The 72089-nt window shown below is 36.3% G+C and overlaps 5 protein-coding genes, 2 long non-coding RNA genes, 1 other non-coding gene and 2 pseudogenes across 9 annotated transcripts; 6 read left to right on the forward strand and 4 right to left on the reverse strand.

Annotated features, from left to right (window-relative positions):
- The first annotated feature begins 1711 nt into the window (after nt 1-1711).
- Nucleotides 1712-2837, forward strand: LOC145793146 (5-methyltetrahydropteroyltriglutamate--homocysteine methyltransferase pseudogene; annotated as a pseudogene). The gene has a single exon (XR_014333765.1). The product of XR_014333765.1 is annotated as a 5-methyltetrahydropteroyltriglutamate--homocysteine methyltransferase pseudogene (transcript).
- Nucleotides 2838-5427: 2590 nt separating this feature from the next.
- On the reverse strand, nt 5428-9693 carry LOC145793962 (26S proteasome regulatory subunit 7 pseudogene; annotated as a pseudogene).
- A 4614-nt stretch (nt 9694-14307) lies between these two features.
- LOC114257649 (uncharacterized) lies at nt 14308-17713 on the forward strand. The gene is made up of 3 exons (XR_003627695.2): nt 14308-14537; nt 16100-16215; nt 17176-17713. It is a non-coding gene; the product is annotated as an uncharacterized LOC114257649 (long non-coding RNA).
- LOC145793147 (uncharacterized) lies at nt 14536-15999 on the forward strand. Its single transcript, XM_082875792.1, has one exon. It carries the CDS (start codon nt 14576-14578, stop codon nt 15746-15748), a length of 1173 nt encoding a protein of 390 aa, XP_082731918.1. The 5' UTR covers nt 14536-14575; the 3' UTR covers nt 15749-15999.
- Nucleotides 17714-19960: 2247 nt separating the features above from the next.
- Nucleotides 19961-20287, reverse strand: LOC145793963 (uncharacterized). Its single transcript, XM_082876879.1, has one exon. The coding sequence runs from the start codon at nt 20285-20287 to the stop codon at nt 19961-19963; it is 327 nt and encodes a 108-aa protein (XP_082733005.1).
- Nucleotides 20288-31128: 10841 nt separating this feature from the next.
- LOC145793148 (uncharacterized) lies at nt 31129-34268 on the forward strand. Its single transcript, XR_014333767.1, has 3 exons — nt 31129-31226; nt 34010-34095; nt 34215-34268. It is a non-coding gene; the product is annotated as an uncharacterized LOC145793148 (long non-coding RNA).
- LOC114314112 (uncharacterized) lies at nt 31222-41328 on the forward strand. Its single transcript, XR_014333766.1, has 4 exons — nt 31222-32440; nt 36602-36675; nt 39921-40015; nt 41007-41328. It is a non-coding gene; the product is annotated as an uncharacterized LOC114314112 (transcript).
- A 5193-nt stretch (nt 41329-46521) lies between these two features.
- LOC114314111 (transcription termination factor MTERF8, chloroplastic) lies at nt 46522-54285 on the forward strand. Its single transcript, XM_082876880.1, has 4 exons — nt 46522-46565; nt 46886-47033; nt 51930-53103; nt 53735-54285. Exons 1-3 carry the CDS (start codon nt 46522-46524, stop codon nt 52815-52817), a joined length of 1080 nt encoding a protein of 359 aa, XP_082733006.1. The 3' UTR covers nt 52818-53103; nt 53735-54285.
- A 1325-nt stretch (nt 54286-55610) lies between these two features.
- Nucleotides 55611-57418, reverse strand: LOC114314110 (uncharacterized). The gene has a single exon (XM_028260560.2). It carries the CDS (start codon nt 57190-57192, stop codon nt 56032-56034), a length of 1161 nt encoding a protein of 386 aa, XP_028116361.2. The 5' UTR covers nt 57193-57418; the 3' UTR covers nt 55611-56031.
- A 1993-nt stretch (nt 57419-59411) lies between these two features.
- Nucleotides 59412-61062, reverse strand: LOC114314099 (uncharacterized). The gene has a single exon (XM_028260542.2). It carries the CDS (start codon nt 60941-60943, stop codon nt 59774-59776), a length of 1170 nt encoding a protein of 389 aa, XP_028116343.1. The 5' UTR covers nt 60944-61062; the 3' UTR covers nt 59412-59773.
- Between the last annotated feature and the right edge of the window lie 11027 nt (nt 61063-72089).

A 72089-nucleotide genomic window follows, 5' to 3' on the forward strand; every position in this document is an offset into this window, starting at 1 on the left:
TCAAGTGAATGGATTTCTTGAGCAATTTTCTGAATTGGGCTACCTTTAATGCCGTGATTCCAAGTAGCACCCATCTCAATCCTATCACCACCAAACTCAGAAGTGTTGATTCTTCCACCAATTCTAGTCCCACCTTCTACTACGCAGAGCTGAAATGATTCGTTCGAGCCCTGTGATGTGGAGAGCTTGTTGGCAGCTGTGAGACCAGCCATTCCAGCCCCAATAATCACAATTCTTGGCTTCTTGGACACTATTGTTGCTACAACTTGTTAGTTTTTTAACTTCTCTTCTTTTCTTTTCTATTATTTTCTCAGTAGGACATAAGCAGAGGAATATATTAAGGACAGGGCTCTACTTTTCTTTTCGAAGCTATTAACACTCCAAATTCTAAACTATCAACACACACACACACACTGTGTGTGTGTGTGTGTGTGTGTGTGTGTGTGACACCTCTTGTCATATATATATATATAAACATAGCATTATAATACTAAATTATTTACAAAGGAGGGTAGAGCAAATGTTATTGATGCCAAGACCCAATAATAGGTTGATGATTCCTTTCACCAACCTCACATGGAAATCCAGTTAATGACAGCCTACCAACTCCAACCTTTGAATGTTTTCTGATTAGTCAATTAATGGATTTCGACCAAGTAATCATCAAACAGATGTAGCATTAAAATTGTTGCCACTTTAGGTACTATTACATGTTAAATTATTTATTTATTTATTTATTTTTAATTTCCTCTGGCCTTAGAATGAAATGGAATATTAATGTCCTAAAACGTTGTACCACAGTGGTAGGACAACACTGGTGAACAATATTGATGTGGAAAGTACTCTCTTCTTCCTGTCTTGTTAATCACATAGGATCCATCTTCAAGTGCACCATCAATTGGAAGCTCTTTTAAGTTGAGAATATGTATATTAGCCTCGCTAGCAAAAATACATGATGATTCTGTGTCTGTTCAATAACAGTAAATTATCTTGTCATACATTTTCCTTTAATATTATGACATACAGGTTGCTCGTTATCATACTAATTATAAGTACCCTATTGTCTTTAGTGTAATGGGCAGTGAATTGGCAATGGCATTATTAGTATTAGCAATTACATTTGAAAATGGTCATTTTTAGTCATTAGTTTGAAACTGATAACTATTGCTCTATTTGATCAACCCATCTATCTAGATGCCCTTTTTGAATTCCCCCCCCCCCTCCCCCAATAAATTTTATGTGCTAGAAGCTCGATTTAATGATATAATGTTTTGCTTGATGGACTCTCTACCATTTGAATGCTGCTGGATTTTTGACTTCTTTAGATGATTACTTGAAGTCTTATTACATACACAACTAAAAAAAAAAAAAAAAGGCCCAATTAGTACATGTTAAAACCTACCATCACCTACTCCACCTACTACACCTACCACCACCTACTACCACCTACTACACACCTACCACTACCACCTACTCCACTACATCTCCTATATAAGGAGCCCCTCACCATTTGTAATATATAAAAAAAATATCAATCAATAATACAATTCTCTCTATTTCTCTATACTTCAAATTTAACATGGTATCAGAGCAAGGTTAGCTCTTGGTGATCTTCACCTTCCGGCGGGCGGCAACCTTGCCTTCACCGCCCGCCGGACCTCTACACATACCTTCACTCCGCTGTCACAAATTCCATAACTGAACCGAAACTCCGCCTTCCTCCGCCTTCACTCACCAAGAACCAGTCGCAGATTTCTCTCTCTTCCGGTTCTACCTCCTAAAGAAAAATGGCCTCCCACATCGTTGGATATCCTCGCATGGGCCCCAAGAGAGAGCTCAAGTTTGCATTGGAATCCTTCTGGGATAAGAAGAGCAGTGCTGAGGATTTGAAAAAGGTCGCAGCCGATCTGAGGTCTTCCATCTGGAAGCAGATGGCCAGTGCTGGCATCAAGTATATTCCTAGCAACACATTCTCTTACTATGATCAGGTGCTTGATACAACCACGATGCTTGGCGCTGTTCCCCCTAGATATGGTTGGACAGGTGGTGAGATTGGGTTTGACACTTACTTCTCCATGGCTAGAGGAAATGCCTCTGTACCTGCTATGGAGATGACCAAGTGGTTCGACACCAACTACCATTTCATTGTCCCTGAGTTGGGACCTGAGATCAAGTTCTCATATGCTTCCCACAAGGCTGTTGATGAATATAAGGAGGCTAAGGCGCTTGGAGTAGATACCGTTCCAGTCCTTGTTGGCCCTGTGTCCTATTTGTTGCTCTCAAAACCTGCAAAGGGTGTCAAGAAATCATTTTCTCTTCTCTCCCTCTTAGACAAAATCCTTCCAATCTATAAGGAAGTTGTTGCCGAGCTAAAGGCCGCTGGTGCATCATGGATTCAGTTTGATGAGCCCACCCTTGTGAAGGATCTTGAATCTCACCAATTGCAAGCATTCACTGCTGCCTACTCTGAGCTAGAATCAGCTTTGTCAGGCCTGAATGTTATTGTCGAGACTTACTTTGCTGATGTTCCAGCTGAGGCATTTAAAACCCTCACCAGCCTGAAGTGTGTCACTGGTTTTGGTTTTGATCTGGTTCGCGGAGCACAAACTCTTGATTTGATTACAAGTGGATTCCCGTCAGGAAAATACCTCTTTGCTGGAGTGGTTGATGGAAGAAACATATGGGCCAATGATCTTGCTGCATCTCTCAGCCTACTGCAGACTCTTGAGGGCATTGTGGGTAAAGACAAGCTTGTTGTTTCCACCTCTTGCTCACCATTCCACATTTTTGAAGTGAATAGTGCTGGTGGGCCCTACCACTAGCCAAAGCAATTTATAATCCTGATTTCTCTCTTCTTTCCACCGAATTCCACTCAATTTGTCTCCACTCCTGTTTGCATTTTTCTCTTTTTTCTTTCTTTTGCCTTTTCTTATCATGACATCCACATGAGTTTGTCCCTCTCCTTCCTCCGTTTGCTTTCAAAATTTTTTTTTTTTTTCCTTTATTTATTTTATTTTATCCAAAAAAAAAAAAAAAAAAAAACCTTCTATTCATTCAATCTCATTTTTCTGCTCAGTCTTGTACCTTCAAGCCATTTAGATTTGCACAATACACTCATTTTATTTCTATCGGGACTTCGCCCTGAACACCATTCTACACCAAAAAAAAAAAAAAACAGTGGGATTTTTCTTCTCTACTCTGCCGCAGGTCTCTTCTTCTTGCCTCCGTCCTGCGCGGCCCTTGACGGTGTTGCCTCCGTGTTTCCCACGCCACCGAGCACGTTCACTCCCCGCTGCTCCTCCACTGCAGCATATGCCGGATCTCCAAATCGGAACATCACGGTGGCCTTCCGCTTCAGCTCCTTGTTTTCCGCCTTTAGCACACTTATCTCTGCTCGCGCATCCTTATACATGCGCTGGAGCAGAGCCAGTTAGGCATTTAACTGCTGCAGCTCATTTGTCCTGCTCTGCAGCCGGTGCGACAAGTTTGTGACCGCAGTCATGGTTTCCACACATGACTTCAAAGTATACTGATTGGCCTCAATATCAGTTTGCACCGCCATTTTTTGCTCCACCGACCGCATCGGAAAGTTCAACGGAGCAAAACCAGAGGTGTTTTGTTGAGGTTCACGGGCCACCACACCAGTTATCTCTCTTGTTGACTCGTTGAGGTCGGGAAAGAGAGTAAGTAGACCACGGGATGAAGAGGCCATATTCTGGGTAGCTGAACGGGAAGAAGAGGCCATGTTTTTTGGGTTGCTGAGTGTTTCAGTGAAATAGCAATTTCAGACTGATAATGTTCGGAAGGGTTGGTTACAGAGTATCTTTCTCAGCAAAACGAAGAATTTTTCAGAGGTTTCTCTCAGTTTTTCTGTCTCAGCTTCTGCCTCAGCCTCAGCCTCCGTCTTGGTTAAATAGCTGAGGCAGCCACGCGTATCGCGCGCCACTTGACGCCAGATGACAAACGGACGCGCCAGCCAAGGCACTCAAGTGCCTCGCCATCATGTCCGGCACACCTTTTTATGGACTGGGCATGCCTTTTGATGGCACGTCTTTTGACAGATTGGGCACGCCTTTTGAGGGTGCGACTTTTTAAGGGTCCGACAAGACTCTGTAAACTGTCCCGACATTGATTCCGGTTAGCTCCTTCATGGGTCCGACAAGACTCTGTAAACTGTCCCGACATTGATTCTGGTTAGCTCCTTCATGGGTCCGACAAGACTCTGTAAACTGTCCCGACATTGATTCCGGTTAGTTTCTACAAGGGTCCAGCAAGACTCCGTAAACTGTCACAACAACTGTCACAACATTGTCTGCTACAACGGTCCGACATGACCCCATAAACTGTCTTCTACATCGGTCCAACACGAGCCAGTGTCTTCTACATCGGTCTGCCATAACCATACAGTCTTCTACAACGATCTGACACGACCATACAGTGTCTCCTATCCATTTTTTATTTTTCAGATTATTTTCTTGTTTTGTTACTCTCTCCAAACTCAAGTTGGTTAGTTCCTATCCCCCTTGAGTTTGCGGGGGGCTGTTAAAACCTACCATCACCTACTACACCTACCACCACCTACTACACACCTACCACTACCACCTACTCCACTACATCTCCTATATAAGGAGCCCCTCACCATTTGTAATATAAAAAAAAATATCAATCAATAATACAATTCTCTCTATTTCTCTATACTTCAAATTTAACAGTACACTTTAATGTGTCTTTAAATAACCATAATTTAGATATTTAGGAGAAATTGTAGGATAATCCAAAAAACTAGGAAACTAATATAACGTTATAAACGTATTCCTAAAAAAATGCAAATATCAAATAAAATAAATTAAATAAATCAAATACAATTTTAAAATTACAAAATAACAGTCCAAAGGGATATGAAGCTTGTTCCTCACAAAATTGTGAACAAAGATAGAAAGCCTTGTATCGAAGTTAAGATTAAGGATGCAAAGCCCAAGGTATTTAGCCCTGAGAAGGTCAGTGCTATGATTCTAATTAAGATAAAGGAGACTGTGAGGCATTCCTTGGGAAGAAAATCAATTAAGGATGCTGTTGTCACAGTTGTTGGTGAGTAGAACTCTTCTAAATTACAACTATTATTCTCCACTCTTCCAAGGATGCTGTGGTACTCCCTTTTACTTTTTTTTGCAACCTACAGCCTACTTTAATGACGCCCAAAGGCAAGCTACCAAGGATACTGGTATTATTGCTGGTCTGCTAGAATTTTAAATGAACCATCTGCTGCAACTATTGCCTATGGATTCGACAGTAAAGGTGGTGAGAAGAACATCCTTGTGTTCGACCTTGGTGGTGGCACATAAAAAGTTAGACAATTTTTTTTTTTAGCACAACAAAGCTATTGCAAATCTCAAACTGTCATGATGATACATTTGATGGACTATATAATCAAATAGCACCAACCACGGATCCACTAGTAACAGAAGGGTTTAGAGTGTCTAGTCGATTTGTTGCCATCAGAACTTTGATGTTCCCTCGAGCATCAAATCCATCAAGCTGTTTCACAATTTCAAGCATAGTGCGCTGAACCTCATTGTCTCCACCTGCACCATCATCAAAACGTGCACCTCCTATGGCACCTAGTTCATCAAAAAACATGATACAAGCTTTTTTGGAACATGCCATCTGAAATAGTTCACGAACCAGACAGGCACCCTCCCCAACATATTTCTTAACAAGTTCATTTCCAATAACACGGATGAAACACGCATCAGTTCTATTAGCCACAGCTCTAGCTAAAAGTGTCTTACCGGTACCAGGTGGACCATAGCATAGAACACCCTTAGGAGGGTCGATTCCGAGGTTCACAAACTTTTCAGGATCATTCCTTTGAAGTAACTACATAAGGAGAAACAAATAAACCATAAACAAAGAAAAAGAAAAAAAAAGAAACGAAAAAACAGAGAAAACCATAAATAAGAGGAAGATTGTTTTCAACATTGTAGTAGTCTTCTATGTCTGTCTGTGCTTGTCAAGCTTGATTGTGTTTGCCATGACCATATATGAACCTTGCACTTTTCTCTGTGTAAACATGAGTCTCATTGTCCAATCTGTTAATACCCATTTCAAATTTGTAATTAGCAGCTTATACTCTGAAATTGATAATTTAATTACCTACAAATGAGTTAGAAATTTTGATTTGAACTTACGATTCTCTGAAATTGATAATTTAATTACCCATTTCAAATATTTTCATTAAAAACAAACCTAACATTATTTCTCTTTTTCTTTGGTATAGATGGATAATGGATGATCTCGTGCACGAAGCTAAATTGTACAAGACTACTTGGTAGTATAAGCATTTTTGGGAGGATTAAATATTTTTGGATAGATGTGTATGGATAACAAATATTAGTAGTTTTATTTGTTGATAACTGCGCATGGATAACAAATAGTTATGTTTCAAATTGTTATGCTAGATGGATGTGACTTGTGAATGAAAACTTAGAATAGTTGTATTGTGTCGAATGTTAATGAATTATGTATTGTGTCAAATGTTAATGATTCAATTGATTTGAATGATGCTTTAAAATTATAGGTTTATTATGGATTGAAAGAATTATTAGGAATTACAGGTGTATTGTTTTCTTGCTTTTGGCGACCAATTTATTAGTCGCGACAAATAAATAATTTTTTTTCTCAAAAAAGGACAAATGTCGACCAAGAGTTTTGGTAGCAAAAAATATATCTATTGCCGACCAAAACAACTCTTGGTCGTGGAATCTCACTTTTGCCGACCAAAAGTTTTGGTCGCGAAAAGTAACAAATGGTGACCAAATTTTTTGGTCGTAGAGACTATTATTTAGCAACAAAGCAGTTTTGGTCGTGGAATGTAATTTTTGCCGACCAATTTTGTTGGTCGTTGAAAGTAATTTTTGCCGACCAAATTAGCGACTAACATGTATGGTCGTTGAATGTAATTTTTGTCGACCAAAGTCTTTTCGCGACTAAATAGGTTAGTCGCGATAATTATATGTTTAGTGACCAACAATTTAGTCGCCAAATAGAACGTCTTGCCGACTAAAAATCTTTTTAGTCACTAATTACTTTCCGCGACCCTCAATTGCCGACCAAATTGGCGACCAAAAAAATTGGTCGGGAATATGTTTTGCCGACCAAAAATTAGACTTTTGCCGACCAAATCTTTAGTCGGCAAATGTGTTTATTCTTGTAGTGACATGAGAATGTACAACTCAAAATCCAACATGAGATCTCACAAAATAAAGTGTGTGTGTCCAATCCATGAGAGTCCACTGAGCTAAAGTTAATCCTCGTAGTGATCGGATGGCTGGACCTCCGGCAAGAGTAACTGAACATCACAGAGAAAAGTCAAACCACTAGGAATCACGGGGTATTTGTTGAGTAAATGCGGAGGCTCCCCCCAATCAATGAGTCCCCCCCTTTTTTTTTCAAACTTTTTCTTTCTTGTGGGCACTCACTGGTGGCATTCACGCTCAAGAGTATGGAAACCAAACCAGAGAAGAATGAAATCATAAAGGATGGCCTGGTTAGTGCCTTTGAGGTAGCCTTTTCCTAATGCCCGAACTCCAATGAACTGAGGGAGAAACCATGGAAGTGAAAAATGATGGTAGATGGTTAAGAGACTCAACATCACCCATGATATACTAGTATCAGTTAATTCCACTGTAAAAGTACAAGAAACACTGTTAGTGGTCCATAGAGAATTTTGATCACTTGTGCGGAAACCCCTGCAACAATTTATCTCAAGGATGTGTACAGAATAAGATCATGAGGTTAATGAGCATGGGCATTCAAAATGAGCTATGAACAAAGAACAATGAGATGTTGTAAGCAGCATGAGTAGTGTGTATATAAAGATGTATGCAAGTAAAACAAAAATCAATGACATTCAGATTATAGCATCCAGGCACACATAAAGCCAAATACTCACACCCACTCAAGGAACAAGTAACACTCTAGTGATCGAGCATGACACCCAAGGTCTTTCTAAGGAACTCAAACCGAAGAAGATCAATGGGTTTTGTAAAAATATCAGCCTTTTGATGCTCAGTGGGTACATGTTCAAGAACAACAAGGCCCTCTTCCACTAACTCTCGAATAAAATGATGACGAATGTCAATATGTTTGGTGCGAGGGTGTTGGACAGGATTTTTTGAAATGTTTATGGCACTTGTGTTATCACAGAAAAGTGTGAGAGTGTTCTGTTCTATCCCATAGTCATGAAGCATTTGCTTCATCCATAGTATTTGTGCACAACAACTCCCTGCAGCAATGTACTTAGCCTCAGCAGTTGAGAGAGAGATGGCATTTTGCTTTTTACTATGCCAGGAGACCAAATTATTCCCAAGGTAAAAACAACCCCCAAATGTACTCTTCCTATCATCAGCACACCCTGCCCAATAGGCATCAGAAAAACCAGTAATTTCAGCTGCAGAATCAATAAATACCAAACCCCATACCCCAATGTTCCATTAACATATTTGATGATGCGTTTGACTGCAAGAAGGTTAGACTTTTTAGGACTGGCTTGGTAACGGGCACAAACACCGACACTAAAGGAAATATCAGGACGACTGGCTATGAGATACAGAAGACTTCCTATCATACTCCTATAAAGGGTAGGATCTACATCAATGCCAGAGGAGTCTTTGGAGAGGTGAAGACTGGTGCTCATGGGAGTGCGTGCATGTTTGGCTGACTCAAGACCAAACTTTGACACAAGATTTTTAGCATACTTAGTCTGAGAAACAAACATACCCGAAGGAGACTGTTTAATTTGAAGACCCAAGAAATAAGACAACTCTCCAATTATGCTCATCTCAAACTCATGTGTCATGCAATCCGAAAAATGTTTCACAAGATGATCAGCAGTGGATCCAAACACAATATCATCAACATAAATCTGAGCAACAAGAATATGAGACATTTGTTTCACAAATAGAGTCTTATCCACACTACCCCTTTGAAAGTCATTATTAAGAAGAAATGTAGTAAGTTTATCATACCAAGCCCGAGGGGCTTGTTTCAACACATACAAAGCCTTGTCTAACTTGTAGACATGATTTGGACATTTAGGGTCCTCAAGGCCTTTTGGTTGCTCAACATATGCCTCTTCTTCAGAGTACCCATTCAGAAAGACACTTTTCACATCCATTTGAAACCAAGATAACAAGCAACACCAAGTCAAATACGAATAGATTCGAGATGTGCAACTGGGGCAAACGTCTTATCATAGTCAACACCTTCTACTTGAGTATAACCTTGAGCAACCAACCTAGCTTTATTTCTAACCACAATACCATTCTCATCAGATTTATTTTTAAAGATCCACTTGGTACCTATCACATTCATGTCTCTAGGTCTGGGAACTAGAGTCCAAACATTGTTACGTTCAAATTGACCTAATTCTTTATGCATAGCATTGACCCAACTATCATCTAGCAAGGCCTCTTTGAAAATTAATGAAACATAACACATATGTGATACCTCATCCCGAATCTGTCTTCGGGTTTTCATTCGATCAAATACACTTCCAATCATCTGTTGAGCTGGATGATTCAGTTTCACCCTTGCTGATGGTTTGAACACAGGACTTGCGATGACAGAAGCATCAGGAGTGATGTTTCTTTGTGCACTCTTTGGACTTTGACTTACCTGAGAGGATGGTGCCATCTCAACTTCTTGTGCTTGGACCTCAGCTTCTCTTTGACTTTGTGGTTCAGTATCCAAGATTGGAGACTCACCATTGTCATCCTCATTTGTTGCTGGAGTAGGGGAACCTATATCATCTATAACCACATTGATAGATTCCATTAAAGAAGAAATTCCCAAGTTATAGACTCGAAAAGCCCTACTAGTGGTTGAATACCCTAGAAAAATACCTTCATTACTTCGGGAGTCAAATTTTCCCAAAGGCTCTCTATCTTTGAAAATGTAACACTTGCTCCCAAAAGTTTTGAAGTATTTTACATTAGGTTTCAATCCCTTCCACAATTCATATGAAGTTTGTAAAGTGCCGGGCCTTAAATACACGCGATTTATGACATAAACAACAATATTTAGGGCTTCAGCCCAAAACTTTGGAGGAAGTTTCTTACTAAGGAGCATGACCCTAGCCATTTCTTGAACAACTTTGTTCTTCCTGTCAACCACTCCATTTTGTTGTGGAGTAATAGGTGCAAAAAATTCATGCTTAATTCCATATATATCACAAAAATTCGAAAATGAACTGTTTTCAAATTCACGACTATGATCAGTTCAGATTCTTATGATACGCCCAATGGAAACACCCTGTTCATTTTGAATTTTAAGGACTAAGTCCTGTAAAGCATCAAACGTATCAGATTTTTTTCCTTAAAAAATTTACCCATGAAAATCGAGTAAAATCATCAACAGTTAAAAAAATATATCTTTTACCTCCAATGCTTTCAGTGCGAGTAGGACCCATTAAATCCATGTGAACCAATTCAAGAGGACGATTGGTTGTAAAGCTGTTCACCTTTTTATGAGGGGCACGGGCCTGCTTTCCAAGTTAACATGGTCCACACACATGGTTCAGATTCTTACCCAGTTTAGGTACTCCTCTCACAAGCTCTTTGTTGACTATCTTAGTTAGGTCTTTGAAATTCATATGACCTAATCTTTGATGCCACAAGTCAATGTTACTTATGATGGCAGAGTGACAAGTGAGATCATTAGTAGTAACAATCTCATAGCAGTTATCAGATGTGCGAATCCCATGCAAGACAGTATTTCCTTTTTTATCCAAAATTTCACATTTATTTTTTGAAAACAATACTTCATGGTGGGAATCACACATTTGACTAATGCTCAAAAGATTTTCTTTGAGACCATCAACAAGAAGAGCATTTTCGAGCTTGGAAAGACCAGCAACACTTATAGAGCCCTTACCAATGACTCTAGAAGTGTCGTCATCTCCAAATGTAACAATTCCTCGTTCATATTTTTCAGGGAGGTGAAGTAGGATTTGTTACCGGACATGTGACGAGAGCACCCACTATCAAGATACCACATGTGTGAGTCACGTGCTTTTAGGGCGGTGTGAACAACTAAACAAGTCAAATCATCGTTTCTCACCCAAATCTTTTTGGTCTTGGTAAATGTCTTGGCGTTGTGAGCACCCTCATGAATCTTGGTATTCCGCCTAGATATGTAAGGTTGTCTCCTAACCCAAAAAGTATTCGAATTTCTACCCTTTTGAGACGCCTTACCAAACAATTCATAGCAATAAGGACGAATATGGCCATATCTACCACAGTGATGACAAATAAAAACAGGTTTTACCTCCCTTTTGTTGATCTTATCCCCTTTAAGTAGATGAAGAGAGGGATCACCCTGGTCTACCTTCAGCTTTCCCTTTGCTTGAGTCTTCGGGTCATGTGAAGAAGAGGCCTGTCCCTTGTGAGCTGTCGCACCATAGCCTAGCCCACTTTTGTCACACCTCATTTGTTGAGACCCGAGGATGTCTTCTAAAGATTTGAAACCTTTGTTCCACATGGCAATAGTGGCTCTAGCAATACGGAGTTCTTTATCTTTCTGACAAACTATCTCTTCCAATGTAGCTTGTGACATCTCAAGGCTTTCAAGCTTTTCTTCATATGTGGAATACACCTTCAGAAGTTCATTCCTTTCAGTTTCACAGGATAGAAGTTTTCCACATAAGTCTTGCCTGTCACTTGAGATCTTGATGATATTCTGTTTTGCTACTACAAGTTCTCCTTTCAGCTTGACATTCTCACTTTCACATGCTTTGAGTTTGAGAGAGAGTTTGTCATTGATTTTGGACAAATTTAGAGATTCTTCGTAAAGCTTTTCGTAAGCTTGTTGCAGTTCATCACCATTAATTTCATCATTGTCTTCTGATGTTTCATCATCCTCTTTTTGCTCTTCATTCTCCTTGACCTCATCCAATCTAGCAACTAAGGCAGGAAAGTTGCTGGATGGTGGTGAAGGTGAATCTCCTCTTTCATGAAATTGGCTCAGAATTTCCCATGCATCTTTAGCCTTTGTGCAGTGAGCAACCCATTGCTTTTCTTCAACAAAAATTGCTCCACGAATAGTAATCAGGGCTCTCTAATTGCTCGGATTGTCAGCATTTTTTGTATCTTCTTCAATGGCTTGCCAGCCTTCTGGATCAAAAGCTCTCAGAAAAGCCCTCATTCTGATCTTTCAATACAGGTAGTTACTCCCATCAAAAGTGGGAGCATGATGCAAGTTCTGACCACGAGCTAATTCCGCTGGCTTTGGAAGAAGTTGAGTGAAAATGGACCAAAATGCCAGTTAATTTAATCATTGCCATCGTTATTATCTTTTTCCAGTAGATATTTAGCATTAAAATTTGAGCGAAGAAGATGATGATGATGCTTGGAGTGCTGAATATTGTAGAAGAGTGGGAGAATATGAAGTCTTCAAAAGAATCCCGGCATGCTTTTGGATTTTCTTCTAAGGAACAATGCTGCTGATTGCAGTCCATTTTCCTGATAATTCTATGATGGAAGACTATTTGAAAACCATTCACCCTCATGTCTTCTTTAATTGGTAATCAACAAGTGCAGTGTGGAGAGAGAGAGAGAGTTTTTATGTTATTGTTTTTCGTTAGCGAGAGAGAGCTTTTGGCGCTGTTTGGGAATGAGGTTTTTTGGTTTTTTTTTGTTTTTTTCTACTAAAAGATAAATTGATTACAAAATCAAAAAAATAAATCCAAACAAAATATCACATCAAATCTTATAATCATTTCACTTTTTCTCTCACAAATATCACTTTCAACTACAAAAAAATCTAATTATCTTTCCAAATATAAAAATTCTTTTCTCCAATAATACTCTGCAACTAAAAAAATTCATAAAAAAATCACTTTCCAAACACCCACTTTATGTAATTGCTTTTTGTTAGCTGAGAGTTTAATGTTATTGTTTTTTTGTTAGCGAGAGTGAGTTTTTATGTAATTGCTTTTTGTTAGTTGAAATTTTTGTTAATTTCATACTCTTGTGTGGATAAAATTCCCCCCAAACTGAAATCAGCTCCTCATAATTTTTTGAAAAGTCTATTCTACAAGGGTTGTTTTTCAAATTTAATTTAGATTTTTATTAAAAGGCATTGATAGTGATATGTTCAAAACAATCTTATAATAAATAAATAAATAAATCCATTTAAAAGTTTCTTAATGAGGTTACAATTTATATATATATTTTTTTTTGTTGGTGGGGGTGGGGGGGGGGGGGGAGGGGTTTGTAAATTGCACCTGCTAATACAAGGCATTTTGAAAATTATAATTCTTATCCAATTTTACCAGTCTTCATAGAAAAAATAAAATGACTTTAATGTGTTTGTGTATGAATTTTTTTATTATTAAAATATATATTTATTTTTATTTATTTTAAACAGAGAAGATAATAAAATTCGAACCTAAGACCTAAGTTAAGTTAAAAAAGAAAAAAAAAACTATTTATCACTTTAATAAACACACAATATATAATAAATTTTTTATTTTCTTTTTATTTATTTAAATTGCATAAGCATAATCACTATTACTACATATAAAGAGAACATAATATCCTGAAATTTTTTTGCCAAATAAACTTTTATATATATTTCTAAATTTTTCAAAATACCTCCGTAATTTGCACCATACCATTATAAAAAATATAAATAAATAAATAAACTCACTTCACATAAATATCAAAGGAAAATGAGTTGGACCCCAGTGGGGTGCTGGGGTCAACTCTGATTGGCTGCATATTTTTTTTTTTTTTTTTTTTGATTTTGAACCAGTGGACAGCTGCCAACTGTCACTGGGTGCTGGGGTCGCCCCCACTGGGGGTCCCAGCATTGCCCAATATCAAAATAAGACCATCTTCAATGGTTATTCAGACTTGTCATTTGAATTTAGTGAAAAATGAGTCATTTTTCTATTTAAGTTGTTTCATTTAATAGGTACCAAATCAAGAATTTTACTTTTTTTTCATCAAAGTAAGAATCAATATGTTTTTCATCAAATCATTGTCCATAACTTTTTGATTTTTACTACCAAATATCCATAGATGTCCCTCCGAATGTCCCTAGATGACCACTTCATGAAAAAATTTGAAAAAAAATTACACTGACCGGTCAACTCCCGATCGTCTGCCCAATCGACCCCCAGACGATCACTTCAAGATAAAAATTTACACGATTGATTGGCCAGGCATCGATTGGCCAGACATCCACCCATCCACCGGTATTCTAATGAAATTTCAAAAATCTCCCCTAGAATATTTGATATCATATAAAATGAGTTTAATGAAAAATTTGATACACCATGGAGATGTGCTAAAATCTGTGAGAAATTGAAATTATTGCAGTGTAAATATGAGCTTTTGTTTTGTTTTTGAACGGAGCAGTGTATGATTGTTCGGAAAGAAGGCTCGTGAGACATCTAGATGGGGTTTTGGGTTCATGGAAGAAAAGGGTTTTAGGGCTAAAAAAGATTCAAAACTGTAAAGATTTCTTACGAACAGGTAAGTCATTCTCCTCAATTTGGCTAAAATTTCAATCAATGTCTAGTTTAATCTGCAAAATTTTACACCATTTGAGATCTTCTGTTGTTAGAGCTTCTTCACCAACCCCACACCACAATCTCTATTTCCTTCAAATCTACCCCTTTTCATCATCATCATCAATCAAAATCAAATCCATTCCTTCAAATCAACACTCATTCGCAGTGAATTACTTCATAAAATCGTGTGGGTTTCCTCTTAAAAAGGCTCTCTCAGCATCCAAGTATGTCTATTTTGAAACTCCAGAACAGCCTGACTCAGTCCTCGCGTTCTTCAAGAACCAAGGCTTCACCAAAACCCAGATCTCCAATCTCGTCTTGAAGCTTCCTCAGGTAATTGTATGCGATCCTGAGAAAACCCTTTTGCCCAAACTCGAGTTTTTCAAATCTAAAGGCGTTTCAAGCAAAGCTGTTGCCAAGATACTATCTTCCACGCCCACTGTTCTGCTAACTAGCTTGGAATGCCAAATCATCCCATCGTTCAATTTCTACAAAAATTTGATTCAATCCGAAAAGGAAACAGTATCCGCTATTAAACGCTACGTGAGGCTTCTTTTGGTTGATCTTCAAGCTTGTGTGGTACCCAATGTTGAAACTATGCGACAAGTCGGTGTGCCAATTGTGAATATTTCGTTCATGTTAAAGTGCACTCCTCGAGCATTCTTGGCCAGCAGTGATAACTTTAGACAGATTGTGGAAGAGGTAGAGAAAATGGGTTTTAATCCTTCTTCATTGAATTTTGTGTTAGCATTTCATGCGTTGAGGTCAATGAGTAAATCGACGTGGGAGAAGAAGGTTGAGGTTTATAAGAAGTGGGGTTGGTCTGAGGATGAGATTCTTGTGGCTTTTGGGAAGCATCCATGGTGTATGACAGTGTCCGAGCATAAGATCATGGGTGTGATGGACTTTTTTGTCAATAAAATGGGTTGGGAGTCTTCATTTGTTGCAAGAAGGCCAGGCCTTATATCACTGAGCTTAGAGAAGAGGATTCTTCCAAGGTCTGCAGTTTACCATGTTTTGTTGTCGAAAGGTTTGATGAAGAACAACAATATTAGCTTGTCGACTATGCTGAAGTATACTGAAAAGTTGTTCCTAAAGAAGGTTTTGATGTATCACTCGGAACAAGCTCCTGAGCTATTGAAATTCTATGTGGAAAAGTTGGCTCTTGCATAGTAATTAGGATATGGGTATGTGGATGAGTGTGGACCAGTTAAGGATGTCTTATTTGATACCAACTCAACATACAATTGCCCTGTACTTTCTTCTTGTTTTGACTCTCATTATTGAATTATCTCATTTTGTTATCTGTAAGCAAGTTTGTGTCTTCTATGTTGACTCTGATCAATGGGATTTGAAGTTCCACATTGCTGCATTGAATCCTTCATTATTTTTTAATGTGATTGAGGCTTGTAGCAGTGTGCCAATATCTTTCCATCTGGGTAATTATTTATAGGTATATAAATATATGTACAGATCTACCTGTGTACATATTTTGTTTATGCATTACCATATTGTTGTGCGCAGGGGGACATATTTCCTTTTCTGGGGTTGACATTGGTTCCACTTATTCATGATGCCTGCTTCAACTCTGAGTGCCCTTGTTGGTTATGATTACGAGGTTACACTACTCGATGACAATGGTTAGATTATTGTTTCCCTTTTCTTCCACTTGTGTCCATATCCAGTTTATAATCATGTTTCAAATTGCCAAATTATATACAATCATTTTGGATTTTTTTTTTTTTCTTTCTTTTTCCTTTGGGTTTCTCTACGATGTTCCAATTTAGATATTCATATCGCCATTTGGTTTGGTATAGTTGGTATAACTTACTAGTGACTTTAAAGCCATGAAGCATAATGGATAGGTTAGCTTTCTTTGTTTTCTTGGGTTTGTAGCTTAAGTCTTTATTTTGAACATAATAAGGAAACTCAATCTGGGCAGGACTATATTGTTCAATACAATTCATTGATTGGTGGTACAGATTTTTATTACAATTTTATTTATTAAAAGGTACAACAGAATTTTATTAGAATTTGAGATTTCTACCAAGACTTGCGCATTGGTTTTGAAAATGAAATACATAAAATAAGTAGTTGAGCATTTTGGACGATATACCCTAGCCTATGCTAGAATCCTGCATGTCCACGACATGGGTTTACATAAATGAAAACTCGTGCTTTTGTGTTTTCTCATGTCTAAAATGCTCTGCTGACATGCGAATATTGTTCAGGTGAGAGCTTGCTTTGCCTTGATTCAAGCTAGATGGAACTATTTATGCTTTTCTATTAAAGTTTGTATATTTATCAACAAAAAAGAAAAAGAAAAAAGAAGCTAGATGGAACTATTTTTTTGAAGTGGTTGTAACCACCCCAAGAAAAAGAGAGAACAAAATGTGATTGTGCAATGTCTTGCTTAGATTTTGTTGGTGTCTGTATGAAGCCAAGTATATATAAATCTTACTATTGCTGCTACCAATCATTTGTATTTGAGATTATGTCCGCATAAACACTTCAACCATTTCTTAATTATACAACAAAGTCTACAAAACTTCAATTTCATGTGCTCATGATATTCATTCTGTTGTGAATTATGGCTTCAGTCTTCTTGTTAGCAAAGCATGAATGTCTCTCCAGTGAAGAAATAAAAGGAGTTGTTTGAGGAAGTGGAGTCTTGCTTTGGCTGCTGCTCTACTTCGCATGTTTGGAAATGCAACAGGATCGGACCCAAAGTCTGGAGGAGTGCTAGTGATTGTGTATATGTTTATTATACGAAGGCGGAGGAGTTTTGCTTACCTTGTACTCCTATTTTAGGATTTAGAGTTTAGAGTTTAGAGTTTTAGATGTTCAATGTCATCATCCAGGATATGTTAGAGCTGAAGATGAGTTTTGCTTTGCTCTGTGCTCTTTTTCTCTTTTGTTGCGCCATGGCATATTAAGGTGACACATGAAGTTGTTAGCAAGGGCATGGCTGGGGTAGGCAGTCAAACTTGGGAAACTACTTTCCGTTCTTTTAGAAGTTATTGATCGGTCCGATCTTGACTTATACTTGTCCTTTGTATATTATTTTGTTTTGGTATATCTGGTTCTCCCATTTTATAGTTTGGAAATAGAAAAATAAGCCGCCTTTGGCATGACAAACTTTTTGATTTTTAGTTATTTTAAGCGCAAAAAGATAAAATAGACATTTTAACTTAATAAGACAAAACATCACATTTAAATTATAATCATTTCATTTTTATTTTTACAAAAATTAAAAAAGTCAAAAAGTCTACTCCAAACGAGGTTTTTTAATCCTAAGTTAAAATAGTTAAAGAGTCAATTCATATTCCAAACAAATCCTAATGTTGGTATGCAATGGACAATCCGACACCACTACCTCTTCAATGTTGTATCATGGGTCATTTGCTTTGTTAGACGTTAGTCATATATGGAAAATGGTTTGGACCCAGTGGGGGTGACTCCCAGCATCCCCACTGGTTTTTCATTAGCTGAAATTTTTTTTTTTTTTTCTTGTCACCGGGGGTCCCCAACATTACCGGTCTTTTATACTGTGTACGGGGTTTGGATCTTGTATTTATTAAAAAAATAAAAATGAATATGAAATGGTACTTATAAATGTTCTTTTTTTTTTTTATGGGTATTCAAACAAAATTTTATTTTTAATAGCCAATTCATTTGTTTCTTACTTTTCTATGGATTCGTTTGGTAATGATTTTTTTAGTTGATTTTTTGAATTTTTTAACTTTTTTTACCCCGAAACTTTTTTGTTTGTTTAGTATTCTTATTTGATTTTTTTAGCTTTTTGGTTTTGGAATGACAAACTTTTTTGCTGACTTTTTGGCTTTTTAATTATTTTGCTTTTTTATTTTTTTTTTTATCCATATGTAATTATTTAGTCTAAAATATTTACCAAACCCGAACTAAATGAACCAAACAAAGGAAAACTAACTTATATAACTTTTTTTTCCCCACATTTCATTTATATAAATCCAAAATTCAAACATGGTATAAATTTGATGAGGAAAAGAAAAATAAAAGGAAAAAGAAATTATTTGTATACATTAATTTTTATATGGGTAACCAAATAAAAAGAAAAACAAATTCTTTGATAATATTTTATTTATTGTCCTCTAATAATCATAACCCAACCTAACAAAAAAATAATAATACTAGAAATTCTAAATATTTTATCAAATATTTTATTAAATGTCTCAAATAAATGTGAAATCAGATGAAACTTACACAGTGGTGCTTTGGGAAGTTAGTAAAAAGCTAATTTTTTAATTTTTTGGTGACTTTTTTGGCTAAAAAAGTTAGCTTTTTGGTGACTTTTTTTTTGTGTAAAAAAGTTAAAAGGCCAAAAAGCTGAATTTTTTAGCATATTCCCAAATTACCCCATAGTGTGAGTTTCACATCATATAACATATTCACTAATGCTTCAGGCCTCAAGAGCTTCAAGCACGAATTTTTGGTCACCGATCGATCGGCCGAACGACCATCCAGACGACCGGGTGAAGCACTTGTCTACTGCGGTTGTCACCTTGTCGACTGCGACTATCAATCTTTTTACCGAACGACCAACCAAACGATTGATTAAACAAATTCAAGACAAATTCGCGCCTCAATATTCGACTCTAACATATTTAACAAGGAAAAAAAGTTGCTCTCCAAAATCACTCAAACCAAACAAACATAGTTTGGGAAAGTCACTCGTTTCAGAGCTCTCCCTTTGTGAATTGCTCGGCTATGCCGACTTGGAAGAAATTTTTTGAGAAACTATATATAAATATGATTCAGCAAAAGGGCTCCTGGTGTGGTTTCAATTGAAACCACCAAGTTAAACTGACAACTTGAGTTTTAGGGTTCATGAAAGAAGTGGGTCTGGGTTTTAGAGACAACAGGTTTCAAAACTCTGAAGAGCAGGTAAGTCCATTCCTCAAATTTGGCTAAAATTTGAGGAATTAATATCTAGTTTAATTGCAAAACTTTACACCATGTAAGATCTTCTGTTCTGTTGGAGCTTCTTCATCAACTTGCGATAATCTCTATTTCATTCAAATCCACCACCCATTTTCATCATCATCACTCGAAACCACTCCAAATCAACATTCATTTGCAATGGATTTGTAATGAATAGAAATGGAAGAAGAAGAAATATAGAAAGAAAAGAGTTTATTGATGCTCTTATTCCAACCCAGCGACTGGTTACAAACAATACAATGAATGCCTTTGGTAGTGTATTCCCTCATATATTTATACACATAACCAACCCCTAACTGTCCTAACAAATTCAGTAATTGGAATTACAAGAATAACCTTCCTAATCGACTCCAATTAACTTCCAATTAACTTGTTCATAACATTTCCTCATCATTCAAAAAAGCCTTATCTCAATTCTTCATAGTCCATCCAGGTAGCATCTTCAAGAAATGTTCTTGACCATTGAACCAACCATTGCACTACTGCCTTGTTGTTTCGTTTGACCATCCGTCTTTCTAACACAGCCATAGGTTCCATTTGCAGTATTCCTGCATCACTGACTGGAGGAAGAGTTGAAATAGGAATGACTTGTTGTCCCAACTTTTTCTTTAACAATGAAACATAGAAAACAGGATGTAATTTGGCAGAGCTAGGCAAATCCAACGTGTAGGCTACCATGCCCACCCTTGCAATGACTTGAAAAGGTCCATAGAAACGTGGAGATAGCTTCATATTTCGCTGCAAAGCTAAGGAAGATTGTTTGTAGGGCTGTAATCTCAAATACACCTAATCACCAACTGCAAATTCTCTTTCACTCCTTTGTTTGTCTGCATAATGTTTCATTATATTTTGTGCTTGCTGCAAGTTCTCTTTAAGCATTCTCAAAATTGAAGTCCTTGCCCTTGCCCAATTTTCCACTACTGCTACTAGTGACCCTCCAATGTTCATGAAGTTGTGATCTGGTGGTGGTTGTCTATAAACTGCATTGAAAGGAGTTGTTTTGATTGAGGAATGATAAGAAGAGTTATACCAACACTCTACCAAGGACAGCCAAGTTAACCATTGTCTAGGGCAATCACCACACATACACCTCAAATAATTTTCCAAACACTTGTTCACTATTTCAATTTGTCCATCTAACTGTGGATGGTAAGCTGTACTAAGGCATTGCTCAATTCCCAAAACTCTAGGCAATTTTTGCCAAAACAGACTTGTGAACACAACATCTCTATCAGAAACTATGGTGCTTGGAAGGCCATGAAGTTTGTAAACATTGTCTAGGAATAATTGTGCCATATCCTTAGCAGTATAAGAGTGAGATAATGAGAGTTAGGGCCCTGCACTAACTTTGTTATAAGCTATTGTAATGCCAAGTCAGTTTTCCAACTGAGTTTAACTGTGGGAAGCCAAGTAGAATCTACTACCAGTAAGGCATTTACAGTGGCATGAAACAAATCTTCCCTCCTTGATAACACATCAGCCACTTTATTTTATGTTCCATGCTTGTAGGTGATTTCATTATCATAGCCAAGCAGTTTGGCAATCCATTTTTGCTGGAAGAGGGTTGCAACTATTTGCTCCAGTAGATATTTCAAGCTTTGGTGGTTAGTCTTGATAATGAAATGCCACCCAAGCAAGTAATGCCTCCATTTGAGGACTGCTAAGACTACAGGCATTAACTCTTTTTCATAGGTGGATAAAGTCAAATATTACCCTTGGATGCCCATCCTGCATTAGTACTGCTCCTAACCCTTTATTTGAAGCATTTGTTTCAATAATGAATTATTTGGTGTAATCAGGGAGAGCCAGGACTGGTAAGGTCATCATAGCGGACCTGAGAGCATGAAAAACTGATGTTGATTCATCAGTCCAATGAAAAGACTCATTTTTCAACAAATTGTTTAATAGAACTGAAATCTGCCCATAATTTCTCACAAATCGTCTGTAATATCCAGTTAAACCAAGGAATCCTTGTAACTATTTGAGGGTATTAGGAATTGGTCAATTAGTCATGGCCTCAAGTTTGCTAGCATTTGCAGAAACACCCTTGTCGGAGACCAAGTGGCCAAGGTTCTCAACTTCTTGTTTGGCAAAGACACACTTAGACCTTTTAGCAAACAAGCTGTGATTCTGTAAGAGTTGCAAGGTCAACTATAAATGGGATAAGTGCTCATTCAAGGTTCTGCTAAAAATCAGTATATCATCAAAGAAAACTAAGATAAACTTCCTCAAATATTCCTTAAAGACCTTATTCATGAGACTTTGAAAAGTTGAGGGTGCATTTGTCAGCCCAAAAGGCATGACTACGAACTCATAGTGTCCGTTATGAGTCCTAAAAGCTATTTTTAGTATGTCAGAGGCATGCACTCTAACTTGGTGATATCCAGCCCTCAAATCAAGCTTAGAAAAAAAAGAAGCACCACAGAGCTCATCTAATAACTCATCAATTGCAGGTATTGAAAACTTATCCTTCACAGTAATGGTATTTAAAACCTTGTAGTCAACACATATACGCCAAGTTCCTTCCTTCTTTTAACTAACAAAACATGTGCTGAGTAAGGACTGACAATTGGTTGAATGACCCTGGAATGAAGCATCTCTTTAACCTTTTTTTCTATCTCAGTTTTTTAGAAATAAGGATACCTGTAAGATCGTATGTTTGGAGGTTCTGTACCTGGTTTTAGGGGAATGTAGTGGTCTTGGCTTCTTACTGGAGGCTAGCTTTTGGGTTCTTGGAATACTGTTGCAAATTGGGACAACAACTGCTCCACTTCTGGTACATTAGATACTGCTGGAGAAACGGCTTGTATAGCATAAATGTGAGCCACAAACCCATGAGATTTCTTCTGTAGGAATTTCTGCATGTGTGCGGCATCCACCAACTTGGATTCCCCTTGCTTTCCACCCCTCAAAACATGCCTCTTATTGTTGAGGGTGAAAATCCATACTGAGATTTTTTAAATCCCATTGCACAGGATCCAATATAGCCAACCATTGAATCCCAAGCACCATATCACACCCTTTGAGTTCCAAAACCCTCATGTCTGTTTGGAAGACCACCCCTTGCATCTTCTATTTGAAACCTTTACAAGCTGCACTGCTGGTCATCTGTGTTCCATCAGCAACGAACACTGTTAAAGGATCAGTGTCAACAATCTTCACACCTGTTTTCTTAACCATTTCTTGGTTCAAAAAGTTATGGGTACTACCAGTATCAATCAAGATCACCACTTTTTGTTTCTTGACCAACCCATGTATCCTCATGGTTCTGTAAGAGACTGAACCAGTTATTGCGTTAATATAAATCTGCAACTCACCTTCTTGCCCCAAGACTTCCTCACTTTCCTCCTCCTGTGTAGGTTCTTGATCGGAGTCCTCTTGGTCTCCATCCAAAACATACAACTGTTCAACTTTTCATTACACTTGAAGCACAACCCTTTTGCCCTCTTTTTCTCCAACTCTTTTGGTAACTCTCTTCAAATGGCAGGAAAAGAATTAGGTCTAGATTGCCCATACGAAAAATTTTCTCCAGTTCTCAGTGGCAACCTGGTTTTCTGGGCAACTGCCTCAATATTGAGTTCGTGTAACTTGGCTAAACCGATGGCTTGCATGGTAGTTGTAGATTTAAACATCAAGACATTGGCTCGTATCTCCTTCTTTAACCCACTAATGAAACAACTAGTAAAGAAATGTTCAGGTAGGCCTTGGGTTTTGTTAGCAAGAATCTCGAATTGTTCCTGATAATCCCTGACAAATGATGTTTGCTTCAATTTGGTTAATTCACCAACAGCATCCTCATATACATCATAACCAAAACGAGAAATCAATCCATTTTTAAACAGATCCCAATTAACCAAAGCGTGTGTTTTCTCAAGCCATTGATACCATTGCAGAGCCCTATCTTCCAAATACAAGATTGCCAATTTCACCTTATTATTGTCTTCAACACAGTTATACTCAAAAAATCTTTCGCATTTGTAAACCCAACCTGACGGATTGTTACCAAAGAATTTAGGGAAGTCAATCTTGGCATACCTAGTTCCAAACCAAGGGAAAGGTTGAGATTGGGAAGACTTTGCTCTGAATTGATTTGAACTCAACCCTAGATTTTCGGGACCCCCAAGTACAGATTCGTGTTGCTTCCCATACACATGAGCCGCCACCTAATTATACTTGAAAGTCACTGCTGCCATGAACTCCTTGATTTCTACTAGAGTGTTCTTGATTTCCTCCGTTTCTTTTATGGAATTGACTTGTTCCTTCAAAAATTTGAAAGGAATCTTCGAGTCTCTTGAGATCTTAACTCCTAGTCCCAGCTGCCATTGCAAATTAATCGCTTCATAGGCCGAGAAATGCCTGCTCTGATACCAATGTAATGAATAGAAATGGAAGAAGAAGAAATATAGAAGGAAAAGAGTTTATTGATGCTCTTATTCCAACCCAACGATTGGTTACAAACAATACAATGAATGCGTTTGGCAGTGTATTCTCTCCTATATTTATACACATAACCAACTCCTAACTGCCCTAACTGTCACGACCCAAACCCGTCCCTATGGATTTAGCACCGTAACCGGCCAGTAATCCGTGATTATCGAAAGCCTGCTTAACAGTGATAACAGTAATACAAAGTACAGGAGCTGGCGGAAGCCAAAACAGTAATAAAAGACGTCCAATGAGCTGTGACAGTCTGTATGCAAAAAAAAAAGACTTTTCATACATATTCACATTCAGAACAAAAACAGTATATACATACATATACAATCATCCAGGACAATGACCTAATCCCTATTAGAACAGTACAGTATAGGTACAGTCAGTCTATACAAAAACAGAGACAGAAATGATGAATCTAAAACACCCCAAAAAGCCCTAACTTGAACACACTTGGAACCTCGCAGTGAGGCACGTTAGTTGGCTTGACAAAAAGGGAGTTTAACCCAACGCTCCTAGCTCCGATCCGGTGCCTGGACACCTACATATATATATATATATATATATATAAACAGTGAGCTAAAATCCAGTGAATAACATATGTATAAAGAGGTTAGGAATGAATGTCCTTTCAGTATTTAAAACAGTCATTTGAACAGTATATCAGTTATTCGATCATAGTAGTCATAAGTGGTACATCCAATAGCAAACAGTACAGTAGGTCTTAACAGACCGAATAGTTAGTTGATGGCCTTCATATCAGTAAACAGTAGTGGTTCCAAACATGGGAACCGACAAAGATCTCTGTGACAGTAGCAGTACAGTACAGTAACTGTAAATTGCTATGGATGCCACGAATAAAGTTCACAAATAGGACAAGCATTCATTCAGTAAGAAATATCATTTCAGAAAGCAGTACAGTTGATCATTCAAAAAATATTCATGGTTGAATATATCTTTACAACATTGTTATTCACAGAGTTCTGGGCTACAGATAGGCTAGTGAGCGTCCTCGGATGCCAACCTTACATAGTTACAGGATGAACACACACTAAGTTGCACGTTTGGGAAACAATAACTTAGTCCCTATCTTGACTCGATGTGGTTCTAAAGCATTATCCTCATTAAGATGCCTTAAACTAGGCTTAGGAATGCCTAGGATGGAATGAGGATGCAAAGATGCACTTTAAAACACTTTTCAGAATTTTCAAAAAACAGGGGTCTCGCTCGAGCGTGGCTTTCTACGCTCGAGCGGACATGCAGACAAAGGATCTCCGCTCGAGCGTGACTTTCCTCGCTCGAGCGAACTGCAAAAGTACTGGATGCATGAAATTTACGCTCGACGGGCTCTCAACCCCCGCTCGAGCGAGGACTTAGCGTGAGACACAAGTCCTCGCTCGAGCGTGCATTCCCTCGCTCGAGCGTGCATTCCCTCGCTCGAGCGGACTGTAAACACATGCAAAGTACTGGATACACGCATTTCACGCTCAAGCGTTACCTTTCACGCTCGAGCAGACTGCATGAACTCAGAGTGTACGCTTGTGCGCGAGCGTGGAGTTCCTCGCTCGAGCGTGGATCCAAAATCTGAAATTTTCAGATTTGTCTCCAAGCATGAAACTCAACATTTAAAGCATCAAATCCGATCCTTTTGGGCTAATTTTCTAGAAAACACTTTAAAACTCATAATATGACATGTTTCAAAGATCAATTTGCAAAATCAAAGCCCAAAGGTAGTTTAATTGAACCTATTTCCAAACAAAACTTCAAGATCATGATGAACATGCAACATGCATGAATTTAATCAACTTCAAAACTTCCAATACATAATCAAATGAGTCAAAACTTCCAAAACCATGATGAATTCATGGACCATAACCCAAATATGGACATGCATATGAGGATTCTATGAAAACAATCTCAAAATTCAAGAATGTAAACATGCATGCATGATTTCCTACTCAATTCAACATATTAAGCTAATTCATGCCTTAAATCACTATCATTACCATGAATCATGCAAGAACAACTTAAATACAAGTTCAAGAAGATGATTCTCCTACCTTAGGTCCTCAATATCAAGAATGAAAGCTCAATATGCAATGAATCCTTCAAATCTTCTAAGTCTCAAGCAAATTTTCTAAATGAAACAATTCTCCCCTAACTCTCTCTCTCTCTATAGTTGGTTTTGCCTCCAAGAATGAACAAGAATGATGCAACAAAGGCTCTAAGACAATGTTGTAGGTAGTGGCCCACTAATGGCAAAAGGGTAATTAAAGCAACTAATGTGATTCAACATTATTTAATCTGATTTAATCATACCAAATCAAATTTCAATTAAATTTACCATAAAATCACATTAATTCTAATTAACACAAAGCACTAATCAGTTCCAGATTCGGCCGCCGATAAGGCGTTCAATTTACAGTTCGAAACTTAAAACATGAACAGATAAATCAATAACAAATAGATAAAAATGCATTTTACATAACACATTCATGCAATCAGTTTAGGATTTCATCCTAATCAGTTACTTATCATGTTCAGTCACAGTTTAGCAGTAATCAGTGGTGAGAGTTGTCACACTAACAGATTCAGTAATTGGAATTACAAGAATAACCTTCCTAACCGACTCTTAACTGACTCCAATTAACTTCCAATTAACTTGTTCATAACAGAATTACTTCATAAACTCATCAGCATCGAATTATGTCAAATTTGAAACTCCACACAAACCTGACTCTGTCCTCGCATTCTTCCATTTTTTTTTTTTTTTTGTGACTTTGACATTGTTTTTCTTAATAACCCTTTTATTTTCTTTTTAGATTCACTTAATTTAATATTTTTTTATTTTTTAATTTTACTTCTAGATATAGATTCACTTAATCTAAATACACTTAGAAAATAATTTGTTGTGTATTCTTTTTGGAATTTTTTTTATTAATATTAATAATAATAATAACAAAAAATATATATAATAATAAAAAAATAGTGCATGTTTGAATTTATAAATTTTTTTACCAATATTGTACTTTTAAATTCTATTTAGATTATTAGATATTAGATTTTCATAAAAAAGTATAATTTAAATATAAAACATGAAGAAATTTCAATATCTTTAACCACCAAAACTAAGAAAATATAAAAAGGCCAAAAACTGAAAAATAGATTTAAAGAATAAAACTAACGAAAATGGTTCTTGTTTAGAATTTTGATATCATACCTTAGTTATTAAAGTATCATGTAAAATATTACAATTCATAAAATATAATTTAAACAAAAAGAAAATATATTAAGAGAACCTACGAATTTTTAAGATGCAGCACAAATATCTGTTTTAAAAACGCATACGCTTTCCTATGTCTAAATTCGAACGAATGCATACAACCTTAAGATTCAACCAAAACTATTCACACTGAGTTGATCCATGATGGATAATTATAAATATTATGTATATCAGTATAGAAGCAGACACAGGAAATAAGAAAGAGTAATTATTTTTTATTCTTCAATCATCATCAATATAAAAAATAGGGAGACGATTTTTTTTTAATAAGAAAGGAGATAGTTTGTTTATATTTATATATGATTCTTAGAAGCAAATATATCGTTTTTGAGTGTTCAATTTAAAAAAATAAAGAGATAGTTGATTTATATAGGACTCTTTATAAATTTTAGAAAATATAATAAATTTGAGAGGGTAAAATTGATATTTAAAAAAGTAAAAAACATGATAGGCTCTTCACACTTTTATAATAGTAGTAGATAGTAGATATAAGAGTAAAGCTAGAAATCTCAAAAATTCTACCAAAGTTTTTATCAAATATCTCACATGGGTGTGGGACCCGTGGATCCATGTGAATCCCATACTCATGTGAGACATTTGGTAAAATCTAAAATTCAAAGAGGGTATAAATGGGTTGAGGGAAAGAAAAATAAAATAAAAAAGAAAGTATTTGTATATAATAATATTTACACGGGTAACTAGTTAAAAAGAAATACAAATTCTTTGATAATATTTTATTCATTTTCTTCTAATAATCATAACCTAACCTAACAAAATTAATGAATTTAATTTCTTTTATTTAACTCCTTTTTTTTTTAATTTTTATCTGCAAATTCAAAATTTAAATGTAGTGTTTAAGTAGATTTCAAATGCAATGCACAGGGCAAAATTTTGGTATTATAATTTTAAATTTATTAATTCAAATTAAATTAGTTTGAATTTAATTAGGGATTCTCACAATTCGAGAATAATGTTGATTACTTTTTTCCCGTTGAATTAAGGGTTTTTTATTGATAAATCTTATTTAGAAATATTTTAATCTAATAAGTCTATCAATAAAAATTATAACCTAATTAGTCCAATATATTTATATTTTTATTGCATGAGATTCTATTTTCTTGATTTATATTCTTTGTTTGACTATTATATCTTTATGTTTATTATTGATATGTATTACATAAAAAAAAGATACAGAATTTCTTTTTGTTATTACCTCTATTTTGGTAGTTACCATTATTCACTTTTTTTTTTTTGATCAGTTCCATTCACATTTGTGGTATTGTTTCATTATACTAGAGTTTTGAAACTCTCTATTTGGTAGGATTTAGAAACTCGAGTTTACACATGTTGATGAAATAATTCTTCTATTGTCACTTTATATTCGAAGTTTTGTGTTCATTCATTGTTGCTTACTGTTCGAAACTCTATATTTCTTCATTGTTGTAAATTGAAGATCTGTTTATATCCAATCATTTTTGTTACAAACATATTCTTCAAAAATGAGTTTGGTTTGATTTGGAATGAAGAAATTGCATAAATTGTTAATAATAGTGATAATGATAAAAATGATGATGAAGATAAACATGTGACTAATATATATATATATATATATATTAAAGAGTGATTGAGTTTTTTTTTTTTTTTTTTTTTAGATTTCTAATTCTATTGCCATTATTTATATTTTGTTGTCGATCAATGTGAATGTTCATATTTCACATTATTTGAAAGTCTAAGAAATAAGTGTTGGAATATAGATATTGACATAATTATATATTTTGCGAGATGTGAATGTTCACATATGGTTATTTGTTTACTTATTGTTTGAACAATCATTTTTTATTACTATTAAACAATTGAAATAGTCATTTGTTTTCTTTCAATTTTGTTTCATGTTGCAGTGTGAATGTTCACATTGGTATGAATTTAGTCTTTCTAAGGTTAGTTGTATGTTAATTGTAAATTTTGAACATTCACATTTTATTTTGGTATGTTGTTTTTTTTTTTTTTAAAGTTTTTTGAAAGTTAGTTGTATTTTGTTATTTTTTTTAATATGCTTGTTAGTTGAATAATCATTTTTGTTACCATTAAACAATCAAAATAGTCGATTTTCACTTTCAGTTCCAATATGAATGTTCACATTAGAATGAGTTTATTTTTTTTTTTTAAAAAACTAGTTGTATATTAATTGTAAATTATGAACATTCCCATTGTATTTTAGTATAAGTTTTATTTTTTCGAAAGTTAATTATATGTTTGTTGTTTTTCTTACCATGCTTGTTAGTTGAACAGTCATTTTTGTTACCATTAAACAATTGAAATAGTCGATTTTCACTTTTTCAATTGTGTTTTATGTTTTCACATTGCAATGTAAATGTTTACATTGGTATGACTTATTTTTTTAAGGCTAAATCATGACATTCACATTGTATTTTCGTATGAATTTTATTTTTTCAAATGTTAGTTGTATATTTGTTATTTATTGTGAACATTTACATTGTACTTTAGTCTACGTTTTGTTTTTTCAAAAGTTAGTTGTATGTTTATTATTTATTGTGAACATTCACATTGTATTTTAATTTTCATTCAAATTTTTTATTGTGCTATTTTTAAAATTTTCAAATTATAAAAAGGTTCAAAGTTCATAATTTGAGCTTTTTTCTATAAAATGCGGGCGAGATTTTCTTTTTGAAATAAGGGAGATATTTTCTCCAAGAAATAAGGGAAAGATTTTCTCTTTAGAATGAGAGAGAGATTTTCTCTATAAAATGATAGACTATTGTTATATATTAGTTTCAAAATAGAAACAAGTGCAAAAAATTAGAAATGATGATTTGATTATATTACATTAAACAGGACTTAATTAAATACTTAAAAAGAATATAAGTTAAATAGAATAAAATACTTAGAAAGAAAATTTATCAAAAAATGACCCTTGAATTAATTACTCCTGGATACAATTTTTTATTTGCTTCAGTTCATGTAAAAATAAATAAATTAAATAAAAAGTATTTAAATGTAAAGTCCTTCACTTTTAAAATTTAAAAGATTTGCCTCTATGTTTATAAAACAACTAATTATTTACGTGTCGTGGTGAAACGGAAATAAAAGTAGTGGTGATAGCGTGGTGGTGGGGCGATGGCAACGATGATAGCGATGGTGATAGTCACAATAGTCGAGGTGATGGTGGTGTGATGATGGAGGTGAGAGTAGCAGTGATAGTATGATAATATTGATAAAACTTTAATCAGGAAAACGTTTTCAGTCTTTTAAAAGTAAATTTTTTTTTTACTCATATAGCTTTATTTTTTGTTAATCATAAAAAATATTTTCCATTAACTTTTATTTTCTCATTATACTAAATATCAAAAAATATGAAAAATATTTTCTACCTAAACAAATGGATTGCTAAAATACAATCAACATGTTTAGTTTCTTTTTCAAAAAAAAAAAATCGTTTTTTTTAAATTTATATAAAAATAATAAATATTTTTATTTTTTATCAAATTAATCTTTAATTTCTTTTTATAAAAAAAATCTAAATAAATGGCTAATATATTTAACAATTGGGAAGCATATTGTTTTTTAAGGGTTTATTTTAGGGCAGCATTATCGGATAGGAGAGTATTGTTGAGTTTGTGGGGTTTACAACGGGTCTTGTTTCAATAATTATGCTTGTAAAAAAATTATGTTAACCGGATATTAATAATTATTTCATTAGATTAAATTTTTATTAACTATTTATAGATAATGAAAAAATTAAACAATTAACAAAAATTTAATCTAATAAAATAACTATAAATATCCAATTAACGTGATTTTTTTATCACCTTACAATATTTGATGAATGCTCTGACTGGAGGAAGCCAGCCCCTATTTTGGGGTTCATGAAAGAAGAGGGTTGTAGGCCTTTGAAAAAGTTTGAAAACTGGTGGGTTGATTTCCTCTGCAGAACAGGTAATGTAAATGCTACCCTCCTCTTTTTTGGTTTCAATTTCGTCAATGTCTAGTTTAATCTTCAGAAATTTACACCATTTGAGGTCTTGTGTTAGAGCTTTTTCACCAACCCACCGCAATCTCCATTTCCTTCAAATCCATCCATTTTCATCATCATCACTCAAAACTACTCCAAATCAACACTCATTCATAGTGAATTACCTCATAAACTCATGTGGGTTTCCTCTAGAAAAGGCTCTCTCAGCATCGAAGTACGTCAATTTTGAAATCCCAGACAAGCCTGACTCTGTCCTCGCATTCTTCGAGAACCACGGCTTCACCAAAACCCAGATCTCAATTCTCGTCAGGAAGTTCCCTCCGGTGATCGTATGTGATCCGGAGAAAACCCTTTTGCCCAAACTCGAGTTTTTCAAATCTAAAGGCGTTTCGAGCACTGATGTTGCCAAAATACTATCTTCATCGCCAACTGTTCTGAAAAGAAGCTTGGAAAACCATGTCATCCCATCTTTCAATTTCTTAAAAAAAATTATGGGATCTGAAGAGGCGACCATATCTGCTATTAAACGCTTTGGCAGGCTTCTTTTGCTTGATCTTCGAGTTTGCGTGGCACTCAACATTGAATTTCTGCGAGAAGCCGGCGTGCCAAATGAGAATTTTATGGTCTTGTTGTAGTACCAACCTAGAGTATTCATGACAAACAGCGCTAGGTTTAGAGAGGTTGTGAAGGAGGTGAAGGAAATGGGCTTTAATCCTCTTAGGACGAAGTTTGTGATAGCAGTTCATGCTTTTAGGGCGATGAGTAAATCGACATGGGTGAAGAAGGTTGAGGTTTTTAAGAAATGGGGTTTGTCTGAGGACGATATTCTTGTTGCTTTTGGGAAGCATCCGTGGTGTATGATGGCGTCTGAGCATAAAATCGCTGGAGTGATGAATTTTTTTGTCAATAAAATGGGTTGGGAGTCCTCACTTGTTGCAAGAAGGCCAGGACTTGTTTCGCTGAGCTTAGAGAAGAGGATTATTCCAAGGTGTGAAGTTTATAAAGTGTTGTTGTCGAAGGGCTTGATTAAAGACATGGATATTAGCTTGACAACAATGCTGGAGTATCCTGAAAACTTGTTCCTAAATAGGGTTTTGTACCGTCACAAAGAAGAAGCTCCTAAGCTATTGAAATTGTACAAGGAAAAGTTGGCTCTTGCACAATAATTAGGATATAGGTAGGATGTCTTCTTTTGAAACCGACTCAACATACAGTTGGAATGTTCTTTTGTTTCTCCCAGTTGTACTCTGGTTATTGAATTATCTCATTTTGAATACAATGTGGCAATCAATTAAAATTAGTTATCTGTAAGCAAGTTTGTTTCTCTGTTTTGATTCTGATCAATGAAATTTTAAGTTCCACATTGCCGCATTGAATTCTTTGTCATATCATAATTCTGGTTGGTAATTATGTATATCTACCCGTGTCTGTATTTTGTTTATACATTACCATGTTGTGAGCAGGGGGACCCTTTTCCTTTTCTAAGGTTTACATTGATTCCATATATTCATGATGTCTGCTTCAACTGTGAATTCTCGTGCTGGTTATGATTACCTAATTACACTTTCTTATATTCATATGTCTTTAATGCATTTTATTTGTTTGAATTGTACACATAAAGTTGTTAACAAGGGCATGGATGTGGTAGGTAGTTAAACTAGGTAATTATTCAGTAATCCCGGAGTATAGACATGTGGTATTTCATAGTATTGTGATTGGTGGAGAAGGTGGGTAAGTGAAGTATTGTGTTGAATGATTGAGAAATATGAGGGGCCATATTGAATGTTAATTGGTTAAGGAGTACGAAAACATGGTACTCCGGGAACATTCTATAATTTCCCAGTTAAACTTGGGAAATTAGTTCCCTGTTTTTAAAAAAAATTATCTGATAGGTCTGATCTTGACTTACTTTGTATATTATTTTGTTTCATTTACCTTGTACTCTCATTTTATAGTTTGGAAACAAAAAAATGAGGTTGGTAATGCAATCGACAATCAGACACCACTACCTCTTCAATGTTGTATCATGCACTACTAGAAAATTGACTTTTTGCGACCTTCCTCTTTTTTTTCTTTTTTTCTTTTTTTTTTTTTTTTGTGACTGCCTGTTTGACCGTCACCCAAAAAAAAAAGAAGCTCCAATTTATATTTAACATTTATTTCTCCTATTTTCTTTTATTTATTTGCTCCATTTCCTTAGTTGTTCCCTAGCCAGGCTCGCTCAACCTCTCTCTCTCTCTCTCTCTCTCCAGTATGAATCTCTCTCTCTCTCTCTCAATCTCAATCGATTGATCTCTCTATTTCTCTATCATGATCTCTCAATCTCTCTTTTGCACAATCTCGCTCTCTCTGTATCTGCGTACACATTATCTACTCTCTCTCTCTTTGCAATTTGCGCGATTCGTCGCCGCGAAACCCTAACTCTGCCATGTAAAAGGTCTTTCGGAACTCTCAAATGCAGCAGAGTAAGCTCACCTCTCATGCGTTTCATCTATCTCAAAATTCACCTACATTGCACACACAGACACACACACAGAGGCTATCTTTGAGCTTCATTCTGTACGTCCTATTGATGCATAATTACATGAATGCTTATATACATATGTATATGTATTCAGCATCGCAATGCAGATCTGTCCTCAACCCTGTTTTTGCTTATTTGTTTTCCCTTGTTTTGGTTCTTTGATCCATAAATTGATTGATTTTGTTCTTTTTTCGATGCTTTTCGTGTTTATTGGTTGATTAGTTGGTTTGAGAAAATCTTGGTAAAACTTTGTGGCTATTGCTAGTGGTGATGCCTCTGAAGCCTTTGCACAAGCATTATAAGAGAAGGTTTTTGTTGATATTCTCTTCTCATTAGAAGCAATATTCAAAATGTAGCTCTTTAATTTTTATAAGTAATGCAGCTAATCTTTGTCACGCTTTGTTGTTTAAAACCGTCCATGGACCAGAAAATGCACTATGAGAATTGGAATAGATTGGCTGTCATGGCTGCTGAACAGATTGTGTCACGCCCTCAAAATAAACCCATAATAACCATAACATTAACATGCATTTATAAAAGAAAACGAATCATTTGAGTTATTCATCAGAGTATTCTTATTGAAAGACATCTCGTGTAACATCCTGCAACATCAAAATAAATGCCCTAAGGGCTTACATCTTTCCAAGCTAACACTTGGACACAAAAGGATGAGTACTAACTCATTTACAAGTTAAGCCCTAGGCTTGAATGTTTACATGAAATCTCAAAAATAACAAAATAAAACATATAACCAAAGACAAGTCTTCAAAATCCCAAACATCAAATCCTTCCAGGCTAAGTCCGTGGAGGTAGCTTATCACCTGAACCTGAAAATGATGTTCCCATAAAGGGTGAGCCACAGCCCAGTAGAAAAATACTAAACCAAATATAAGCATTGAATAAAGCTATAGCATTCAATAGATGGTTAACCAAGATAATCAATTTTATCATTAAACAGTCTCATGACACTAATGTCTAAGACACATTTCACCTTCCATTATTATCAACATGGCTCAGAACCTGGCCAAACTTACAACAGTGAATTATATATCATATTCACATTACTTCCAATATCAACAAAACAAATGAGACTCATGCTCATATCAAAACACTTCATACTTCCCATTTGATACACATTTTAGTGCTGTATCAATAATCATGTAAAAACACTTCAATATAATAAGCACACATAAAAATGGTGCTAATGGAGTCCATCCCCTATCTCCTCCCAAACAAAAATCCGGTTTAGAGGTCCATCCCCTATCTTCCCCTAAACCGTGGAGTACATCCCCTATCTCCTCCCAAACAATATGCATATGCAATGCTCAATCAATACATGTAATTTCTGTATTAATTCAATAGTCTAAATTTATGACCTAAACAAATTGATTAGTTTCAATTTTCCCTAATCCGCATGCAATGTCTACAACAAGCACGACTATCCTCCACCGATATCCCAAAACAATTATTTCTAGACTTGAAAAATAAATACACTATCAATTCATTAGGCGAGTGATTTATATTATCCAACTACACCATTTAATCAATAAATTCCCCAATTTCATGGATTTAACCAAATTCCCCAATTTCATGGATTTAACCAAATTCCCCAATTACCTTAAATTAATTACTCAAATCAATTTAGCAATTCAACTAGGGTTTTCTTTTCCCAAGATTTTCAAAGTGTCCCCAACCAATCAAAATACCAAACTTAGAACAAAGCATATAAAATGGAGTAGGAAAATCCCTACCTCGAAGAAAATAACCCGTATGGAGAAGATGGAGATGAAGACCAAAGACCAACGTGCTCCAAATCCCAAGTTTCTCAGATTAAAACGAAGCCCTCAACTCACTCTAACTTTTTAATAAAGGATCTAAGGTAGAAACTCACTCTAAGTAGATCAATCGAAAGAGAGAAGGTGTGTAGAGGGAGAGAGAGATAAAAAACACTCCAGGGGCGGTTTTAAAAAAGTTATGAAGGAAAAGTGGGTCAAAAAGTGATCCAAAAAGTGAAATCACGGACTGATATAATCGACTCTACGCTCGAGCGTAGAAAGCCCCGCTCGAGCGTAAGACACAGAATCATGCTCGAGCGTGAAGAAAGCCGCTCGAGCGTCGATTGCACCCTTCCAGAAGTTTTGCAGGCGCTGCACCCGCTCGAGCGTCAAACTCCCCGCTCGAGCGGAGGAGCAAAAACAAGGGATCACGCTCGAGCGTAAAAACTACCGCTCGAGCGGAAGAACTGCAGAGCAAAATACTGGGAGATGGAAAATCCCGCTCGAGCGTCAAAATTCCCGCTCGAGCGGAGAAGCAACAACGAAGGGACCGCTCGAGCGTTAAAACTTCCGCTCGAGCGTGAAGGCCAAAATCTGGGCATCACCTATCGGCATCTAAAATCAACCAACCTGTAACAGACCCGTCCAACACAACCTATACTTCAAATACAAAGAGATTAAAGGACAACAACAACCAATAAGTAATGACAGGATCCACGGAACCTAAGTCCGGATACAATAATTTAAAGAGAAAAGACCGGGGTCGCTATAGATTGTAATGACAGAGTGATCCATTCTACAAGTTAGAATTTTTTTGCTAAACTTTGTTAATATGTTTAGTAATTTTCATGTTTTTTTTGGTTCTCTAATGGCAGTTATACTTGTTAATGAGTAAGAAATTTCAAAAATTATGAGGCAGCTCACATTTGTATCCATAAACATAGTAATATTAATTTTTATTGAAACTTTCATCTTTGATGAATTTTATTTTTTATTCTGTTTACCTAAACAACTTACATTTGCTGTCATTCTTTTGAAGGTGGCAGATGAGTGGGGCCAAAACTCATCGTGGAAGCCTTCCATGAACCAAAGAATAGAAAAAAAGGGTTCAAGGTTTGTACATTTAGTCCCACATTTCATCTTACCCTCCTATTGCTTAATACTAAGGTGGCTTGTTTGGATTTTGAACATCTGAGGAACTAATAAGATCCAAGATGAGAATAATGGACCTGGTGCTTAATACTTAGATGGTATGGAATGGAACCAAATAAAGTCTCTCTCAGTCTTAGGGTTGGTTTGGGATGTCCTAAAAAAGTGCACTTTTTGACTTATTGGTGGGTTTGGGTTGGGTTTGGGTTGGGTTTGATGTGATGTGTTAGAGAGGTGATGTGATTTAAATAAGATGATGTGACTTAAATAAGATAGTGACTTTTTGACTTTTTGGCTTATTTAGTATATGCCAAACTAGCCCTTAGTCTTATGAATTTTCATGCTTATGAATTTTGTCTCCATTTTTAAGATTAACATTAACATGTGTTTCTCTCTTTATATATATACGTCTCTGTGTTTCCCTATGACTTATGCTCATTGATTAACAGTATGTTCATTGATTTAGGCTTTAATGTTTGGCTCGTTTGATCACTTAGCAGACACTTGGAATGCATAAAAAAGATTTTTTTTTTTTTACTTTTTTTTGGGTCCATTAGGTTTTAAAAAGCAGCCGCAACCGTTACGTAACGCTGTTACTTAATGGTTGTGGTGGTTGACGGAAATTCACATGTGTAACGGCCATTTCGGTGTTACGTAACGGCCGTAATGATCTGTTACACACTGTTACACCCTTTTATAATATTCTGAATAACTACTTTTCCCAAAAAAATAAATAAATAAATAAAAGCTTGTAAAAAAAGAACAAATACTCAAGTGATCCAAACCCAAAGAAAAAATCTTATATGAATTTATTTTCTTTATAAATTTTTTTTAATTTTTATTTCATTACATTAGCATGTAAAATAAAAAAATATATAAATAGTGGTTGTATTTATTTTTAATTGTATTTAATATTTAATTATAAATATTTTTTATTTTTTTACTGTCATGTGTTGTCTAAAAAAAGTCTTTAAAAAACTCAAAAATATTTTTTGTTTATGGCACAATATTTATTTTTATAATCATTTTATTTAATAATTGTGAATATTTTTTATTCAATTAGTGCAGGTATTGGCCAAAAATAATTTGTAGATATTTAAAATCAATTATTCTTAAAGTCATTAACTATTGAAATAAAATGTAAAAAGCTCCTTTTATAGTGATTTGAAAATATTGAATATATTGGATTATAGTTAAAATTAACAAAATTTGATTAAAATCTATTTTAAACCCTAATAAATGTGATTCTAAGTTTTCTTCAAATTGTGCGAAAAAAAGAAAAAAAATTATGGTTCCGGTTATCGCGACTGTTACACTACGGCCTTTATACTCCGCAACTGTAACCATGCCCCCACAACCGTTATGGCGACCGCAACCACTTTTCAAAACCTTTCCATATATGAATTTGGGATTTGAGGTTTGAGATATACTCATTTATTATTATTATTTTTTTGGTCTCTGTTTTTTTCATTTTCTAGAGGTCCAAACTTTATTGGTACTTAAATTGTTACTTTTTAACTGATGAGTCTTGGCATATGGATCATTATGGATTTAGGTTGTATGGCGTTCGAAATTGTCGTTGGGGCCGAGTGCTGTAGCTAATATGATGGTTCTTAGGCCCTGTTTGTTTCGGGGTGTAGAGGGTGGGATGGGATTAGGATGGAGATCGGGCCCATTTAGTGTTGTGTTTGTTTGTAGAGTTGGGGAAGGGGTTAGGATGGAGGAGGGGATTAAGATGGAAGTTGGAAGGGGGATTGGGATGGAAGAGGTGGAGGTGGAGGTGGTATTAGAAAAATAGCGAGGGGATTAGAAATTTTTTTATTTTTTTACATGTTGGGATTTTTTTTTGAACATTAATGTTTAATTTTTTGTATTTTTTTATTTGTTTTATTATTTTATATAAAATTAATTTAACAATTCCTACACTAACAACTATCATCAAAACAAACACAATTTTACTTAGCTCTATTCATTATCAATTCCCTCACTATTAATCCCCTCTATTCTATCTCTGAAAACAAACGGGGCCTTAGTAAAATGAGGAGCTATATGTCCAATTCATGAAGTGCAATCGGTTGGCTGAGGTTTCTGAAGCTTTTAAAGTGGCTTAAGGCATGGTTCAGACCTTATAAGAAAATGCTGGAAGGTTTGATTCTATGGTTTCTGTCTTTTCTATTATAATCTTGTAAGCATTAGGGCTGATCAAAGTTTTTGGATTATTAATAAATTTCAGAGACTCTTATATGTTTTGTGCTGAAAATCCTAATTTAGAATCGTATTTTAGGAAAAAACTATAGCCGACCCCATTTGATGGAATTTAAGGCTTGGTTTGATCGATTTTAGGAAAAACTGTGACATTATTGAGTCCCAAATTCAATTCGCAAATTATTTAACATAACAAAGACCTGTTACATTTAGAAATGATTATAAGATCTATGTTTGCAATTGCTTTTATTGATTTTGTGATTTGGGTTAAGTCTTTTTTACTACATTTTGTATTTATTTGTGTTTTGGAATAGCTTTTTGGTTTTAGTCCTAATATGGAATTTGTTCTTGATTTCATGTCTTTTATTGGTAAGGTTAAGTTGGTTTGTCATTGGTGATGTTTTGAGTCTAAACCTTCTATACTTGCGTCGAGTTTTGATTGTCCTCTTCAATAATTGGGTCAGGCTATAACTTATAAAATTAAAACTGCAACAAGCTGTGATTATTTTTACTCATTTTCCGACTTAAAGCATGCGTTACTCTGTCTCTTGGCTGTTTCGGTTTTTGCTCATTAGCTAATTGTCAGAGATTAACTTGATTTGAAATGTTCTTTTATTTGGTTCCGTTTGGTCGTTGAAAAAGTTTAAGCTAAGAAAACAAATGAAAATGGAGAAAACCCCTAGAATTTTTAAGTTCACAGAGAGCTGTTTGACTTTTGGAAATCAGAACAAACAGAAAGTAGAAGAGGAGTCATAATTTTGCTTCTGGTTTCTGTTTAATTATTCTGATCACGTTCTGTTTCATACTGAAAATTTATTATAAATAAATAAATAAATAATTGAAGTAGTTGCTCCTTCCTCTTAATGAATGTAGTATGAGTTTGGTTTTGGATGTTCTAATTTTGTTTGCACGTCCTAGGCTTTCGTTTCCTCTGCCCCTGAATTGTGATGGACAATATGTAATTGCTGTAACTATTGTTATTATTATTGTTTTGCTTCCTTCAGGTGTTTTCTGTTGGTTTCAATTGCAATCTGAATTCGCCAAAGTTTCAGTCAAGCATTTTTGGTACTGTTGTTCCTGGCAAGTCATCTCATCTACAGTTGAGTATTTCGATCTCTCTCTCTCTCTCTCACACACACACACACACACACACAAAGTTGAGTAAGTCATCTCTTGAATTGTGTATTTAATGTGTATTAAATTATCTTGTATAATTTAATCGCTATCACAGAACAATAAATAAATAAACACAATTAATAGAAAAATGGCTTGAATTATTCCTTCGTTTTTGTTTCCACTTCACATAGCCCTGCTTATTATATATGAACTGAAATAAAATGATTGCGACTGTCAAGCATGATGTAAGGGTCATATAATCTTTAGAAAGAAAATTGAGAAACAGAAATCTGACCATTTGTGTGACAGTGAGCTTTAGTGACAATAGAGTTGTTGATGGTGGAGAAGAGGTGAGCTGAGGATAACTGGTTTGGTAAAAATCAATTAGTTTCCTTCTGTTCTGAAAAGGAAGAGTTTGTTGCAAACATTTTATTAATCACTGTATTGTTGCTGTTGGCAATCTTATTCTAACTTTTGCATTATATGTGTAAGTTCTTTGCCTCTACTTTCTTTTATGTTGGCAAATTTCTTCTCCCAAATATTTCTGGTTTCCTTTGTTAAGTACTGATGTAGTCTCTTTGGTACTGGGCAGCAATGCGAATTCATATTGTTGCTTATAATTGTGGCATCTGTGCAGGAGAAAAGATAGAAAATTTATTGCCCTCTTTGTAGTGTTGTTATGGGGTTGGATGGCTGGATTCTCTATCAATACAGCTCATCTATTAATGTTTATCAATATTAACAACAGCTTGTCAAATATGCATTCCACTTCTACGTGTTATAAAAATTAATGAGGTGTTAAATGGCAGTTTTCTGTCTCGAAACTTTTGAGACATTTTTTTTCACACACAGAATTGGACTTGGGCTTTTTTCGGCGAACGTATCATTTCCATGCTTTTATATTCTCGTGTACCTTGACAGCCTTTCTTTCTTGATGACCTTGCATTTTATGTTCGTCTCTGATGTATTTACAGGTTGGCTTTGCAATTGATGAACATTTGAGAGTCAAGAAAAGCACACACAGGGCTTAAATGTTCTAATCCAACTGATTTTGCACATTCTTTAGTTTTGATTTGACACACTAATAGTTTTTCAAAATGCATATTTTGATGCGTTGAGTATCAAGTATTTGGTTCTTGATTTAGCCCAGTTTGAGCATGTCTCTGTGCACTTAGACCTGGAAAATATTGACTTCATTCTTCCCTCTTTCTTTGTTTTGCCATGCCAGATTTGTCTCAAATAATGGTTTTGTGCTACTGTTTTCAGTGAGATCTTATTGGTAGATTTGTCTCAAAATATTTGTCTTTAAAAAGCTATAATTGTATTATTTGTGATGGTAATCAGATGGCCGCGAAAACGTATTAAGCATTTTTTGAAAATTTTTTGCAAAGGTAAAACAGCGGACATTAAATAGTTTAGGCGGACACAAAAAGTATTTGCCACCCCAATATTTGGGCCGTTGCAAAAAGCCTTTTGCTAATGCATTTCTAGTTTTTGCAATGGCATATGGCGGTTGCAAAAAGTATTTTTTTTTTGGATAAATTATTAACAAGTCTTAATATTTGAATTTAATTTCCATCGAGTTTTATTAAAAATAAGTCATAGTAACATCTATGCAAAAAATAATATTTTTGTGACAATTTTTTACATGTTACTAAAAATTGATAATTAATATTTTTTTGTCATGATTTTCATGAATTGTTGCTAAAATGTACAATTAGTGATTTTTTTTGTGATGAATTTTTTAAACTGTCATTGAAAGTTATAAATTAGTTACATTTATGTGAAGATTTTTTTAAATTGTCACTAAAACTTATAATTAGTGACATATTTTATAACAATTTTTAAATTGTCATTAAAAATTAGTGACATTTTTAAATAATGTTTAATGAAAAATATTATTAATTATCATAGGACTTATTGAATAATAAATCTATTTATTAAGATCTATACATAAATTTTTTTTTTTTTTTTTTTTTGTGGTTTTTTTAGTAGTGATGGATCATTTGCTTTGCTACACATTAGACTTTTATAATGTGTTCAGATTTGAATCTTGGATCTATTAAGGCAGTAAAAAATAATATTAAATAACACTTATAAATGTTCATTTTTTTTTTATAGGTATTCAAACAAATTTTTATTTTTAATATCAAATTCATTTGTTCCTCACTTTTCTAATTGAACCGAACAAAAGAAAGAAAATTTAGCTTATTCAACTTTATTTTGCTTTTCACATCTTTCTATTCAGTGGTGATTGGGAGCTTTAATAGTAGAGCTCTAATGATGTGGCAACCTCAAAAAAAAAAAAAAAAAATAAACAAACAAACAAACAAAGGCTAAAATATCAAATCATATAGTGGGATCCACAATTTAGAATTTCTCTAGAGCTCACAATTTAGAGGTCTGAAACATTTTTCTTTTTTATTTATATAAATCTAAAATTCAAATAAAGTATAAATGTGATGAGGGAAAGAAAAACAAAATAAAAAAGAAAGTATTTGTATATAATAGTTTTTACACGGGTAACCAGTTTTAAAAAAAAAAAATACAAATTCTTTGATAATATTTTATTCGGTTTCTTCTAATAATCATAACCTAACCTAACAAAATTAATGAATTTAATTTCTTTTATCTATCTCCTTTTTTATTTTTACCTACAAATTCAAAATTCAAATGTAGTGTTTAGTACAAGTAGATTTCAAATGCAATGTACACGGCAAAATTTTGGTATTATAATTTTAAATTTATTAATTCAAATTAAATTAGTTTGAATTTAATTAGGGATTCTCACAATGTGAGAATAATGTTGATTACTTTTTTCCCGTTGAATTAATAATTAACATAAACTGGTGATACCTTTCTCCATAAAATTTTTTATTTGCTTCAGTTCATGTAAAAATAAATAAATTAAACAAAAATTATTTAAATGTAAAGTCCTTTAGTTTTAAAATATCTGATTACTATTTAAAATACAATCAACATGTTTGGTTTCTTTTTCTTTTCTTTTTTTTAAAAAACAATTTTTAAAAAGAAAATTTAAAATTATTTTGTCTCTTAAAAGATAAAATTATATAAAAATAGTAAGTATTTTAAATTTTTCTTATTTCTTTTAAGAAATTAATTTTTAATTTAAAAAAAAAAAGTTTGTAAAAAAATCAAGCCAATGTATTTAACAATTAAAAGCCTGAAAGAATAGGGTTTAGGCCAAAAAAAAAAAAAGCTTGAAAATTGGCGTGAATATTTCCTCTGCGGAACAGGTAATGTAAATACTACTCCTCTTTTTTGGTTTAAATTTTATCAATGTCTAGTTTAATCTTCAGAAATTTACACCATTTGAGGTCTTCTGTTAGAGCTTTTTCACCAACCCACCACAATCTCCATTTCCTTCACAATCCACCCCTTTTCATCATCATCACTCAAAACCGCTGTTAAATAATATGATGTATATTATTGATTAATTGATAATTACAAGATTGTTGTATGTTTACAAAGAGATTTACACTCTCTTTATAGAGAGGAGAAAGCCAACATTGGGTGCCAATTGAGGCACCGAAAGCATAAAGCAAACTAAACATAATGATACCACTAGCATCACTAACATATAATACTAACATATTTTAACAGCCCCCCGCAAACTCAAGGAGGATAGAACTTAACCAACTTGAGTTTGGAGAGAGTAACAAAACAGAAAAATAAGCTGACAATTAAAAATGGGATAGGAGACACTGTATGGTCGTGTCGGACCGTTGTAACAGACAGTTTACGGGGTCATGTCGGACCGTTGTAGCAGACACTGTGTGGTCGTGTCAGACCGATGTAGAAGACAGTTTATGGGGTCATGTCGGACCGTTGGAGAAGACAGTTTATGGGGTCATGTCGGACCGATGTAGAAGCTGACCGGAATCAATGTCGGGACAGTTTATGGGGTCATGTCGGACCGTTGTAGAAGACAGTTTACGGGGTCATGTCGAACCGATGTAGCAGGACAGTTTACGGGGTCATGTCGGACCGTTGTAGAAGATTGTGGTGGTGCACCAAGGGGGCGACTTAGGGAGTGCGCCATGAGGTGGCTTGAACATGATACTGTGTATAACCCCCCCTCAAACTCAAATAGGTGTGAAGATAGAAACCTATTTGAGGTTGAAACAAAGGGATTGATAAAGCTGACTGGTGTAGAAGACACTGGATGAGTGTGTAGATAGGCTGCCCAAAAGATATACATGGATGTAGATATCGAGTCCTCAAAAGTCGTGCCCTCAAAAGGCGTGTCATCAAAAGGCGTGCCTGAGTCATGAAAAGGCGTGCCATGAAAAGGCGTGCCAGGTTGTCGGCGTCAAAAGGCGCGCGATGCGCGTGGCTGCCTCTGGGTCATGGTCTTTATAAACCGAAGCGGAGGAGGCAGAAACTGAGACAGAAAAACTGAGAGAAACCTCTGAAAAATTCTTCGTTTTGCTGAGAGAGATAGTCTGTAACACTCAGTTGTGAGAGATATTCTGTAACACTCTGTTGCCTAGAAAATGGCCTCGTCTTCCCGTGGGTTGCTCACTCTCTTTCCCGATCTCAACGAGTCCACAGGAGAGAGAACTGGTGCGGTGTCCCGTGAACCTCAACCAAACACCACTGGGTTTGCTCCGTTGAACTTTCCGATGCAGTCGGTGGAGCAAAAAATGGCAGTGCAAACGGATGTGGAGGCTAATCAGTATACTTTGAAGGCATGTGTGGAGTCCATGACGGCGGTCACAAATTTGTCGAACCGGCTGCAGAGTAGAACAAATGAGGTGCAACAATTAAACTCCCAGCTGGCTCTGCTCCAACGCATGTATAAGGATGCGCGAGCAGAGATAAGCGTGCTAAGGGCAGAAAACAAGGAGTTGAAGCGGAAGGCCACCGTGATGTTCCGATTTGGAGGGCCGCCATATGCTGCAGTGGAGGAGCAGGGGGGAGTAAATGTGCTCGGTGGCGTGGGAAATCCGGAGGCAACACCGTCAAGGGCCATCCAAGACGGAGGAAAAAAGAAATGACCGGCGGCAGAGTAGAGAAGAAAATCCTGCCTGTGGATGTGGTTGATTTGTTGCTGTTTTTTTTTTTTTTTTTTTTTTTGTGGTGATGTAAAATTGTGATCGGGGTTGAGCCCCTGATATGAATAAAATGACAAGGTGGTGGAATGTTGTTGGTGTGATTTTGTGAATGTTGTTTTGTGTAATAAGAAAAAGAAAATAAAATAAAACAATGGATAAAGAAAAAAAAGAGAAAAATATTTGTGGATGGAGGATAAGAAAAATAGGGGTGTATGTTTTTTTTTTTTTTTTTTTTTTAAATATATATATATATATATATATAGATAGATATAGTAAAATAAAAGAAAAATGGTGAAAACGTGGGTGCAAGTCAGGTCGTGAATAATAAAAAGGAATGGGAGTGCCGTGGGAGGATTTGTGTTGTAATAAATAAACCATGGTGGGTGTGGGTGTGCTTTGAAGAGTAGATTAGAATAAACATAGACATAGAAAAATAAAAGAAAAGAAAGTGGAGTGGGGTTGGAGGAGAGAGAAAGAGGTGAAAGTGCATTGGTGAGTAGGATCACGTGGGTTAGTGCAGAGATGTCCTGTTCTGAAGAGACAATGGGTTGTGGAGGCTTCTGGTTTCCATGTCTCTGCAATTGGCCTCGAGGGAGGACCTTGTTCTTGCTTTGATTTCGGCGTTTCCGATCTGTGGAAGACCCAAAACACGCAAGAAAACAACCCATTATTTTAGGTTCTCTGTTCTTGCTTTCTCAGATAAAATTTCTGTTCTAGGCCGAGGACGATGAAGATTGTCGGCTGATTAAAGAGTCATCATGCTGAGAGAGAGAGATGTGCGTTGAGCTCGCTAGAGAGAGTAAAGGCTGCCTAATCTTGCACAGACGGGTTAGAGAAGGATAGAGAAGACACACACAGGGCTCTCTTCCCTCTCTCCGCCTACGCTGCAGCTACCCGGTAGCCGGCTTAAGACTGCTTTGAGTGCTAGAGATTTCGAACTTGAAATGGAATTGCTTGGATTGGAAGGTCTCCGTAACCAACACCACCACCAGCAGCAACAACAACGACAATTGATTGATGAATTGACTGGTCTCTCTTCCCCATACAGTAAGATTGGGGAATTGAAGCCAACTAACCTCGATGATATTTTTGGATCTCTCGATCCTTCCTTATTGTCTCAATTGCAGGGCCTTTCGCCCAAAGTTACCACCACCACCACCCAATTACAATCTCCCACTGCGCATCAGATACGCCAGAACATGAACCAACGTCGGGCAAGTTACCCGACTAACCTTTCATCCTCTCCAGCAAGGAAGCCCTCTATTTACGGGTTTGATTCCTCTGGGGCAGTTGCAGCAAGCGGTGCAGGTGGAGGAACAGCCGTAAGTGAACCTCGGAAGCGACTGGAGGATCGTCTGGTTGAGGCCGTTGTTGGGGGCGGCGGCGGAGCCAGGCGCATCGGGCCACGACAATGAAGCCGACGACGCAGAGGTATGGAGGTTTTGCTCTGGCGAGGTATGTGAAAAAAAAAAAAAAATCTTAGCGGACTAGATTGAGGTCCGGCGGGCGGCTAAGGCGAGGTTGCCGCCCGCCGGTGACGCAAAAAATAAATACGAAACTCTTAACCTTGCTCTGATACCATGTTAAATAATATGATGTATATTATTGATTAATTGATAATTACAAGATTGTTGTATGTTTACAAAGAGATTTACACTCTCTTTATAGAGAGGAGAAAGCCAACATTGGGTGCCAATTGAGGCACCGAAAGCATAAAGCAAACTAAACATAATGATACCACTAGCATCACTAACATATAATACTAACATATTTTAACAACCGCTCCAAATCAACACTCAATTCACAGTGAATTACCTCATAAACTCGCGTGGATTTCCTCTAGAAAAGGCTCTCTCAGCAACAAAGTATGCCAATTTTGAAACCCCACACAAACCTGACTCTGTCCTCACATTCTTCGAGAACCACGGTGATAAGGAATTTGTGAGAAAACAGTTAGAGAAAGAGAGCAAGAAGAAGAACAGAGGTTTGAGAGAGGAACAAAGTTGGCAATTAAACTTACCTCCTTTATTCAATAGTTCCCAGGCTATTTATAAGCCAAGTCAGAAAACAGTATACAAAAGATAAATGCAAAAAAGACGTGGTAGATCATGGAAGAAGTGGTTTACGACCATGTGCCGAAAATAATGAAAACAAACTACCATTTAATCAAAATCTCAGTTTTCGGTCGGTAACGTCCTTTGCGGATGACACGGGTGTCCAGCATTGCTTCAGGTTGGGGAAGGACCTCAGATGCGTCAGACACAAGTGGCAATCGGTTGGAGGCAGTCGCAACTGGGCCGATGTGTTTCTTCAAGAGACTCACATGAAAGACGTCATGGATTTGGGAATCTGTTGGTAGCTTGAGTTTGTAAGCCACAAGGCCAACTTTGGCAAGGATTGGATAAGGACCAAAGAATCGAGGCGAAAGCTTCATGGAGTTGCGGAAAGCTACTGTTTTCTGTCGGTATGGCTGAAGTTTAAGGTATACATAATCACCAATCTCAAAAACAACTTCCCGGCGATGTTGGTCTGCTTGTGTCTTCATGCGGTCACGTGCAATGGCCAAATTCCGATGTAAATCACGAAGAATCTCGTCCCGTCTACGCAAGAGGTCATCCACGGCTTGAACTTTGGTTGTGCCAGGGATGTAAGAAAGAAGAGTTGGGGGAGGCTACCCATACACAGCTTCAAAAAGGGAAATTCTGGTGGATGAGTGGACGGAAGTGTTATAACTGTATTCGGCCCACGCAACCCATTCAGACCATTTCTTTGGCTGCTCATGCGTGAAGCACCTGAGATATTGCTCCAGTGCGCGGTTAACCACTTCTGTCTGCCCATCGGTTTGGGGGTGATAGCTAGAGCTCATACAAAAAGTTGTACCTTGCAGCTGGAATAAAGTTTTCCAAAATGAGCTGATAAAAATTTTATCACGATCACTTACAATGGATTTGGGTATGCCGTGAAGTCGAACAATTTGTTCGAGAAATACTTTGGCCACAGTGAGTGCAGTAAATGGGTGCTTGAGTGGAATGAAATGCGCATACTTAGTCAAGCGATCGACTACCTCCATGATGACATTTTTGCCTTGAGACAGTGGCAACCCTTCCACAAAATCCATGGAAATCCCAGGTATGGGTAGCGGCTGTAGTAAACCAGCAGGACGCGAACAATCAGTTTTGCAACGTTGGCACACATCACAATATTTGATGAAGTCCTTGATCGTGGTATGCATATGAGGCCAAACAAAGCTGTTGCTGATGCGGCTCAATGTTTTATGATAGCCAAAGTGTCCACCAACTGGCGAAGAGTGATGTGCGGAAAGAATGAACAGGGAGTAGCTGCGAAGAAGGACTCAGATAGATGCACCCCTTTTTATAAAGCACCCCATCACGTAAGGAGAACTGTGGCTGGAGATGTGAGGGTAGTGAGGCCAGCAATTGACCATAGAATGGATCGGTCGCTACCTCTTGTTGGAGTGTAGTCCACCATTCGGCGATGAGCAAAGACACAGCAAGAATTCGAGCTCTCCAACTCGTGAAAGGGCATCAGCACCGCAATTATCTTTTCCTTTCTTGTACTCAATAATATAATCATACCCAAGAATCTTTGGTAACCACTGTGTTTGGGCCGGCGTTGTGATACGTTGTTCCAGCAAATATTTTAAACTTCTCTGATCGGTGCGAACAATGAAAGGTTTGCCGATGAGATAAGGTCGCCATTTGCGGATGGCCTTGACTATTGCAAGCATCTCCTTCTCATATGTGGATAAGGCTAAGGCCCAGGGTTTAAGAGCTTCACTAAAATATGCGACTGGCTGGCCCTGTTTTGTTAAAATAGCTCCAATGCCCACCCCACAAGCATCGCATTCAATCACGAAGGTTTGAGAGAAGTCGGGTAAGTAGAGGATTGGTGGAGATATGAGTGCTTCCTTTAATTGGGAGAAGGAAGCTGCGGCCTCGGAAGTCCATTGGAACCCTTCTTTTGATAACAATCGAGTTAGAGGGGCAGCAATTCCCCCAAAACCGCTGATAAACTTCCGGTAATATCCGGCTAAGCCTAGGAAGCCACGAATTCCTCTTGCCGAAGTGGGATAGGCCACTCACGAACTGATTTGATCTTTTCTGGGTCGACGGCCACGCCGGCGAGAGAAATAAGATGGCCTAGGTATGCCACCTATAATACACCAAAACAACATTTAGATTTCTTGGCAAACAATTGATTGTTAGATAAAACTTGAAGAACTGCTCGTAGGTGGCCGAGGTGGTCATCCCAATTTTTGTTGTACACTAGAATGTCATCAAAAAAAACTAGAACAAACTTCCTCAAGTAAGGTCGCAGTAAGTCATTCATTAAGCTCTGGAAGGTGGAGGGGGCGTTCGTAAGTCCGAAGGGCATCACAATGAATTCATAATGTCCGTCATGTGTCCGAAAAGCAGTTTTATGAATATCAGCCTCCTGGACCCATATTTGATGATATCCAGCATGGAGGTCGAGCTTTGAAAAATACCGAGATCCATATAATTCATCGAGGAGTTCGTCTATGACAGGGATCGGGTATTTGTCTTTGATTGTAATGTTGTTGAGAGCTCGGTAATCAACACAAAACCGCCAACTTTCATCCGCTTTTTTGACGAGCAATACCGGTGAGGAAAATGGGCTGGTACTGGGGCGGATCAAACCTGAGTCGAGAAACTCCTTCACCATCTTCTCAATTTCTGTTTTTTGATAATGAGGGTACCGGTAAGGTCGAACGCTCACAGGTTCTTGATTTGGTTGTAATGGAATGTGGTGATCATGGGTTCGAGCCGGTGGCAAGGTGTTGGGTACAGCAAAGACATGCTCAAATTCAATGAGGATTTGGTCGAGGTCGGCGGGGTGGTCATTGACTGCAACTGGTTCGTGGCTTAGAGTGATTTGAAAAAACAAGGCTATTCCCTCGAGGTTGAGGAGTTCCTTATCACTTAGAGCGGTGGGTGTAGATTGTTTAAGGCCTTGAAACCTATAAGGTTTACCTCCTTGCTGGAAAGACATGGTGAGCTTGCTGTAGTCAGTTTCGATTGGCCTAAGGGTGGCCAACCATTGAACTCCCAAGACCACTTGACATGCTGTTGCGGGTAAAAAATAAAAATCTGCTTGAACCGGAAAGTTTTGGATGAGGAGTGTAAGGCCAAGACATCGTCCATCGCAATCAATTTTGTCCCTATTGGCCACCATTACTTGCAACTTCTGATCGCGTGCTACAGGCAACCCAAATTTCGTGACTATGGCTTGATCAATGAAGTTATGGGTACTTCCCCCATCAATGAGGACAGTCACGGCTTTATTTTGTAGTTTACCCATCACTCGGAATGTTTGAGGATGTGTCGTTCCTGCTATTGCATGGAATGAGATTTCCAGAAGAGGCTCGGTCAATTCAGTTTCTTCAGGTAGGTCCATAATAATGGTGGGCTCAAGTAATGGCGACTCCTCGATCATGAATATTTGGGGTCTTTGACAGCGGTGACCCGGATTGAGCTTTTCATCGCAATAGTAACACAACCCTTTTTCACGCCATTCTTGTGCCTCTTGACTAGTAATTCGGCGGACAGAAATTGGACTATTGGTTGGGGTTTGGCCCACCTTCGGTGCGGGTGGGGGTCCTAGGACTCCAGCTGTGTTGTTAGGAGTGGGTCGTGGTGTGAAGGTTGCCACTTGGGAACGGAAGGAACTACTTCCTCTGTTTTGTAACGAGTTGCGTTCTTCAATTAGCCGAGCTGCTCCAATGGTGTCGGCCAAGGTGCTTGGTTGTTTGAGCTTGACATCCAGGCGTATGTTGTCACGGAGTCCTGCAATAAAACACCCAATCAAGTAGCGTTCGGGTAGTCCATCAACCCGATGTGAGAGCTTCTCGAAGGCTTCTTGGTAGGCAGCCACGGTCGAAGTTTGTTTGAGGCGGGTCAAGGCTTCCGAGGGATCATCATAGTCGGTTGGGCCAAAGCGAAGCAACACGGCCTTGGTTAGCTCGTTCCAAGTTAACGGACCCTTGAACTTGGTCAACCATCGAAGCCATTGCAGAGCTATGCCTTCGAGATGGAAGGACGCAAGCTGAACTTGCTGGTCGGGAGCAACATTTTTGAAATCAAATTATTGTTCAGCCTTGTAGATCCAACCCGTTGGGTCGTCTCCGCTAAATTTTGGAAATGAGAGTTTCAGGTGGGTATGATTTCGGTCCAGGGTGTTGTTAGTGGCGGAAAGCAGTCGATTTTGAGAGGTTTCGGTTTGAGCAAAAGGGTTATCGATGGGGGCAGTGCTATGCGAGATTCGCATGTATTGAAGTTCTGTCAACACAGTTTGGAGGGTACCATGAATTTGATCAAAGCTGGACTCATGTCGAGCTAGGATTTCGCTGACTTCATTGCGAAATTCAGCGTTGCTTTTGGCCCGAGTATCCATGTAACCTGGCTCTGATACCAAAATGATAAGGAATTTGTGAGAAAACAGTTAGAGAAAGAGAGCAAGAAGAAGAACAGAGGCTTGAGAGAGGAACAAAGCTGGGAATTAAACTTACCTCCTTTATTCAATAGTTCCCAGGCTATTTATAAGCCAAGTCAGAAAACAGTATACAAAAGATAAATGCAAAAAAGACGTGATAGATCATGGAAGAAGTGGTTTACGACCATGTGCCGAAAATAATGAAAACAAACTACCATAATGAAACATGTTACCACTAATGAAACATGTGCTGACAGGAAGGAAAACAAACTATTACTAAGCCTATTTCCAAGGCAATATATTCCACCTATGCATGACCACTTCCATCATTACCCCACGAACATATCACACGGCTTCATCAAAACCCAGATCTCAATTCTCGTCAGGAAGCTCCCTCCGGTTCTCTTATGTGATCCGGTGAAAACCCTTTTGCCCAAACTCGAGTTTTTCAAATCTAAAGGCTTTTCGAGCACTGATGTTGCCAAAATACTATCAACTGTTCTGAAAAGAAGTTTGGAAAACCATGTCATCCCATCTTTCAATTTCTTAAAAAAATTGATGGGATCTGAAGCGGAAACCATATATGCTATTAAAAGCTTTGACAGGCTTCTTTTGCTTGATCTTCGAGTTTGCGTGGCACCCAACATTGAATTTCTGCGAGAATCCGGTGTGCCAAATGAGAATATTATGGTCTTGTTGAAGTACCGACCTAGAGCATTCATGACAAGCAATGATAGGTTTAGAGAGATTGTGAAGGAGGTGGAGGAAATGGGTTTTAATCCTCTTAGGAAGAAGTTTGTGATAGCAGTTCATGCTTTTAGGGCAATGAGTAAATTGACATGGGAGAAGAAGGTTGAGGTTTATAAGAAATGGGGATTGTCTGAGGATGAGATTCTTGTGGCTTTTGGGAAGCATCCAGGGTGCATGATGGTTTCCGAGCATGAGATCAAGGAAGTGATGAACTTTTTTGTCAATAAAATGGGTTGGGAGTCTTCATTTGTTCCAAGAAATCCATTACTTGTTTCGCTGAGCTTAGAGAAAAGAATTGTTCCAAGGTGTGCAGTTTATCAAGTATTATTGCTATCGAAAGTTTTGATTAACAGCAACAATATTAGCTTGTCAACTATGCTGAAGGTTAGAGAAATGTTGTTCTTAAAGAAGTTTTTGATCTGTCATGTGGAACAAGCTCCTGAGCTATTGAAATTGTATAGGGAAAAGTTGGCTCTTGCAAAGTAACTAGGATATAGGTAGGATGTCTTCTTTTGAAACCAACTCAACATACAGTTGGAATGTTCTTTTGTTTCTCCTGGTTGAACTCTGTTATTGAATTATCTCATTTTGAATACAATGTGGCAATCAATTAAAATTAGTTATCCGTAAGCAGGTTCGTGTTCTCTGTTTCAACTCTGACCAATGAGATTTGAAGTTCCACACTGCTGCATTGAATTCTTTGTCGTTTTGTAATGTGGTTGAGGCTTGAAGCAGTGTGCCAATATCTTTTCATCTGGGTAATTATGTACAGGTATGTAAATATATTTACATATCTACCCGTGTATGTATTTTGTTTATACATTACCATGTTGTAAGCAGGGGGACCTATTTCCTTTTCTAAGGTTTACCTTGAATCCATATATTCATGATGTCTGCTTCAACTGTGAATGCGCATGCTGGTTAGAATTACCTAATTACACTTCCCTTGGCTACTATGGTTAGTTTATTGTTTCCCTTCCAATCAAGTTCCAATTTGACAAACTATATTAGATCTTTTTGGATTCTCTTATTTTTTTTGCTTTTGAGTTTCTCTTTGAGGTTGCATTTTAGATATTCGTTTTGATATATCAAAGCCATGCAGCTTATTGGATAGGCTAGTTTTCTTTGTTTTCTTGGGTTTATCAACATCTAGTTTTCATTGATCGATACTGTAAATTTTACTACAGTTTTATTTATAATGAAATCCTAATTATGTACTAATGAAAACAAATGAATCTGCCCTTGGTATGAAGTAATTTCTTCCGTGCACCATTTGCTTCTGCAAATGCTCAAATGAAGCTGCATGCCCATTATTATGGGTTTATTTATATAAATGAAAAACTTGTGTTATCATGTTTTCTAAAAACATCTAAAATGCTATATGTTGGCATGTGGCTTTTCAGGTAGGAGCTTACATTGCATTCATTCAAGCTACAAGGAACCATTTATTTGAAGTGATTGAAACCACCCCAAGAAAAAGAGAGAAGAAATTGTTGTTTTGGTTTGTATGATTCTAATTTTGAGCGTAAGCAACAGGATCCAACCCAGGTCTGGAGGAGAGCTATTGATTGTGCAATTTGCTTTTACAAAGGCGAATTATGAGGTGGTTGTGTCCGAGCCTGATACTACTACTGATGAAGCTGAAACAGGAGATTGGGGCTTGAGTCAAACAACAAAAGGTGAGATTAAAATTAATTTGTTGGTGCTATGGCGAAAGGTCCACAGAATGGAGTGTTGGCTCTTGTGGTTAAAGACAGTATATGTCAAATTTTTCTTGTTGGGGTGGGTTGTAAAACTTGGGAAATTACTTGCTTGTCTTAGAGAAATTATCCAGTAGGTCTGATTTTAGGTTACACATTCTCGAGAGAGAACTGTTGTCTCTGATTTTGTACTCTCCTTGTATTGGTTGGAAATAGAAAAATAAGATTGCTATGGCATTGACAATCCAATACCACCACCTCTTCCAAATATGCAACCTTCGTAATGTTGTGAGTACCATGGCTGCTACCCGGGTTTGGATTTTGAATTTATTTTACTCAATTTTTGTAGTTACATCTTTATGAAATTCAAGCACATGTCATGTTTGATATCCCGCTTGGGAGGTTCAATTAGGAAAACATTATTGATTGGAACACATAATCACTTCCGTAATGTTTCTGAAAAATTGGATAGTTTCTGCCGGATGAGCCCTTTGAAACCAGTGATTCAAAGTCCACAACTGATGCATTTGAAACAGGTTCCTAAGACTAACACGGCAATGTCCATTCAGATATAAAGCAATTTCCTGACATGGTGATTAAAATTTTTGAGTCATCACAAAGAGCAATAACATAAACTCTCTCTCACTAAATTTCTTATTGGCTGACCAATTGAAAATTCATCAAAGGCGAAAGTTCCTGCTAGTCTTGCATCAGAGAATGCCCTGAAAAAATAGATTGCAGCGAGCAGAAATTATTCCATATATATCCATAGATATTCCCCCCAAACTCATCAACAATGGAACACAGCACATTTTGCCACAAACTTTGATGTCAAACTTCTATTAACAATGACTTAATAATGATGGCAATAATTAAATTAACTTCAATATTGCCAATCAAATTTTACTTCGATAATCATAATTCACCAAGATACAGCTTACTGAAGGATCATCCTTCAACTTTCATTCTCCACACGTCTTGGTCTCCTTTGTAAAGCTGGTCAGGGAGAGTCCAAGTGGAACATAAAAGCAGAGTAATGCATTAGGCACCATGAGAGCAAGAGACCGGGAACAGTCACTTCCCTAGCTGATTGAAACACTTTCTCCTCCTCTCCTTCAGTTTCATACACTCCAGATAAAATATTTCCCAAAAAAAGAAAAAGAAAAAGAAAAAGAAAAATTATGTGTTTAACCTGCTCAACAAGTGTGTGGAAGGCATTAGTTGTCTGCTCTTAGGTTGAGCAGTGAGGGTCAAAGAAGGGCAATCACATCACTCATTCTTAAAACTAGCATTTTTAAGACCAAAGACTCAGGGTGGAAAAAGAAGGAAAGGTCTCCATTCCTGGTTCTCTTGTAGCTGAGAATCCAGGATTTACAAGCATTAATAATATACAAGTTAAGATACCCACTCAAAAAAAGAAAACAATATAACATTTATAAATAAATAAATAACAGTACAAAATTAAAATCCTCCAGCAAAAATTGAATAAAAATATCAAAGCATTCACCACAGTTCCCAATATGGACTTGGAAGCCGATATCAAATGGACTAAAAACTGAACTAAGAGCACTCTCAAAGCTGCACAAAAAGAGCAATGTCATTTAGTATGGTCTAAATGAAAGACAACGAATCCACTCCAGTTGCGGAAAAATCACATTTATGCATGTTTTGTTACAATGAAATAAAAATCGACAACTACTGAATGTTAGACAACAGCTAAAGTGAAATCTAAAATCCTTATCATCTATGAATATGAAATGAAAAAAAGCACCTTGACCTAATCACACCAATGAACAGATGATGGAACACAGCTTTAAGCATCACTATAACAAAATGGCAGAAAATTCAATGCAACACTGTGGAACTTCAAATTCCATTTGTCAGAGTGAAAAACTGAGAATTCAAACTTGCTTATAGAAGACAAATTTCAATTGATTGCCTGGTTGTATTCAAAATGAGATAATTCAATATCCACTCTCATCTGCATACGTATATCCTAATTATTGTGCAAGAGCCAACTTTTCCTTGTACAATTTCAATAGCTTAGGAGCTTCTTCTTTGTGACGGTACACAACCCTATTTAGGAACCAGTTTTCGGGAGAGACTAGCATTCTCGTCAAGCTAATATCCTGGTCTTTAATCAAACCTTTTGACAACAATACTTTATAAACTTCACACCTTGGAACAATTCTCTTCTCTAAGCTCAGCGAAACAAGTACTGGCCTTCTTACAAAAAATGAGGACTCCAAACCCATTCTATTGACAAAAAAATCCATCACCCCTGAGATCTTATGCTCAGACGCTATCATACACCATGGACGCTTCCCAAAAGCAACAAGAATATCATCCTCAGACAAACCCCATTTCTTATAAACCTCAACCTTCTTCTCCCATGTCGATTTACTCATTGCCCTAAAAGCATGAATTGCTATCACAAACTTCGTCCTAAGAGGATTAAAGCCCATTTCCTCCACCTCCTTCACAATCTCTCTAAACCTATCGCAGCTCGTCATGAATACTCTAGGTTGGTACCTCAACAAGACCAAAATATTCTCATTTGGCACACCGGATTCTCGCAGAAATTCAATGTTGGGTGCCACGTCAATTTGAAGATCAAGCAAAAGAAGCCTGCCAGAGCGTTTAATAGCAGATATGGTTGCCGCTTCGGATCCCATCAATTTTTTTAAGAAATTGAAAGATGGGATGACATGGTTTTCCAAGCTTCTTTTCAGAACAGCTGGCGATGAAGACAGTATTTTGGCAACATCAGTACTCGAAACGCCTTTAGATTTGAAAAACTCGAGTTTGGGCAAAAGGGTTTTCTCCGGATCACATACGATCACCGGAGGGAGCTTCCTGACGAGAATTGAGATCTGGGTTTTGGTGAAGCCGTGGTTCTCGAAGAATGCGAGGACAGCGTCAGGCTTGTGTGGGGTTTCAAAATTGACATACTTTGATGCTGAGAGAGCCTTTTCTAGAGGAAACCCACATGAGTTTATGAGGTAATTCACTGTGAATGAGTGTTGATTTGGAGTGGTTTTGAGCGATGATGATGATGAAAAGGGGTGGATTTGAAGGAAATGGAGATTGTGGTAGGTTGGTGAAAAGGCTCTAATAGAAGACCTCAAATGGTGTAAATTTCTGAAGATTAAACTAGACATTGATGAAATTTAAGCCCCAAAAGAGGAGGTAGTATTTATATTACCTGTTCTCCAGAGGAAATCTTTGCAGATTTGAAGTTTTTGCGCTGAAATCCTCGGTTTTTTCATGAACCCTAAAAACCCTCTCAAGTACAATTTGTAATTTAACCAGGGCTGGGCGTGAACCGCACAACCCGTTCAATCTCAATGGATTTAAAATCTAAATAAGCGATTTCTTAGATATAACGTGAGTAGATACGGTTTGTAATAAAATTTATAAGAATATGCTTATACCTAGGTCTCGTTTGGGATGTTACCTTTTTAATTAATTAGTCAAAAAATTATTAAATTAGTCAATTAATCATACCAAAAAATCAACAATTACGGCTTCTCTCTACTTTTTGCACAGCTTTTCGTAATTAGTCAAAAAGTCATCCCAAACATACAAGTTTTTTTTACCTACCTTTTTAGCCAATTAGTCAAAAAGTTACTAAATTAGCCTGTTCCCAAACGAAGCCTTAGATTATTTTTATTTTTATTTTTATTTTTTTAAGATGGAGTTTGCGAGTTTGTAAATGTTTTTATTTTATTTAATGAATTGAAATTGCATAAAATTTGATACTAATTTATTATTATTTTATTATTATATTTTGAATGAATGTAACAGTTAATAAAAATTTAATTTTAGCTAAATTTAAGATTTTAAATAATTTTACTTTAATTATATTGTTGTGTAGTGAATAATTTTGATGATTTAGTTTAGAATTTTGAAAGATGTGCTTGTGCTAGTTTATAATTTTATTTAAAAATTTAGGATTTTGAATAATTTGCTTGTGTTACAAATTGATTTTGTTGTATTTTTAATTTTATAAGTTTTAATCTATTAATTATTAATGTTCAGCATTAGAAAATGGGAAGAAAATGAACCAAAATAAATATTTACAAAACGAAAAAAGAAAAAGAAAAAAAAAAGGCACAAATATAAAATTTAAAAAAAAAAATTAATCCAGAACCCACCCGCAACTGCTCACACATTCGCAACCCGCATTGCGAGCGATTACAAATTCAATTTTTTCTAAACTATACATATGTGAATGGGTCCAAATTACAAATTGAACCGTTTAAAATCAAACCACGAGCACTCCTAAGTTTAACGTAGCTGGTTACGGCCCTGTTTGGTTATGTATGTAGTTCAATTTGGTAGACCTGAATTGAAAAGTTCTTATTTTATTAACTTTTTTATAAAAAGACCCATAGAAAAAATGTAGATAATAATTTAATAATTTGTAATTATTTTTTTAACTAAAAACATGCATTCCTAAACAAGGCCATAGTATTCCTAACATTTCTCTAAATCAAATCCAAACAAAATTAGAAAATTGGTAAGGGGTTTTTTTTTTTTTTTTTTTTTTTGAAAAACGACAGAAATTGTTTTATTTTTCATTTTGCCACAAACTTTGATGTCAAACTTCTATTAACAATGACTCAATAATGATGGCAATAATGAAATTAACTTCAATATTGCCGATCAAATTTTACTTCAATAATCATAATTCAAAAAGATACGGCTTACTGAAGCATCATCCTTCAACTTTCATTCTCCAAGCGTCTCGGTGTCCTTTGTAAAGATGGTCAGGGAGAGTCCGAGTGGAACATAAAAGCAGAGTATCGCATTCGGCACCATGAGAGCAGAGCAAGAGATTAGGAATAGTCACTTCCTAGCTGATTGAAACACTTGCTCCTCCTCTCCTTCAGTTTCATACACTACAGATAAAATATTTCCCAAAAAAAGTGTTTAACCTGCTCAACAAGTCTGTGGAACGCATTAGTTGTCTGCTCTTAGCAGAGGGGTCAAAGAAGGACAACCACATCACTCATTCTTAAAACTAGCGTTTTTAAGACTAAAGACTCAGGGTGGAAAAGGAGGGAAAGGTCTCCATTCCTAGTTCTCTTGTAGCTGAGAATCCAGGATTTACAAAGCATTAATGATATACAAGTTAAGATACCCACTCAAAAAAAGAAAACAACATAACATTTATAAATAAATAAATAACAGTAAAAAACTAAAATCATCCAGCAAATATTGAATAACAATATGAAAGCATTCACCACAGTTCCCAATATGAACTTGGAAGCCTATATCAAAAAGACTAAAAACTGATAAGAGCACTCTCAAAGCTGCACAAAAAGAGCAATGTCGTTAAATATGGTCAAAATGAAAGACAACGAATCCACTCCAGTTGCAGAAAAATCACATTTACGCATGTGTTGTTACTATGAAATAAAAATCTGACAACTACTGAATGTTAGACAACAGCTAAAGTGAAATCTAAAATCCTTATCATCTACAAAGATAAAATGAAAAAAAGCACCTTGATCTAATCATCCCAATGAGCAGATGATGGTACACAGCTTTAAGCATCAACTATAACAAAATGGCAGAAAATTCAATGCGACACTGTAGAACTTCAAATTCCATTTGTCATAGTGAAAAACTGAGAATTCAAACTTGCTTATGGAAGTCAAATTTCAATTGATTGCCCAGTTGTATTCAAAATGAGATAATTCAATATCCACTCTCATCTGCATACGTACATCCTAATTATTGTGCAAGAGCCAACTTTTCCTTGTACAATTTCAATAGCTTAGGAGCTTCTTCTTCGTAACGGTACACAACCCTATTTAGGAACCTGTTTTCAGGAGAAAGTAGCATTCTCATCAAGCTAATCTCGTTGTCTTTAATCAAACCTTTTGACAACAATACTTTATAAACTTCGCACCTTGGAACAATCCTCTTCTCTAAGCTCAGCGAAATAAGTACTGGCCTTCTTACAACAAATGAGGACTCCAAACCCATTCTATTGACAAAAAAATCCATCACCCCCAAGATCTTGTGCTCGGACGCTATCATACACCACGGATACTTCCCAAAAGCAACAAGAATATCATCCTCAGACAAACCCCATTTCTTATAAACCTCAACCTTCTTCTCCCACGTCAATTTTCTCATTGCCCTAAAAGCATGAACTGCTATCACAAATTTCGTCCTAAGAGGATTAAAGCCCATTTCCTCCACCTCCTTCACAATCTCTCTAAACCTATCGCAGCTCGTCATGAATGCTCTAGGTTGGTACCTCAACAAGACCAAAATATTCTCATTTGGCACACCGGATTCTCGCAGAAATTCAATGTTGGGTGCCACGTCAATTTGAAAATCAAGCAAAAGAAGCCTGCCAGAGCGTTTAATAGCATATATGGTTGCCGCTTCGGATCCCATCAATTTTTTTAAGAAATTGAAAGATGGGATGACATGGTTTTCCAAGCTTCTTTTCAGAACAGCTGGCGATGAAGATAGTATTTTGGCAACATCAGTGCTCGAAACGCCTTTAGATTTGAAAAACTCGAGTTTGGGCAAAAGGGTTTTCTCCGGATCACATACGATCACCGGAGGGAGCTTCCCGACGAGAGTTGAGATCTGGGTTTTGGTGAAACCGTGGTTCTCGAAGAATGCGAGGACAGAGTCAGGCTTGTCTGGGGTTTCAAAGTTGACATACTTTGACGCTGAGAGAGCCTTTTCTAGAGAAAACCCACATGAGTTTATGAGGTAATTCACTGTGAATGAGTGTTGATTTGGAGTGGTTTTGAGTGATGATGATGATGATGATGATGAAAAGGGGTGGATTTGAAGGAAATGGAGATTGAAGTGGGTCGGTGAAGAAGCTCTAACAGCAGACCTCAAATGGTGTAAATTTCTGAAGATTAAACTAGACATCGATCAAAATGAAGCCCAAAAAAGAAGAGCTAGTATTTACATTACCTGATCGATCTGCAGAGGATATATTTGCAGATTTTAAGCTTTTTGCGCTCAAATCAAATCCTGTGTCTTTTCATCAACCCCAAAAACCCTCCCAAGTAGTCACAATTGGTAGCTACATACGGCGCCGTTTCGTTATGTCTGTTTGTAGTTCACTTTGTTATACCTAATCTGAAAACTTTTTAATTTAATGAAAAGGCATACAAAAAAAAATGTAGATAATAATTTGGAAAAATTGCTCATACATTTCATTTAAAGAAAAGTTGTTCGATTTAATCTTAAAAGTTTTCTTTTAAATCAATTAATTATTTTTATTTGGAGTATATTATATTTCCTTAATTTGAGAGTTTGATAGTTTAGTTGTTCGCCCTTGTATGTAATTTTGTTTGGATTTTTTCTTGACGTTGGGTGTATGCGAATAAGGTAAATTTTTACGTTTTTATTTTTTTACAGGGATTTAGTAAAATGATTTGTGGGTAGATGACGTTACCCCGTTTGTAGTGTTACAAGACAATATATTTTCATATACTAAACAAACATAAAGATTTAACATTTACATAACAATTTAACTTACACCACCACCATAAGCCCACTATAAACAATCACACCTATCTTACCCTATTATAACATTGACATTAATTAACATGCAAATGACCCAAATCACTAACTAACACTATCATATCCCTAATATCCATAACAATGTCAAAAAACATGAGCCATTTAACGTGTACATTACACGTGTTAAAACAAACATCACAACAACAAAATGCGGCCAACAAAAACTACAAAGTTACATAACACAATTATTGTTCAGCAACATAAAGTTACACCAACTTACCAAATGATATCTACACATACAGAATCCACAAACAAAACAATGACCACATGAATGAGGGATTGCATGGAATGATTTGGGGGTTGTTGATGTGGGTGTATTGATGTTGGATCGTGGGGTTTGTTGAAGGAAGGTGTAGGTGAATGTTTTTTTTCCTGGTGTTGCTTCAGTGTATGTGTTGGAAATGGTAGAAAAAATTTGGGTAAAACCAGAATTTTTTCTCAAGTTTGGTCTATTTTTTACGTGGACCCCGTGCATCGATTTACACGGGTCAAAGTGGTAACGCGTTCTATGCCGCGTTGTGATTCACGTGGTATATTTGGTTGCTCAAAACCATTACCGAGTGAATAGGAAATTGAAGCCAAAGTGTGCTCCATGGAAATGGAGTTTTGGTGAAAATTCCTTAAGGTTGTAAATTGGCTTGTCCCACATTGATTTGGTGGGAAGTTTTGAAAGGGTTTATAAGGCTTGGGTGAGATACTTGAGGTGTGCCCCAAGGGGTACCCAAGTGTTTTAGAGGGAGAGATTATGGGCTAGACCCATTGGACCCAAAAATCACCACACGCGCACCGCCGCCATCCGTCCAGTCGGGCGGGCTGGGCGGGGCTGGGCCTGGGCTTGGGCGCGGGTGCGTGGTGTGATTGGGCTTGTTCGGCCCAATACTAATCTTTTTGGGCCAAAAACATTTGAATTTAATTTTATTTTTGGTAAAATAAAATCCAGAATTCAAATTAAACTGATTTGGATTTTTTGTACATCCAAACAGGGCCCTTCCCGTTTTCAAACAGAAATAAACTAGTTTGGAATTAGTGCACACCTAAACAGGGCCCTTCCCGTTTTTTTGCTATCTGTTTGAATTATTAACAGATTCAAATCTGTTTGAATTCAAAACCAACCGGTATCATACCTGTTCAATTTAAAACCAAGAGCCACCTTTACATCTATAAATAGGACCACCCTCATTTGATGTTATTCATTCAGAAATTTCGTATTTCACCTCTGCTTATTCTATTCTTCATTTTGTTGCATTTTATTTCTGAAAGAAAGAGTGTAAACACTTAGTGTGTTCGTAAGGCAAACAATTTGTAGTGCTGCTATTGTTTGTGGTAGATCATTTCATCTTGGGAGATAGACGTCCAAATTCTAAAAGCACCGTGGAGAGGACGAATCTGTCTTAAGGACACAGTGTTAAACACTAGACTTGATCAGAAAATAATTCGAAGAAATTAAATCAAGTAAGTTATTTAATTTATTTTCAGTGTTGTTTTTTATTTATTAAAATCAGATTTAAATTTTGTTTTTGTAACAAAATAAAATATGTTATCTATTTATTTATTATTTCGAGTTTGATTTTTGTAATCAAACAAATTCTCTCCTTTTCTTTATTTCTTTAAATTCTAATTGTTGTTGTGTACACAATAGAATTAAATCTTTTAAATACAGTGAAGATTGTCCTACAATCTTAAGACAGACTCCTTTTTGGTATCTTCATTGTATTTAATTTTTTGTGTTTTCAAACTAATATTCTGGTTGGAAAAACAAATAGTGATTTATGCTATTTGACAGATAGTAGTAATATACTGTCTCTTTTCTTTGACAACTAGTAGTAATATACTGGTGTCATTAACAATTGCAGAATATTATTTGGTGTTACAGAAAATTATTTTGGTATTTTATTTTTCTAGTTTTAGTAACAAGGAAAATAAAATTATATTATTTTCTAGTTTTAGTAACAAAGAAAATAAAATTATTTTGTATTTTAATTTATTTTCTGATTTTGGTGACTAGAAAATTATTTTGTGTTTGTTCTGATTTTTGTAATCAGATAGTTTTGTGGTATTTTATTTTCTAATTTCAGTAACAAGGAAAATAAAATTACAGTATTTTCTAGTTTTAGTAACAAGAAAAATAAAATAATTTTGTGTTATAATTTATTTTCTGGTTTAAGTAACTAGAAAATTAATTTGTGGTTTGGGTTTCTGATTTTTGTAATCAGATATTATTTCGGAATTTTATTTTACTAGTTTTAGTAACAAGGAAAATAAAATTATTTTGTATTGTAATTTATTTTCCAGTTTTAGTAATTAGAAAATTAATTTTGTTAATCAATCATGTAACTTTGTGACTCGGTCACAATCTGTTAATTTTGTAAGTAACTTATGGTTTCGTTTGGTAGACCACTTATTTTTGAACCCTTTGTGAAAAGGTGTTAATTATTTTGACTTTATCATAGTTCATCGTGAGTATACATAGAAGAATTTGTTTCTAGAGTAAAATATTAGTTTTACAAACTAATTTTATTTTTATTATAATGTGGATTCATAGTCTTGAATTGTTTCTGCACTTGAGTCAGAAAATATATATATATATATATATATTCACAAGAACATTTTATGCATATTTAATTTGTTTATTTATGTACAAATCAAACTTATTAAATGAAGGTATGTTTTGTCATTTTGAAATTTAAAGTTTAAATGCGTTAGATTTTATTTATGAGTTGAGAATCTTTTTATTTCATGATGCAAATTTTGGGATCATGCATGATTAATTTATTTTGTTAATTCATTATTTTTAGTTGATGCGTTTGATATACATGTATGATGTCAATTCAAGTTATTTCTTAACAAAAATTTCATATGATTTTGAATGTTAAATTGATATGTTGATTAATTAGAGTTTTTCCAATCAATTTTGAATGGGTGTCTAAACACCAGAGAAATTTAAACATGAAGATGTATGTAGTTATATCGTTCCATTTAATTGGAAAGTAAATTTAAGAAATCTTTTATGTTGATTTTTAGTTTATTTTGAATTATGTGACATGAGATGTCATTAATAATTATTTTACTTGCGTAGTAGAATTTGTTAAACCATGAACCATTTTATTAATATGGGGGTGTATCTCTTGCATTAGTTGAGATAATTTAATTTTCTTCTGTCACAAATATTTTTATAACAGTGACATTTATTTGTTATTGAGTTGCAAGAATGTATACAATGAAATGGGTTTTTGAATTGTTTGATTCTTAGGCAAAAAATTTTATGAGGATATGATTTTGTCAAAACATTAATTTTGACTTGAGTAGTCATAATTATTTTGGTTTTTTCTTGAATTTGTTTTGAAATTCATTGATTTATATTAGAAGTGATAGGGGTGGTGAATATGATGCATCATTAAATGAATTTTGTGCACAGCATGGCATTATTCACCAAACTACAGCCCCTTATTCTCCACAGCAAAATGGAATTGCTGAAAAGAAGAATAGAACCCTCAAAGAAATGATGAATGTCATGTTACTAAGTTCAGGTTTACCACAGAACTTGTGGGGGGAAGTAATATTGTCTGCTAATTATGTTCTTAATAGAATACCCCACAAGAAAACCAACAGCACTCCTTATGAATTGTGGAAAGGTCGACCGCCTTCCTACAAATACTTAAAAGTATGGGGGTGTTTGGCAAAAGTTGAAGTTCATGTTCCTAAAAAGACTAAGATTGGACCAAAAACAGTAGACTGTGTGTTTATTGGTTATGCTCAGAATAGTAGTGCATATAGGTTTCTGACTTATAAATCAGAAATACCTTATATAAATGTGAACACTATTATAGAGTCAAGGAATGCTGTGTTTTTTGAACATGTCTTTCCTTACAAGAAAGGACAGGAATTAAGTTCACAGAAAAGAACTTATGATTGTACACAAAGTCAAGAGACTAATAACAATCAAACACAAGAGACTAGCAATAGTCTCGACCAACAGGATTTAACTAATGATGAACCAAGACGAAGTAAGAGAGCGAGAACATTGTAACAACCCTCATACTGTTTACTGATTAATGACCGATTGATCACCAATTACTGTTAAACGAGACTGATAATGACTGATAATTGAACTGATTAAAAGTACTGAACTGACTGACTGAAACTGGAAACCGAATTGATTGAGTATATGTTAGTTAAATTGCATTCTATCTGTTTGATTGTATGATTATCTGTTCATACTTATATGTTTAAACTGCTAATTGAAGGCCTTATCGGCGGCCGAATCCGGAATTGGTCAGTGTTATATGATCCTCATAATTAATGTAATTTTATGGTATAATTATCTGAAATTTGATTAGGTATGATTAAATTAGATTAAATAATGAGTTAATTGCAGAGTTGACTTATTTACCGTTTCGCCACTTAGTGGCCACCACTTCACACCTCTTGAGCCTTATTACACTCCACGTGCTTGATCAAAACAAACTCTTCTTCTTCCATTCTTGCACTCAACCGACCCAAGAGGAGAGTTAGAGAGAGAGAGAATTGTTCTAGAGAATTGGCTTGAAAGGCTTGAGGAGATCATAGGAGATTTGCCTAATTGGACTCCTAAACCTTGAATACAAGCTCTAGGTAAGGATTTTATCTTCTCATTCTTGTGTTTGAACTGGTTCTTGTATGGTTCATGTCTAGTTGTAGAGCTAAGTCATGAATTGGTCCATTAATGGTGAACTGAAGCTCAATCTTTGCATGCATGTTTGTATTGTAGATGTTTGAGTTGTTTTCATGGCAAAAGGTTACATGCATGTTCATAATCATGTTTAAGTCCATGATTTCACCATGTTTTGAAAAAGAATTGGCTCCTGAGAGCATCAATTGAAGCTTAAGTGTTGCATGCATGTAAATATATTGAAGTTTTGAGGTGGTAGTTCACCATACCTCACATGCATGTCCATCTTTTGAATATACTCCATGAGTTCATCCTGTTTTTGAAGGCTTGAGCTCTTTTGAAACAGCATTAAAGCTTTGAAAACGATTTAAGATCATGCATGTCATGTTTGAAGATTGTTCTTGAAAATGATTTGAAATTGGGTTTGAATTAAACACCCTTGGGCTTTGATTTCTTAAAAATTGAGCTTTGAAACATGATATCCTATGTGTTTTTAAGTGTTTTCCAGAAAATGGGCCCAAGAGGATTGGTTTTGATGCTTTTGAGCTTGGTTTTAGACCTGGAGATCGAATCTGGGATTTCCAGATTTCAGTCGTCCGCTCGAGCGGGGGAAGTGCCGCTCGAGCGGGAAAATCGAGCTTCCAGCATCTTGCACTGTTTTACAGTCCGCTCGAGCGGAGTCATGTCTCAAGCTCGAGCGGGCGTCGAGCGGGGATTTCACCCATCCAGTACCTTTACAGTACGCTCGAGCGGGAAAGTTTGCGCTCGAGCGAGTACCTTTGTTTGCCTGTACGCTCGAGCGGGGAAACCTGAGCTCGAGCGGGAATCTGTTTTTCTGAAAATCCTGAAAATGCTTTTAAATGTGCATTTTTGCATCCTCATCCCATCCTAGGTATTCTTAGGCCTAGTTTAAGGCATTTAGATGAGGATATCGTTGTAGAACACACCAAGGCAAATTAGGGATTAAGTTATGATATTTCCCAACTGTGTAGCTTAGTGTGTGTTCAACCTGTGAACTGTGTAGGGTTGGCAACTGGGGAGACACGCTCTAGCATACTGTAGCCCAGAACTCTGTGAGTAACAATTGTGTAAAGATATGTTCAACTGATTATTTTCTGAATACTGAACTGAACTGTTTACTGAACTGGTATTATTTACTGAATGAATGTATGTCCTTTATTTCTGAACTGTACTGTGGCATCCTTAGTATCTACGGTTTACTGTTACTGTTACTGTCACAGAGATCTCTGTCGGTTTCCTTGTGGAACCACTACTGTTTACTGACTGATGGCCATCATTACTGTTCGGTCTTTTAAGACCTACTGTTACTGTTATGCTAATGGATGTACCACATATGACTGTTTACTGTACTGAGCAACTGAATTACTGATTGAAATGAACTGTTTTCATTGCTGTAAGGACATTCATTCTAAACCCCTTTACGCTTTATGTTATTCACTGGGCTTTAGCTCACTGCTCATATATATATGTAGGTGTACAGGCACCAGACCGCAGCTAGAGGCGTCAGGGTTACTCCAGTTTTGTCAAGCCAGCCTTTGTGCCTCACTGCGAGGTTCCAAGCCTACTGTTAAGGCTTAGGGGTGTTTTAGAATTTCCCCCTTTTTGTACTGTTTCACTGTTTTGTATAGACTGACTGTTTACTGTACTGTTATACAGGGATTAGGTCCCTGTACTGTGTGACTGTTAATTTTGTATAGACCGTACTGTTTTGTACAGATGGAATGTTTCTGTACTGTTATGTAGGGTTGAGTCCCTAGTTTGAATGGATGTAAGTATTGTACATACTGTTCAGTACTGTTTACGTATGAATGCATGGAAAATCTTTTGCATACAGACTGTCACAGCTCATTGGACATTGTTTAATTACTGTATTGGCTTCCGCCAGGCCCTGTACTCTGTTTTACTGTATTTCTGTTAAGCAGGCCTTCGGTAATCTCGGATTACTGGCCGGTTACGGTGCTAAACCCATAGGGCCGGGTTTGGGTCGTGACAGAACATCAAAATCCTTTGGTCCAGATTTTCTGACATACTTGTTAGAAAATGAACCTCAAAGCTTTAAGGCAGCAATGACAGGTCCTGAAGCACCTTTGTGGAAAGAGGCTGTTAATAATGAAATTGAATCCATTATGCAAAATCATACTTGGGAATTGGTGGATCTTCCACCAGGTTCTAAACCTCTTGGATATAAATGGATATTCAAGAGAAAAATGAAAGCAGATGGTTCAATTGACAAGTATAAAGCAAGACTTGTTGTTAAAGGTTACAGACAAAAGGAAGGTCTGGACTATTTTGACACATATTCCTCTGTGACAAGAATAACATCCATTCGCATGCTTATTTCTATAGCAGCGTTGTTTAATTTAGAAATACATCAAATGGATGTTAAGACAGCTTTCTTAAACGGTGATCTAAATGAAGAGATCTATATGGAGCAACCCGAAGGGTTTGTAGTATCAAGACAAGAAAAGAAAGTTTGTCGACTTGTAAAATCTCTTTATGGATTAAAACAAGTACCTAAGCAATGGCATGAAAAATTTGATTATGCAATGCTTACTAATGGATTTAAGATAAACGAATGTGACAAATGCGTCTATATTAAAAACACTGACCAAGGATATGTCATAGTTTGTCTTTATGTGGATGACATTCTTATCATTGGAAGCAGTCAAAACATTATCAAATTAACTAAGTAGATGCTTAACAAAAGATTTGATATGAAAGATATGGGGGTCGCAGATGTTATATTAGGAATGAAAATTACTAAAACATCTGACGGATATGCATTATCTCAATCACATTATATTGAGAAAATTCTTGATAAATTTATCAAAGATGATATGAATTTAGCTAGAACACCTGTAGACGTCAATCTTTACTTATCAAAAAAAAAAAGGTGATGTAGTGTCTCAGTTAAAATACTCCCAAATCATTGGAAGCCTAATGTACCTAATGAATTGTACTCGTCTTGATATAGCTTATGCTATCAGTAAATTGAGTAGGTACACTAGTAACCCCGGAGAAGACCATTGGAAAGCAATCATTCGGGTTCTTAGATATCTAAGATTCACCCGTGATCATGGCTTGAACTTTACTCGATATCCAGCAGTACTTGAAGGTTATTGTGATGCAAATTGGATATCGGATACTAAAGATTCAAAATTCACAAGTGGATATGTCTTTACTCTAGGAGGCGCTGCTGTTTCTTGGAAATCCACGAAACAAACTTGCATCGCACGATTCACAATGGAATCCGAGTTCATTGCTTTGGACAAAGCAGGAGAAGAAGCAGAATGGCTTCGTCACTTCTTAGAAGACATTTCAATGTGGCCAAAACTTGTGCCAGCTATTTGCATTCATTGTGATAGTCAATCTGCAATAAGCAGGGCACAGAATCATATGTATAATGGTAAGTCACGACATATTTGTCGTCGACATAATACCGTAAGGCAATTGTTGTCAAACGAAATAATCTCAATAGATTATATAAAATCTAAAGAGAATATTGCGGATCCGTTAACAAAAGGTTTGACAAAAGAGCTAGTGTATAGTTCATCGAAGGGGATGGGATTAAAGCCTATTACATAAGAGTCGTCATAATGGTAACCCTACTTATATGACTGGAGATCCCAAGAACTAAGTTCAAAGGGACAACTAAGTTATGTATGGCTCACCAGAAATCACCAAGGGATTAAAAATTCCCTACCCATTCCTATGGTAAGAGTGATATCTGCAACATATGTTGTATACAAGGGTATAAGGATAAGTTTTGCTTTTAATGATTACTTATATCTTGATTAAGGTATAAAATCAAGACGAGTATAAGGAGATACTCACAATAAGAATCACCTATATGAGTGTTGAACTGGGGCCGGTTCCATGAGAATGAAAAGGCTAAATTCTCTAGAAACACTTATGAAAACCAGGCGTGTTCAAGGCCAAAATGAACACAACAGTGAGAACCACGATGTGTTAGAAGATATTTTGTGTGAAATCTATTGTCTTGGCTTACACAAACGGCTGAACAATTCAAGGCATCGCGTCCATTGGTTAGCCAGTAAGTCCGATAGGTTATCACTAGGGAAGGTTCAAGGCCGAAAACTACCTATCTTGATGCAAGATATTTTCGACTTATACTCTTTCGTTAAAGTCTGCATATTGTTGCATTTCCGTTGTCATCAAATTCCATTCATGTGGGAGATTGTTGGAAATGGTAGAAAAATTCTGGGTAAAACCAGAATTTTTTTCTCAAGTTTGGTCTATTTTTTAAGTGGACCCCGTGCATCGATTTACACGGGTCAAAGTGGTAACGCGTTTTATGCCGCGTTGTGATTCACGTGGTATATTTGGTTGCTCAAAACCATTACCGAGTGAATGGGAAATTGAAGCCAAAGTGTGCTCCATGGAAATGGAGTTTTGGTGGAAATTCCTTAAGGTTGTAAATTGGATTGTCCCACATTGATTTGGTGGGAAGTTTTGAAAGGGTTTATAAGGCTTGGGTGAGATACTTGGGGTGTGCCCCAAGGGGTACCCAAGTGTTTTAGAGGGAGAGATTATGGGCTAGACCCATTGGACCCAAAAATCACCACACGCGCACCGCCGCCATCCGTCCAGTCGGGCGGGCTGGGCTGGGCCTGGGCTTGGGCGCGGGTGCGTGGTTGGATTGGGCTTGTTCGGCCAAATACTAATCTTTTTGGGCCAAAAATATTTGAATTTAATTTTATTTTTGGTAAAATAAAATCCAGAATTCAAATTAAACTGATTTGGATTTTTTGTACATCCAAACAGGGCCCTTCCCGTTTTCAAACAGAAATAAACTAGTTTGGAATTAGTGCACACCCAAACAGGGCCCTTCCCGTTTTTTTGCTATCTGTTTGAATTATTAACAGATTCAAATCTGTTTGAATTCAAAACCAACAGGTATCATACCTGTTCAATTTAAAACCAAGAGCCACCTTTACATCTATAAATAGGACCACCCTCATTTGATGTTATTCATTCAGAAATTTCGTATTTCACCTCTGCTTATTCTATTCTTCATTTTGTTGCATTTTATTTCTGAAAGAAAGAGTGTAAACACTTAGTGTGTTGGTAAGGCAAACAATTTGTAGTGCTGCTATTGTTTGTGGTAGATCATTTCATACTGGGAGATAGACGTCCAAATTCTGAAAGCACCGTGGAAATGACGAATCTGTCTTAAGGACACAGTGTTAAACACTAGACTTGATCAGAAAATAATTTGAAGAAATTAAATCAAGTAAGTTATTTAATTTATTTTCAGTGTTGTTTTTTATTTATTAAAATCAGGTTTAAATTTTGTTTTTGTAACAAAATAAAATCTGTTATTTATTTTGTTACAAAAACAAGCGTGGTCCCTCTCTCCTTCGGGTAGTCTAAATAACAGATTTTATTTTGTCCAACTTAGGATTCCCAACCGAGATGATGTACTCCGGTTGGAAGAGTTGGTGTCTTGTCCAACTTAGGATTCCCAACCGAGATGATGTACTTCGGTTGGAAGAGTTGGTGTTTTGTCCAACTTCGGATTCTCAACCGAGATGATGTATTCCGATTGGAAGAGTTGGTGTTTTGTCCAACTTCGGATTCTCAACCGAGATGATGTACTCCGGTTGGAAGAGTTGGTGTTTTGTCCAACTGCGGATTCTCAACCGAGATGATGTACTCCGGTTGGAAGAGTTAGTGTCTTGTCCAACTTTGCTTTCTCAACCGAGATGATGTACTCCGGTTGGACGAGTTAGTGTCTTGTCCAACTTAGGATTTCCAACCGAGATGATCTACTCCGGTTGGAAGAGTTGGGGTCTT

The sequence above is a fragment of the Camellia sinensis genome, chromosome 6 (genome assembly GCF_055761805.1).
Source record: "Camellia sinensis isolate YWXY chromosome 6, ASM5576180v1, whole genome shotgun sequence".
Taxonomy (NCBI): domain Eukaryota; kingdom Viridiplantae; phylum Streptophyta; class Magnoliopsida; order Ericales; family Theaceae; genus Camellia; species Camellia sinensis.

Bases quoted from the DNA above. Each gene is read 5' to 3' on its own strand.
- LOC145793147 (XM_082875792.1), top strand. From the start codon at position 14,576: ATGTCTAGTTTAATCTGCAAAATTTTACACCATTTGAGATCTTCTGTT.
- LOC114314111 (XM_082876880.1), top strand. From the start codon at position 46,522: ATGAAGCCGACGACGCAGAGGTATGGAGGTTTTGCTCTGGCGAG. The intron at 46,566-46,885 runs GTATGTGAAAAA...TAACATATTTTA, and splicing joins GGAGGTTTTGCTCTGGCGAG to ACAACCGCTCCAAATCAACA. The intron at 47,034-51,929 runs CACGGTGATAAG...ACGAACATATCA, and splicing joins TCCTCACATTCTTCGAGAAC to CACGGCTTCATCAAAACCCA.
- LOC145793963 (XM_082876879.1), bottom strand. From the start codon at position 20,287: ATGAAGCTATCTCCACGTTTCTATGGACCTTTTCAAGTCATTGCAAGG.
- LOC114314110 (XM_028260560.2), bottom strand. From the start codon at position 57,192: ATGTCTAGTTTAATCTTCAGAAATTTACACCATTTGAGGTCTTCTATT.
- LOC114314099 (XM_028260542.2), bottom strand. From the start codon at position 60,943: ATGTCTAGTTTAATCTTCAGAAATTTACACCATTTGAGGTCTGCTGTT.